General features: G+C 39.9%; 2 protein-coding genes across 2 annotated transcripts; one reads left to right on the top strand and one right to left on the bottom strand.

The window, feature by feature from the left end:
* Nucleotides 1-5,157: 5,157 nt before the first annotated feature.
* ctnna1 (catenin (cadherin-associated protein), alpha 1) lies at nt 5,158-51,849 on the top strand. The gene is made up of 18 exons (XM_088386807.1): nt 5,158-5,324; nt 6,479-6,593; nt 9,042-9,237; nt 15,271-15,437; nt 15,789-15,908; nt 16,762-17,031; nt 18,129-18,332; nt 29,722-29,802; nt 29,980-30,132; nt 32,468-32,560; nt 33,006-33,162; nt 33,259-33,459; nt 33,825-33,976; nt 35,518-35,628; nt 36,186-36,367; nt 38,617-38,722; nt 48,331-48,465; nt 50,255-51,849. Exons 2-18 carry the CDS (start codon nt 6,489-6,491, stop codon nt 50,543-50,545), a joined length of 2,724 nt encoding a protein of 907 aa, XP_088242933.1. The 5' UTR covers nt 5,158-5,324; nt 6,479-6,488; the 3' UTR covers nt 50,546-51,849.
* lrrtm2 (leucine rich repeat transmembrane neuronal 2) lies at nt 21,795-26,987 on the bottom strand. Its single transcript, XM_088386818.1, has 2 exons — nt 26,340-26,987; nt 21,795-25,598 (listed from the first exon to the last, which is right to left on the bottom strand). The coding sequence occupies exons 1-2, from the start codon at nt 26,563-26,565 to the stop codon at nt 23,965-23,967; spliced, it is 1,860 nt and encodes a 619-aa protein (XP_088242944.1). The 5' UTR covers nt 26,566-26,987; the 3' UTR covers nt 21,795-23,964.
* Nucleotides 51,850-60,948: the final 9,099 nt, after the last annotated feature.

Here is a 60,948-nt window from a genome sequence, read left to right as displayed (position 1 = left end):
CAAATGTTTCAAATGTTATGCATTCAAATGATAGAAGCGCATTAAAGTGAAAAATGAATCATAACTGCTTGGGACGGAAACTGAAAACAAATGATGACACTGGTGACATGTTTAGCACTTAATGAACGAGGTGTGGTTACTGATGCAGAGAGTCTGTTACCTCTCATTCGTACTCATACTTCATTTTATTACCTCAGAGAATAACAGTGGAACCTCTTAAAGTGTTGAGGTGCAAATTTGGGGAAATATGCCTCTTTTTATCTGACTTTTGACTCGTCCCATTCAAATCAGTCATAGAAAACCAACATTTTGTTTGCGGAACAATACAAAAGATGAATGTGTGTCATATGATGGGAAAAAAAATAGAAAGTCAACTGTCAACATCACTTGCTAGGTACCATAGATCTATGTTTGAGTTTTTTATTGTTTGACATGTAATACTGATGCTAATAACACCTTTTTACCAATCACTGTCAAGGAATACAAGAAGTTTCAGACCATTTATTTTTTTCCAGTGCCCGAAGAAGCTGCACAGCATGCATATGTGCTACGTTCAGAAGTTATATCTCCAAACACAGGGTCCAGGAAGACAGCGGTGGTGCGAGCTCATCTCCAGTGGAAGTAGCTCATCTGGAAGGACTTGGGCTTTGGAACCACAACATAGCGCTGCACGGGGAAAAAAAAGCCTCTTAGTTTTTGGAGAGATGCCAGTCTGCTTTGTGACTGCAGTCGAGTTGACCTTGAGCAAGCCACCGCCCCCAAGTCCCCTCATCCTTCTAGCTCAAGACGTGCAGCAATGTTAACCCGCCTCTTCACTCAGACATCTCTTCTTGCATTTCTCAAGCTTTAAGAACATTTACAAACAGCGTGAGTTGCATTAAAAAAGAAAAATGCAAATCAATCAATCGTTGGTGTTATCGGGTTTGCTTACCTGCTTGTCATTAGCTCTGGTGTGCGTAAATGTATGTGCAATTTAAGTACTACTGCATGATATTAGAGACGATAATAGGTGAGGGACGTTTAGAACTTTTGTGTGAAAGTAAATATGATGTGAACGGGATGATAAGTGAACTGACATCCTCATACAGTTCCTGCCAATTCATCACATAGGCACAATGGAATCCTTCAGCAGTTTTCCTTACAGATGGGAGTCATTTTCCCAACTTGGAAGTTGCATCCTAATCCAAGATGCATTTTTTTTTTTTTTTTTTTTTTTACTGTTTGTGTCAACATTTTTCTCTAGATTCACAGATTAGATATGGAAGTAGTAGACAGTAGTAAGTATATTGTTAAATGAATGACTCTCAGATGGAGTCAAGCAGAATTTAAAGTGATTCTTTTAAAACAACACCACCTTATCAATGGTTAAAGTGATGAGCTGTCAACAAGAGGTAATAATATGATGAAGAAATGCACATTAAATGCAGGTCTATTTTTGAAGCACCCAGGCATGCAGATATTTGCCATATTTGGTTGGGCACATCAGAGAGTGACTAAAGCCGTGACTCATTTACAGCCTAACGTTTAATTTGCGGCTTCCTCCACATAGTTCACCTTCCATTTAGCCCGAATCCCATTTGGAAAGCAAGAAATTAGGACAATAGCTCCCAGGAGAATTTCGGAACATAACAAGGTCAGTTGAAGATTTGCTGGTGATTGCAATTTACTGAGTAATCATTGAGTTTTGTACCCCTTTCACTCAGCATGCCAGTGGAATATATTCAGATATAGAGAAGTGCAACCTCCTGAGGCGACCATTCCTGTTGCTTTTTAGCTAAAAAATATTGTGTAAAATGTGTGGCCTTCTCCATTGTACAAACAAATGGCATGGCTTTTGTCAGAAACCATTGCGTTACCATCCCAACACTGTGAATATGTCTTGTGCAAGTCTTTGCTATAGTACTGTATATGTTTCACACATCCTTATGGGGAGGGTCGCTGCAAATGAAGAACAATCATTAATGCTCCAAGTCCATTGACTTTCTCTCAACTTCTTCAGACTCTCAACGTAATTGCACTGCATGTCCATTGATTATCTTAGAGGACCCAGATCTCATTTGAAAAGCGAGAGATAGCCAGTGACATCATGGACGGCTCTCAGTATGAGTCAGGTAAATGTGGGCAAACTCAAGGTCGCAAACAAAACCTTCTTACAGTAAGGCACTTCAAATTCACCCAATGTCAAAGTGTTTGTAACTTTGTCAGCAGCTGCAATGTAGATGAGACTGACATGTTTGCACCAGTGATGTAAGAGGAGTTTTCTGCAACAACTGTAAAACTATGTTGTTAAAAACTGACAAAAACCACAACTATGAAGGCATAAGTTCATATAAGGTGAAAAAAACATTTAAATAAATACTCATATTATTAGCCCCATGATTGCGACAGTCCCGACTCCGATGTCATTTTAAAAAACAAAAAAATCACAGACAATTATTCAACATTATCTAATTGTTTTGATCTCCCACATCTCTACACACTCATTTGCATGTGCTCAATTATACATGCAGTGTGTGACAAACATGTGAGCCTCCTCATAATTAGAAGGAATTATTTATATCATGCTGTGCTCGCCACCATTTGTTCAATCTAGCAGGTACAAAAAGATGAAGTTCAAGGACATCCCAACTTGTCTGGCAGCTAGCTGTTACTTGGGTAAACATTCAGCATTAAAACATAGAATAGCACCTCGCATAATCGCTCGTCATTACAGACCAACCGTTGGATGAGCAATCCTTGCATCACTGTGTCCATGGCGAGTCATCGGCTTTACACGGCAGATAGTTCACTGCAATATCTCGGTTTTCAGATAAGCAAATATTTTTCATGAATGCATTCTGGCACACTACAATATCATCAGATTGATTAACTTTCCACAGAAAATCATACTTAATACTATGTAATACAATACAACTTTATTTGTACTATTTGTATTTGTAATAGTGTGTTTTACATAAGCTTCAGCTGTAACAAAGTGCTTCACTTATAGCAATGGGACAATAATGAAAAAAAAATTGAAACACACATTAATAGACAGTAGCAGAACAGCAATTCAGTCAAAAGCCAATGAAAAAAAGGCTTTTAAAATGAACAGTGAGGGAGGCTTGCCTAACATCCAAGGGAAGGTTATTCCAGAGAGAGGACCAGCAACAGTAGCTCGATCCCTTCTGAGGCTCCAACTAGTCCTTGACACTTCCAGGAGTGTCTGGTCTGCAGACCGGAGGTACCGAGCATTTGCGTAGGGGTGGAGGAGCTCAGAGAGGTTAACTGGGTGAGGCCATTGGCGATTTGAAAACAAATACAAGGATCACTCTGAAATATATTGGGAGTCAGTGGAGGGAGGCCAGAATAGGGCTTATGTGCTCCCTCTTATGAGCTCCAGTTAGGAGGTGAGCGGCGGCATTTTGGACTAACTGGAAACAGTTGGGGGTGGACTGGCTGATTCCGTAGCGCGCATTACAGTAGTCTAGCCGAGATGGAACGAAGATATCGATCAATCTTTTAAAAAAAAACTGTGTGTGTCTGTGTGTGTGTGTACATGTAGGGTTAGAGAAGCAGTTGCATCCAGCCTCTTGAGATAGTCTATTTAAAGCTTTCACACTTCCATCCCCTACAGTATATTTTAGAACACTTTTATCTAATGTCCAAGCACTATCAGTCACAGTTGCCACTAACATAAATGTGTCAGTCTATGAGCTCTGAGATAATTTGTGGCATTTATAAAAGTGAAAAAGATAGGGGCACTTTTAGCCCCGGTCATCTGAGTCAAATAAAAAAGAAATAGTCTCCCACTTTTACACCATACATAACTATAAACCCTTCGGCATGTGTTCTCTTCAGGATTACAGCAACAGAATGGTAAGTGTTTTAGTTGGAAAAATAAAAAGAAGCTGACAGAACCAAAAATCAAGATGCTTGCCTCTAGGGAAAACATCTGTTGCTTTTCACCTTTTATTCTTGAGGACAAGAGATAGGATTTTCTGACAACCCAACAAATATTTCATTGTAAACCTGTAGCAGATTTTTATGTAGAAAACAGCTCATGAAACTTATACTTGAATATACTTTTACAACTTTTCAAAGGAAATGTGGATTTCCATTGGGGATTACCGAGCATCTGCTGCATTTCCACAGTGATGTAAATTCCACAATCCTTGCTAAAATCTGTACCAAAATTTCAGTCAGTAACCATTTTTTCCCCCTACTACAGTAACTTGAACAATAATTGAATGAACTATTATTTTTGATTTTGACTTCTGATTTCAAAACTAGTCATCTATCAGTTTCCTGTGTATTATTGTATATGGTGAAGAGGGAATTTAACATTCATGGTTTCACAGGCATAATGGCCTTTCAAGAAAAATTGTAACAAAACTGTGGCCCACCACAAAAATGAGTTTGAGACCTCTAGTACTGTATAAATCAAAATGTTGTTTTGGGCATCCACAAGCTAAAACATATTGCTTAATTTAACATAAAAGTGTTCTATTTGTTTTATTGCAGTCCCACGCCTTACCTTCTACTCCTTACTTTTATGAAGTAGTGTTTTTATTATTTTCAGACTCCTTGGATGACACAAAGAAATAAAGATGAGCTATTTCGAGAGTAAAGTCAACTGCTGTCTAGATCTTGATTGATTGAATGAAATTTTGGGGAAATCAAACACATTGGAGAGCATTTATGCTGACAGCAACAGATTCAATGAAGCAAGATAATCCATGTCCAAAATACATAAAAGTGAAAATAAAAACAAATATTAAAAATATATTTACAGCAAAAATAAATAATACATATATACATTTACATTTAATTGCATTTACATATATAATTATCTTGTGTTTATACCCACATTTATTTAGAAAAAATAAAACATACAGGTATAAATTAATATTTAATTGCATCTACGTATCACAAAAAACAAAAAAAATGTTAATAACTGAAAAGTGTTTTGTTGTCGTTCTATGTATCTGTTGTGTAATCACTTTAACTTCCTTGATGAGGGGATCTTTTAAGTTCCTCCATAAACGTCCTTCTAATCTATCCTTTGTAATTTTTGAACGTAAACCGGTCAAAATGTATGTCGCAGGTTGGTCGACGTTGTGCAAGCCCGGAAAAATAGAAGCAGTAATTAATCCATATATGGACAAGCACAGCTACTGCCACGCCCAAAACAAGTCGTCATTTGCGGGCTAGTTGGACGTTCCCTGGTAGTCTCCCTGCCAGGAAGTTCAGGAACTCGGTCACCGCCCAATCACCCCTCCGTCTCGGCTATTGTTGGGAAACAAGTAAACGACAGCGAAAGCAGCTCTATCGAAACTTTCAAGGTAACATTTTGCCAAACTCTCGTTTATCGTCTACTAATTTTATTGTTTTGAAGAGGAATTTGTTGTGAAGTGAGTTCGAGCGACAAAAGTTGCTTCTCCACCAGTACAGCGAAAGAGAGCAAAACTTTGGAGGCGAAGCGTTGTCATCTCCTCCATCTTGAAACTTCCCTAACGAATTGTTATGAGTGAGTTCAAAGTGATTCTTTGAAGTTACTTGACGTCACACGATCGGAGTTGAAAGAATGGAATGCGAACCGTTTGAAAGAGAACGTTCATAACTGTTTAGTTGGCTTTCGGCACAAGTAGTGCACGGAATCCTTGTGGCTCGTTTGTTTGTCAACTAGCATTAGCTTTAGCAAGGTGTCGGCTTTGGCAAAGTGCGCAGCAGGTAAGCAAAATGGGCGAGAACAACACTTAATTTGCAACACCTTAAAACTTGGTCTCTATCGCCTGATTTAGTTACATTTTAAACCTTGGGGATGCAAATGAGATGAGTGCTGCTTTGTTTTATTTCAAATGACCACACAGGTGCAAGTTGAGCCAAATGTTAACATCGCTGACGAGTTGACTCATGCTTTGCAAATTTTGGCCATTTGTGTCGATGAGAAATTATAGTGACGGTAAATCGCAGAACAGAAAGATCGCTGGTCTCCTTATTTAGGCCTAGTGGCACCCCCCCTAAGTTTTTTGTTCACCTGACCTGCTCATCGATAACACTTAATCTTTGTGTAACCTTTTGTTAGATATTTTTCAAACTACAAAGTCAGTAGAAAGTCAGACATCTACACATTAAGTCTTAATCTTGTGATGTTTATACGTTTTTAACTGCGACTTGCGAAAGTGGCAGTCAAGCTAGAAAAGTTGATGCTTAAACTGGCTGCATTCAAGCATAACACATTTCCTTCAAGGGTTATAGCAATGATACTGCCCCAAGACTTTCCTGTTCCGCCTATTTTACCTGATATCAAATCTGTGCAGCAGCAGTTATTGAAAGTGGAGGACATTTTCTGACTGTTTGACTTTTCCGCCCTTCATAAAGTTTTTGTCAACATTCTGAAAATCATTGTCTTGCACACACAGATTGGTTGGTGATAGGAATTTAAATTCTCTTTCATTGTTCTTTTATTTGATGTGATTTTTGTGTACCACCTTAGACTTCCAGACATGACAAGCATCAACACCGCAAATATCAATTTCAAATGGGACCCGAAGAGTCTGGAGATCAGGACTCTGGCAGTGGAGCGGCTGCTCGAGCCCCTGGTTACACAGGTAATAATAGTGTCAGTGTGCATGTTGTTTTTACCATCCCAAGGTAAAGTTGAAAGAGATCTGAATAAATTGCTAAATCCAGTGTACAGGCCTTACTTTCTTATATGGGCCTTTTTTTTAATCTTAACACTGTCTGCATGTTTTGTCAAAATACCCCTCAGATGTAGAATATCACGTTTTATAATCCCTATTTTTTATTTTTCAGCAATAAAGCCGCTTTAGTGAGCTAGCCTTGAATCCGCCCCATATTAAGTGGAAATAAAAGGCTACACACCTGTTCAAATGTGATTCTATAACAATTACAACTCAATTGGGAGGGAAAAAAAACTGAGGGCTGTAAAAAAACAGACAATGTAATGATATAGCTGCAGTGCTTATTTGAATAACTCAAGTAATTATATTCATTAATTATATTATGTAATTATAATTGTTCTCCTCCACTGAGCACTGTTGCTGTTGAAGAAATTTAGTGTGTTGGCACCAAACCCAAAGGACAGAGTGCAGAAAAGACTATGACCAAAGTTTAAATATTGGTAACGACTGCCACAAAAAAAATCACAACAAATCTTTTTTTGACTCAACTGTCCTATTGATAATTCTGTTAATTACTGCATATACATGCAACCATATTTTTCATATTTATTTATATATATATATATATATATATATATATATATATATATATATATATATATATATATATATATATATATATTATTTTTTTACCTCAGCCTTATCTGATTGCACGTGTGGACATCTACTTACAACTTCTATAGGATGTTCAGAATTAACCAATCAAACCACCATTTTTGCGTCTGAGTAACCAAAACAAAGTTAGATGTTCAACAGGCTTTTCCTGACATTTTCCTAATTACAGCTTAGAGTGCAAACCATGGTCTGTAGACAAATTCTACAGTATCAGAATATTTGGGTGCAAAAGTATTTCCAAGGCGGTCATCAACAAGTGAAGAAACATGGGCCACTGTCATATTACCAAGAACCAAATGTCCCTTCAAGATTGAGTTTTTAGTGTTTTTTTTTTTTTTTTTTTTTTTTTATTTTTGAATGTATTATTTTTTTTTTAACAATATATCCACTGAACTGCTGAGCCAATGACTAGCCGGACACTCGGTAGATTAACAACCAGTGGGCTGAATCCCTTGGCTGTCTCCTTCCGCCTCGCTCGACAACGAGCATTTGTGCCAGCTGGCTGTGTGCTTCTGCTACGGGGAGCAGAGGTTGTGTGGAAAACAAGCGGGTACCCCTTAGCTTATAGACATCCAAAGCATTAGTAATTGATGAGGCAGCAGTGTCTTCTCTGTCATGTGTTCTCAGGTCGTGGTTATAAAGTTGTCTGTAAAATTGTCGATGAATTCAGAATTTTATGACTTTAGTGTTCTTTGTCTGTGGATGTTGCATCAAATAATATTGAAATTTTGATCGTTTGAATTGAAGGCAAATGGTAACGATTGTCTGAATAGTAACTGGTAGTACAAGTAATCCAATTAGTTTGCTATGAGACTAGAGATGCACCGATCCGGCTTTTTCAGTTTCGATACCGATTCCGCGGCTTTGCGTATCGGTCGATACCCGATACCGATCCGATATTATGGTTGACTTAACAAGCTACATACCTCTACATGTGGAAAAATAAAATATAGCATCAGGACAAGAGAATAAACGAGTGACTTGGTCAAATACAATAATCAAGCAATGTAAACATGTGTTCGCACACTTTCTCATACATTTCTGACAGTGCGGTCTCAGAAAAATACTTGCGCGATGGCAAATTGTACCGTGGCTCCAGGTGCTCAAGTAAACATCGAAAGCCCTCGTTTTCAACAACACTCATCGGTTGTCCATCCAAAACCATGGATTCCAGCACTTTCTCAGTAATTCTCATAGCTTTTGTGCTATTGCCTGGGAATTTCTCCCGTCTTTGCAGTGCATCTGCTAACGTTAACTGCCGTGTAGGTCCACCTCCCGCTCCCTTAGTAGATCTGCTCAACTGCTGGAACTCCTGGTGCTCCGTTGCGTGGTGTTTCTGGAGATGCTTAATTAAATTGGTAGTACTATAACTGGCAGTACTTCCACCACCCCTGGCAACATTAGCTTTGCAGACATTACAAACTGCCGTCGAGCTAGTTGGCGTGTTCAGTTTAAATTACCTCCACACAGCTGACTCTTTCGTTCGCTCCATGTTTGTGTTTGTTTAGAAAACTCTCGTGGCATGCGGCACACGTGCTGCTGACATATGACGTAGCCCCCGTCCCAATAGATTAAGGAAAGGATCGGCTCACAGATCGGCTGCATTTTCCGATACCCGATCCATCTATTTTGTTGATATTGGGGCCGATATCCGATCCAGATATCGGATCGGTGCATCTCTATATGAGACACAGCCCCATTTCAGTTATTTTTTTTGACCTCACTGTATTCCCACCACAGGTCACCACTCTGGTAAACTCAAGTAACAAAGGCCCCTCGAACAAGAAGAAGGGACGCTCTAAGAAGGCACATGTCCTGGCAGCTTCAGTAGAGACCGCCACCCAGAACTTCCTGGAAAAAGGAGAGAAAATTGCAAAAGAGAGTCAGTTCCTTAAGGATGAGCTGACTGCTGCAGTTGAAGATGTCCGCAAGCAAGGTAAGGGATACTTACTGTATTGGAAATGCTTGATAAGCTTTGCTCTTTGGTTTGTGCTAGTTTCTCCTAGGTATATAATGTATTTTCTGGATTATAAATTGCTCCGGAGTAGTCGCACAAGCCATAAAATGCATAATAAGGAGGGAAAAGCCTTATACAAGTCGCACTGGTGTATAAGTCGCTTTTTGGGGGAAATTTATTTGATAAAATCCAACACCAAGAACAGACGCGTCATCTTGAAAGTCAATTTAAAATAAAATTAGAATAGAGGCAACGACCGGCTGAATAATTGTACGTTATGCTGTTACATTACACATAAACAACAAACTGAGAACATGCCTGGTATGTTAACAAAGCATATTAAGAGTTATTCTGATAACTATAGCATAAATAACATGCTAACAAGTTTACCAAACCATCCGTGTTACTTCAAGTCACTAAAGCTAATGAAATCTTCATCCTCGGTGTCACTTTTAAACAACTCCGCTAACTCCGGAGGTAGAAGATGCGGCGCTTCTTCTTCTACGTCGCTTGCGTCAGACTCATCGACAGTTGCAGAAATGATCAACACGGACCTTTATTTTTATTTACGATTATTATTTTTTTTTTTTAGAGCTTGACACCTGTGACCATGATCAAAGTCAAAAAAGTCAGTCTGCTTTATTGTCAATTCCTTCACATGTCAAGACACACAGAGATCGAAATTACGTTTCCCACTATCCCACGGTGACAAGACGTAGTACACAATATACATACAAGTAAACAGCACAAAAAGTAAAAACAAGAAGGCACAAACAATGAATAAATAAGAGCCATGAATAAATAATAAATAAACAAATGACAGGAGGAGCAAAAATGGAGCAAGTGTGCATACAGCAGACAGTCAGAATATACAGTGTTCAGTGTGAAAATAACATGTGAAATGATATAATAATGTGTTAATAATTTCACACATACCGGAGTATAAATCACACACCGGGCCAAACTATGAATAAAAACTGTGACTGATAGTCCGGAAAATACGGTAATCAGTAAACCAGAAAGTGCGTACGTCACAAGCAAATGACAAATTAAATGCTTAGACACCTAGGTAAACATTTGGCATAGTATCAATACTCGTATGACATCAGTGTTGTGAAAAGAGGGGATGAACCTGATTTGGAGTCTTCTGGCCACAGCTCCAATAGCATTTCGGGGTAAGCAGTTTTTTCTTTGGCAAATATGGATTGTGTCCATGAGCAAATGTGTTGCAATCTAATTGTCACAGTAGTCCTGAGATTGGAATCCCGTCACACCAGAGTTATCCAAGTTACTGTTGGTATGTCAGAAATGAAAGATGGCCACCATCTGTATTTGTGCAATATTTGCTTGTAGCCAATTTAGTTTGGGAGCAGGAAGGCTGCTGTGTCCCAACTACAGTTTAGCAGTAAACATAGCTACCTGATTTTAACACTGTATTTTGTACAAAATTAGGAATGGGCCTTTGGTTTAACTTTGGTTGGTAATTGGGACCCTTTTAAAATTATTTTTATGGGGTGAGCTCCGCTACAATGTGATTGTCATATTGAGCATAGCAATGCTACCTTTTAGTCTCCCACTCAGTGGAGCTACCTGTTGATGGCGCTCTGTGTAGGCTTAATTTTCAATGCGTTTTCTGCCTCGAGGGGCTGTAAGACGAATGCCTAACATGTAACGTTTGATTTTCTTTTTCTCTCTTGCCTCACAAGATGAAAAACTCAATGTTGCAATTGCTGTCTCAGTAAATAAATAGGGCAGGACTCTGTTCTTGGGATTGCACTTGTCTGGGAGTGAAAATATGTAAACTGCTTATGAAGAACATATGTATGTTAAGAATGTCATCAGTTTTGACATTTTGGGTTTAGCTCCTCTTTGAGTAGCCACTTTCAAAATGCTTCCTTGTTTTTGGTGGTTGATGTTCCTGCTGAGTACAGAAACAAGTCTCACTGTATTAAAGCGCTAATGCAAAGGACAAAGAAAGGGAGGCGATGTTTGTCGTGGCATTGTTTTATGTAAATAATTTATCTGACATATTCCTATCGGGGTAAGCACTTATCGCCAGCTCAGTGGCCTAGTAGTAGAGTGTCCGCCCTGAGACTGGAAGGTTGTGGGTTCAAACCCCGGCCGGGTCATACCAAAGACTATAAAAATGGGACCCATTGCCTCCCTGCTTGGCGCTCAGCATTAAGGGTTGGAATTGGGGGGTTAGATCACCAAATGATTCCCGAGCGCGGCACCGCTGCTGCTCACTGCTCCCCTCTCCCCCAGGGGATGGATCAAAATCACATTGGGATGGGTTAAATGCAGAGGACAAATTTCACCACACCCAGATGTGTGTGTGACGATGATCATTGGGACTTTTTAACTTTAACTATGATTTGCTGGCAACCAGTTTGCGCTGTATTTGTTTTTGGGCCAATGGCAGATGGTTCAAGGCTTCAGCACATCCATGACCAAAGTGAGGATAAGCGGTGCCTAGAATGGATGGATAGAGCTTACGTCTTGCTTTTCAGTTTGCATTTTGCTACTTAAAACAAGACGAGACTCCACCATAGCAAAGTTGACAGACTTGCTACAGCAAGTTCCAATTAATGTCTTTATTATTTTATTTATCTGTTTTCACATACTCCCAATTATCTGGTTTTGCATAGTTAGAATAGACCTTTATGGCACATGTAATTAGCTAGGTAGCTTGACCTATACCGATATCTTGATGTGACTTTTCTCTTGCTTCCACTGGCTTTCCCTTCTCTTTGACACTCTTTGCACACACATATGAGTTGATCTCAGTTAAGACTGCAAGTTCACACATTATCTCACAGGCTAGGCAGAGTTGCCCCCATAGAGGAGGGCGCCCAAGAGTAGTATAAGAATAAGGACCTTGGAGGTCCGCAATCTTGCAGAGAAGTCTCCACAGCTGTGTATCGATCTTTCTGGCATCCATTAAATAGTTAAACTGAGAAGGCAGCCTCCTGGTAATTACTATTAGCACAGTAAGCATTAAAGATAAAGAACTGGGACAAAATCTAACAATACTCCCAGACTTTTCTGAACGGTGTCTTGAGTACAACTGTTATCTCCACTCGATGTGACAGCTGTGCTCGTGTGTCTTTGTTGCCTCAAGTTGCCCAGCGAGTTAAATGTGCCCCCACTTCAGCTATCCTCTCAATACTTTGGAGGTGGCTGACATGTGGCTAGTTAGCCTTTGTGACACACACTTCAGTGTTGTTACTGTAGATGCAGTAAGCTGTCACCCGGCTGGAATGCAAGCACTCCGCTGGTGCCTCGTGCCGGCTGTCAGCTCTGCTATGCTGCCCAGTGGAGCGTGACTGGACTGATAATGTGACCATTGAAAAAGCCAACATCGCCTTCATCCCCTGGATTCATGTAACCTTTTCCACCCAGCTGTGACCTGCCAGCTGTTACAATGTAAGGATGTAACAAAACATTGATGACGTTATCAAGGATGGCCGTCCACATGTAATGCAGTTTGTGCTTGTTCCAGGGGCCTTTGTTTGTGTTCCAGAGATTTCAAGTTTCTATTGTTTTTTTTTATTGTTTTTTTTCACCAGGTTAAATTTGTTTGCCTAAAGCTCAAGTAGCACTTTCCCTTCATGTTGAAGGCAAGCCACAACTGCTCTCCTATTCTATTCTATTCTATTCTATTCTATTCTATTCTATTCTATTCTATTCTATTCTATTCTATTCTATTCTATTCTATTCTATTCTATTCTATTCTATTCTATTCTATTCCAGTGTTTCCCAACCACTGTGCCGCGGCACACTGGTGTGCCGTGAGAGACGTTCAGCTGTGCCGTGGGATTGTCCAATATTAATTACGGAGCGCATTGTAAACAGGATCGCCAAACCACTGGTCAGTTCGCGCAAGGCCTGGTCAGCCACTTGCTAATCGTGCATGTGTGGAGAATCGGAGAATCTTGAGATTTCATATTGTGTCGATCTGATTGTATTGCATCGGCACATATTCAGTTTATGTGTGTGTTGCTGTGTGCTTTTGCTAACAGTGACAGACACTATGACGGTTGTGGTGCGTTTGTGGTGCAATGGAAATCAGAGCATGCAGTTCAACCGGAGAACCTGGATTGGTTATTTTTTACATACGTAAAATAAGCAGTCAAGTCGAGATTTCTCGACTGTGATAGCCACTCAGCTGCTGTCAGAACAGCAGAGCGTCTTTAAAAGTGACTTTGTTCTTATTGTTGCAATATTTATAGACCTAGTCTAAAACAGTAAACAAAATCACGTTGATTCTTTTATTTTAATCACAATCACTTTAAATAGTTTATTTCTTACACCGTCTAAAACCTTTTTAAAAAACTGTCACTTTTATTTAAAAAAAGGAATACAATTTAAAGAATATTTAGTATTTATTTCTATTAAATTATTCGACTCTCCATACATATATAGGAATAGGACTGTACGTGTTTCGTTGTAATATAACTGATTTTAATATAGGAGCTTAACAGATTTTTGTTGGCGGTGTGCCGCGAGATTTTTTCCAATGAAAAGGTGTGCCGTGATTGAAAAAAGGTTGGGAAACACTGTTCTATTCTATTCTATTCTATTCTATTCTATTCTATTCTATTCTATTCTATTCTATTCTATTCTATTCTATTCTATCCTATTCTATTCTATTCTGTCTGTTTCTTTCTTGCGTTGGTGTTATTGAGGCTCACCAAGCAATATATCTCTTAATGGGCCACAGGTGGACATTATACAAGTAGAGGTTTTTCAAAGTCTTGACGGATTGCCAGCTACTGCCTGAAAATGGCCTAATTGATTTGGTTCACAAGGGCTGGTTATAGCCGAGACGTGCAGCGGCTGTTGTTGAATCTGTGCTGATCTTTATCCATGTAATGGTCAATGCTGTGAGGTAAAATGGTCCTCCTCAGTTCAAAACAATTAAAAACCTCATTGCAGTTTTTGTTGCATAAATAGGTGAGTTAAATACATCTTTTTTTTTTTTTTTAAGGCATTTCGCTTTTAATGATTTCAATTAATCAAATTGTCTTACCTGGAGTCATATAAGTTTTTGGATTGTTTACTTGTGATTCCAAAAGCTGGGATGAGTAACAATTGTTTTGGATTTTTCATTTGGCATTTATGTAGGGTACACGACTTCCACTCGAATGCATTTTAACAAAAATAGTTCTTTAAAAGATTTGTTTTGGGGTGACTATTACATAGTTGAGAGAAAGGTGCCCCTGAATTTTATTGAATTTATGAATTTATCACACATGCACTTTTTACAATGTTGTGAACTTCACTTCTCACTCAGTCTTGGCCATTTTTGTTTGGTGAACCCTTTGCCATCCATATCTACTTTGCTTTAGGCAATGGGAATATATACCGTCCTGTCACTCTTTTTATTAGTTTTTGGATTACGATTTATATGGAGCTCACTGTATTTTAGGTCCATACTACATCCTTTTGAATTTCCATGCTCCCCTATTAATGTAACCTATTGAATGATGTACTGATGTTCATAATGTGAGCCAACAAAGTCAATATGCGCTCAGTCAACCATACAGGCCAATGTAGGACAAATCATGGTGCTGGACAAACAAGATTGCAGGCCTTTTGTTGGGACTTTGACCTGAGTCGTGCATTTGGAAATTGTATTAGAAATGTAGAACGAATGCCCCTCAAGATGGAATGTGTCAAGCTGTTCTCCGTTGTGTACATTTTAATTGCCTGATATCTCTTCAACACACAACTCAAATACAAAAACTCGATGTATAATGTGCTGACTCATTCAATGTGAAAAGAAAATTCATACTACACAAATGTATCTCTGCTGTAACCCTTACATGTAGCATTGATTCCACTGTCGGCTACAAATTCCGACTTTGCTTGATGACGTCTGAATTCTAGTGCCATCTCAAGGTGGTATGTTGATATATCAATGCCATAATAAAGCTTTTTAGTTGCCAGGGCGATTGTAATTCAAATGTTACCCGAGTAGACATGCTGACAGATATATTCTATTCCCAGGTGATTCAATGAGGCAGGCTTCTGGAGAATTTGCTGAAGACCCCTGCTCCTCTGTAAAGAGGGGCAATATGGTTCGTGCTGCCAGAGCCCTCTTGTCGGCAGTCACACATCTGTTGGTTCTGGCAGACATGTCCGACGTCTACAAACTTCTGCTGCAGCTTAAACTGGTGAGAGAGATTGCATGACATTTTGACCGACAAAGCAGAGAAATGGAGGATATTCATGGATTAAAGTTTGGAGTGCAGCCAGATAAGGCCAGTTTAGTGAAATGAAGTCAGATTTAACACTCTTTTGGATACAAATTCTCTGCAGACATAAATGATTAACACAGTTGTATATTTTGGAGGTGTCATTCTCATTTTCAATTATGTTAAAATGATAATTTGGGTACATTAAATTTGCAGATTGTGATTATTAGTCTATGAGAAGACACAATTTATTGGCCTGAGAAATCTTAAGAAGTTGAATTTTAAATGTAAGAATTTTGTTTCCTGAAGCATTGTTTCTTTCATCTTGAGGTGGAGGACAGCCTTGTGAAAGTGCGTAATGCAGGAACGGAACAGGAGCTAGGGATCCAGTATAAGGCCTTGAAGCCGGAGGTTGACAAGCTGAACATCATGGCAGCCAAAAGACAACAGGTATAATAAGTATTTAGTGTTTTCTTTTAGTGTCTTGTCTTGTATTTGCCAAAATAACCCCCCTGGTTTATTTGAATGCACAGAACGGATGTGACGTTGACTGGGCTGTCCCTTGCAACCACCACTTTGCTATTGAGTGGTATGCCAGCTTGCTTGCCCATGGCTGTAATAAGCCGCAATGGGGGAGGAGGGGAGTTAAAAAAAAAAAAACTGGCTAAGAGCAATCGCGTCAGCCCCGCCTGCCCCCTCATTTGACAACAATTTTTTTTATGTCTTTATTTATTATACCTCCGTCTCTATTGAGGTAAAGTGTGAGTGACTCATATTTGTCAATATCTGATCAAGAAAATGCCGCGTTGTATTAAGGAGCTGGCTGAGCCGAGAAGCTCCTGCGTCACGGCTCCCCTTGGGCTCCCCTTCTTTCAGGCCACATGGCTGCGCCCAGGGCGTCTCGACAAATAGGCGAGCTAATATAAGCTTGCTTTTATAAAACCAGTGTAACCAAAAGTGCCTTTAGACATTGGATTTCTTGACAAACCATATATATTTTTCCTTCTGCGCTCCACAGGTACACTTTAAAGCTCAGCTGGAAGTGAATCCTGTGCGTGTGCTTTTTTTGTTTGTTCCATGAAACAATGGAAGCTGATTTGGTCTATTTTCTATATAATGCACAACTTTGAGTAGAAATAAATTATACAGTATTATACAGTCTTTTGACTGACTTATGACTTGTATTCATACTGCCGGCAACAAATGAGTCTAGGTCACAGAACTCACACTTAGTTAAGGGCATGACAGACCTGGTCTCATGTTAAAAAACTACCTTACCACACTTTACCATGCTTTCATTTAGGAGTTAAAGGATTCCCAACACAAAGACCAAATGGCTGCTGCCCGTGGTGTTCTCCAGAAGAACATTCCCATGCTGTACACAGCATCCCATGCCTGCCTGCAGCATCCTGACGTTGCCGCCTACAAGGCTAACCGTGACCTGATCTACAAGCAGCTGCAGCATGCCGTTTCTGGCATCTCCAATGCCGCTCAGGCCACTGCCACAGAAGACTCGGCACTCAATCAACCGGCAGGCGGAGGAGAGCTGGCATATGCCCTCAACAATTTTGACGTAAGTACAAGTGGTTGCAGAATGACAACCCGTTGTCTTGTGCTCCATGACTTGTCTGTGGATTTGGCACATCAGCAACTGTAGCGCACTACTTACCTTATTAAATTCTAAACCGAAACCATGTCATATCTATGTTTTTGTCAAATAGGTTTGAGTAGAAGAGTTACAGAGTGTACCGTGTGCATACTGTAAACAAAGTTAAATGTTCTAAGCTTAAGTTTAACACGAGTTGAAACCTGCGTCATACTCATAACAGTTGATTCATTGGCAATGAAAAAATAAATAAAACCTTAACAGCGGGATAGAACACTGAGCTAATCATCTTAATGTTGTGTGGGGTGATAAATGCAGCCAATGAAGCTATTAGCAGACAAGATTTTGATTACAAAATAGTTTTCCATATTCACCCTGTTCAGATAATGAGCGGATCTCCACTGAATTCTAAAAATACATGATCATTGCAGTCTTCTACCATGTTATTGAGTCAATTAGCTATTGAACCGGTCAGCATAGCTGTGCTCTCAATAGGACATTGTTTACCTTGTTGAGTAATGCTGTCACTTGCATAGCTATGGCTGGAAAATGCACTGCTTCATTACTCATAGAATTTTGCATGCCATACAGTGGTGTTGATTGGTAAGTCGTAAACCACAAGACAAACTGCCCATCAAATCTACTGTAGTTACGAATAACAATTTTACGATATGATAGGACCTCGGTTTTCTTTTTTCTTAGTTCATATTTGGATGATACTTGAATGTATGCTATGTATATTAGACATTTTGGGCCAAAATGTCCTCTTTTTTGTACAATCAAAAATGGTCTACTCCAAATTTATCTGCCTTCCTTTATGACTCACCTGCTCATTTACGCATCAGGTGCACATGGGCAACTTTGAGTTCACTCTTGAGTCAGCGCCACCCCCTCGTTTCCATCGGAAGCAATTTGATAAGTTCGTGTGACACAGAAGCAGAGGAGGTCACGTTAGATGGAATGAATGCAGGGGGCTGAATATGGCTGTGATTGCAGCTGCCTAATGAACTACATTACTAACATTGGAATAATATATTATGGCATTTTTTCTTTTTTATTCTTAGAAACAAATCATTGTGGACCCTCTGGCATTTAGTGAGGAGCGCTTTCGTCCATCCCTGGAGGAACGTCTTGAGAGCATCATCAGTGGCGCTGCCCTCATGGCCGACTCGTCTTGCACTCGCGATGACCGCAGGGAGCGAATTGTGGCTGAATGCAATTCAGTGCGCCAGGCTCTTCAGGATCTGCTGTCTGAGTATATGGGCAATGTAAGTGAAGTTTTTTTTTTCTTTTCTTTTTGTCGCTCATATCAGGGTCCAGATTTATTACACGAGTAAACACTTGGCAACCGACTTTTTAATTTGGTTGTATCAATTGGGGATTATCAAAATTCTTCTTGTAATCACTTGAGTTACATTGAGTTTATTTCTAGTCTTATACCCACCAGCGCAGCAAGTACCAAAACCTCGAAATAAGTCCGGGTCTTGGCCTGATAAGGATAACTATACGGGCTCCACCCTACTTTATAGAAATGAGCAAGTAAATGTAAAGGATGGTTGCATGATGAATTTAGGGGGTTTTCTGAGTCGCTTTCATAGACAAGAGAACCTTTACCATCCATAATTAAATGAAGTGTCTTAATTCTAACGCTTGCCTCAAGCTGCAATAATGTGCTTTTCCATTCAACATGCCACGTTTAAGTATTCCCCCTTGACTTGGGTGTATTGTTTACCATGAGAAGGCCCAGCAAGATAGCGTGGTATAATTTTCTGGCTGAAAGTAAACTAAATGTTTAAGAACAAATCAAGCCACCTTAGCTGATAAGAAAATGGTGCTTTTCAGAGGCCTCACCCCTATTTTTTATTTATACGTTTTAACACATATCAACACAGATGAAAATTTTGATTGATTTAGAAATGTCCAGTTGTGATATATTGGCGAATTTGTAAGCTGCTTGGAGCTGTTTCAAACAACAGTAAATGCCCATTTATCACGTACCCATTTATTGCGGGGGAAATGTTCCAGGTCTGATTGCAATAGGTTGAAATGTTTAAAAAAGAAAAAAAAAAAAAGAAAAAACCCACTTTACTATAGATACAGCACACTCTTAATTTAAACTTGTTAAAACACACTTAAACCCCTTAAAGACACTTTTTACAAACATTGTGTAATGTAACATTCAAACAAAAACAAACAAGGATAAAATGTATGGGAAATGCTTCAGGTATTTTGGGCTCAAAGAGGGCGGGGCCTGGTGGGGTGGCGTGTTATGTCTGCTTCAACGCTCAAGTCCACAAGTCTTAATGTTTTGGCTCCAAGCAGTGAGCAAATGACATGAACAAGATGGGCTTAAACTGCAGACTTTTGGGTTTAGTTTGAAGATTTTTAAATTTGTTATGTACGTTTTCGTTTTTTCTCACTGCTTTTTAGCTGTGTAGATGATATAGCTGAAATGATGTTTAATATTTTAATATGTATAATATACACAGTGTTATTCTTTGTTTAGGATTACTTGGCTTCTGTTGTCGAATTGTTTGCTATCTGCCAAATTGTTTATTGTCATGAAGTTTGCTGCTGCCATAGCTAGAACATTACCTCACCCACTTCCAACAAAAAAAAAAAAACCCTCATCTCAAAATTTGGGAGGTCATTTGTAAGTCAGGGCTGCACAAATTTTTGGCTATTGACCATGCATTATCTGAACCACTTATCATACTCCGTATTTGCCAATTAATGCAGAAATAATGATAAAAAGTTTCACATGTACTTTTTCTTGCAACTGAAAATTTAAGATAAAAATGAGACTTGTGTTCTTGAAAATGTTGAGTGACGTAACCAAAGGAACAATTTTTGAATGAGTCGGTTTCATTTAACTTCCTTTTGACGTGTCAAGCACATTTGGGAATGACGTTTGTTTGAAACTTCCTGCCTTAAAATAATGTAAATATTCAGCATTACATACATTAGTTAACAGAACATTTAGGTAAAGAATGAAAATCACGATTCTCCTTTTCACTTGGCCTCCGTCAAGATGTTTATCTGGCCATGAGCTGACTGATAAGCGCTGCTTAGCTGGCGCTTCTCTCGCCTCCAGAGGAGAAAGTCATTGTACAGTGGGGAGCAGCAAGGGATTCTGGCTGGCAGTTGAATGAACCATTGTCCATGCCAGTAGCACCCACCCAATCTAATACTGTGTGTAATCAGATGAAAATGTTGCACATCATTTCCCTAGGGACACCGTGTTACCATTCAATCTGATGTTTCACTTGTTTTAAATGACTTTATGTGAACAAATAAAATGCACAGTAACCTATTCATTCTAAGTATAATTGCACCATCACTCACTTCATCAAACAGCCACACTAGTTAAAAAAAAAAAAAAGAAAAGGTTGTTATCCAAAGGGTGTAGATCACTTTGTATTGACTCATTTCAGTACTTTCCAAAAACATAAGCTGACCTTCTGATTCTTTTTCCTTATGAGTGGTTTGCATCTTGTGGTATAGCCTGTATATTTATTCTATTGAAGACTTCTTCAAACTACGGATTGTGATACCTTCATGCCTGTCCTGTGGAGGCTATTCGTGATGTCAGGAATGAGGTCTTAATGTGTTTTTTCGCAGCTTGCACAGTGTTTCTGTCAGCAACTGCTGCCGATACCATTGGCAGTCCTTTTCCTGTCCTGATGTCTCTTGCTCAGTCCATTAGCAGTTCCTTTCTTTTACAGGACATTACAAATTGTTGTATTGTGGCCATGCCCAATATATGGCCCAATAATGCCAGTCTATTTTTCTCCCTTTTTCTCAGCTTCAAAATGGTTTGCTTTTCTTCCATATACTGCTCTCTGGTCTTCATGTTTGCTTAACAGCAAATGTGTTTTGCACATGTGAAACACAAACTCAAAAACAAACACCAGTGAATAGAGTAACCAGTAAATCGAAAAGGCAACACCTGATTAACTACAGTAGAAACGCCCATCAGTCACATTCCAATACTTTTGCTCACTTGAAAAGTGAGTGGCTTCAAACAAGATTTTCTGTCCTTAGTTGTTTGACACATCTGGATTTAAATACCGTGATATGAAAGCTGGACTTCTGAACTTTGATCTCGTAATCATCTTTTGACCAGAAATTCCAATTTCTACAATATATAACAAAAATAAAGGAATCAAACTTCCCTAACCCTACTTTTGGAGAGCACTGTACACCTTAATTCTTGAAATGATTACAGCTCAGTGTACAAAGCAAGGTTCACAAAGAGAGGTTATGAGCCAGGCCTTTGAGTCTCAAAGTTGTTGGCCTTCCCTGTAGTATGTCATTTTAATTTAGGTGCACTTTATGCTTTTTCATCTTCCAAGTTTAGACCACCTCTTGTTTGGCATGCCAACTTTGAGGGGTTGGGCTGCAATCGCGCTACTGAATAGATATATTTGGGTATGTCATAATGCTTACTTGAAAATGTTTTAGGTGTAAAGAAAATTGAGTATACCGTTTGTCTTCATGAGGATTTTAGGTGTGTTGATTGGAGTCTTTTTAGGAAAGAGCCAGTGTGTATTCCATGGACTCAGCCAATCAGTCCTAGGGGAACATATGCTAGATATTTGCACATTCTGCAATTAGAAATTCAAATTATTTACATGTCATTTTTGTTCCTTCTTCAGCATGCGAACGCTTCCATTATCCACAATGTGATGAACTAAAGTACGTACATTGTGAGCATTAATAAGGTACACTGTTATTTGAGCCATTTTATTTAAAAATATACTGTTATGTTTTTGAGGATACTTTTTTTTGATCATGATGGCACATCTTATGCACTATACAGATATGAAATTGTACATTTACAATACAAAATATGCGAAGCATTCATTTTGCACGAAAAAGCTGGGCAAGAGAGGGAGGGAGCTGTTTCCTTGTTTTTTACTTTTTTTTTCTGGCAGGATAGGGGGCTAGAGGATGACAAGAGGAAACAAAAACATTTTACAAAGAGCCAAAGTGCAGTGGGATGCATATTTCTACAAATGCTGTGGCTTTTCCATCACCTGGCACAACCATAGTTTTTAACAGTGAAATGTCAAATAGTTGATCAAATTTTATTGGAATGCCATGTAATCCTCGCTTTTGCTGTACCATAAATGAACGTCTCTGTCTCCTGGATGGCACTTTGAAACATGCAAGACAGATAAAAGGGTAGTTGTCACAGCAGTGCGAAGCTGAAGGAAATGAAAAGTAACAACACAGCAGACCTGTTTGATTTTGAAATCACGGTTTCCCTTTGCTCTTTTAGATGGAATAATTATTGACGTATGAACACACATCTCATGAAAATGTGCTGCCACACAAACACAAACATTGATTTGGATGTTTCAAACCAACCTGATGAGACCAAACTACAAATGACACCTGCACGCACGTTTGTTTGGGTGTTTTGTAACATTGGTCTATGAATGGAATACTTTGATATTTTCCTAAGATTGCCAGCTGTAGTGCAGTCAAATGTTGAATTTTCAATGCAAACCAAATGTGTTCACACTCAGTTTTTATTGTTCTACATATTTCAAAAGGTCAGAAATATGCACATGACTTTAAACAAGTACTTTACCCCCCATTTGCTCTTTCCATGCTCAACATCATATCCACTGTGTGTCTCTCCTTCACCCTGCCCCCCATCACCAAACTGAGCACAAAGAAGTGCGGAGCTGCGGCAGCAGCTTTAGTCTGATGCTAATGCACATCCTCTCCCTCCTGCATACAAATGTCTCCTGACCCAGGCTTGCTGTTTGCTTATCACTTGATCTCCAGTTGTTTTCATGGTATTGTCCACAGTTTCGGTTGAGACACCCGGCAGCTGTCATAGTATAGAAGTCTTCACGTAGTCTGTCTCTGAATAAAAACAAGTTCATAAAAAGAATCACTTATGCTTTTGTTGAGCATAGAGATTGAGCCTATTAAGAAACATATTTGTGACTGAACAAGCAAAATGTTGCTGGATCACTGGTGTGGGTGACAGAATATTTGATTCTTTTGCCTTGCCGTAATTGGTTTAATCTCGGGGCTGTCAGTCCTTATTAGTGTGGTAGCTGTAAAGAGCCCGGGGTACGGAAAGCTTTGATTTTTTTTTCTCAATAAAATGGTCCCCCGTCTGGCATGTGCGCTATTCATTAGCGTTTCCTTGTTAATCATTCACCTGCGCAGTAGCTAGGTAGATAAGTGTCATGGGATATTTTAAGAATGTGTATGAAATTTCTGAATGTTATATTGAAACGAACCCATTGTCTGCGGAAGGTATAAAACCTTTTTTTTTTGTTTTCGCACTAGTTGGAGGTGTAAATCAGTGTTACTACAAACCTCTAGAAATTGTCCCGTTCGCATTGTCCCTTCAGAAAGAGTGATTGGATTTTGTTAATGCAAATGTATCACCTCTCAGAACAATTACATTTATCCAATTTATAGTTCAGCGTCTGTTAGTTGACTTGTTTACAGTTTCTGTGGTGTGAATAGAAGGTGATTTCAGATATCTATAAAAAGCAACACGTAATGTTTCCACTTAATGTAGTTTACAGAGGGTCATTTGATGTTTGAGTGTTTGTTCTGTGCTGAGGAATATTGACATACGGTGGTGACAAATCTCACAGTTGACACTTGTTCAAAATGATTGCCCCTGCCTTGTACGAACAACTTGCACTCATAGAAAAATAAATGTATGCCTATCTCTACATCACCCTAACACCCTCATGTCTTTCATTGGATCAGTAAGCATATGTCATGTATTCTCAAATCCCGGAAAATAGAAATTGTGTGTGTGTTTTTATTTTCCACATGAACTGCAAAACGAATCAAAAAATCAAACCCTGTATCATCAAATGGTCAAATGGCAAACCACATGTCCTAGAAATAAATAGTTCATACTTCACACTCTTTGTAAGGCAGTTGCTGACACTTGCACTGCCCATAGCCATTAATGATCACAAGTGCCCCTTCTTCGTGGCTGGGCTCATACTCATTATAGGGCACCTGCGTAGCTAGATCTGCCATAGGCTGCCGCTGCTGGGTCCTCATCTGTCGGCGGTTCTGAATAGCGGAACAGTGGCGTATCCGGCGCAGAGTGGGGGGGCAGCACTTCCGTGAGATATATACAACAAAAATGATGAAAAAGAATGAAAACAGAAGAGCCATAGTCCCCATGATGACCCGATGAGTCATAACGGTATTGTCCATGATGGAGAAGTCATCTGTTACAGCTGCCTCTTCCAATGCAGTGGTGGTTGCTTGAGAAATGATAGGTGTTTGTGTTGTGGTTGCCAATGTGGAGTAGCTCCAATTATCCTCTGCATAGTCCTGCGTAGGGGTTGGCTGCATAATTCCAAAAAAGGAGCTTGTCATCTCTGCAGCTGTGGTAGCGTCTGTGGTTGTACCGGTGGTCTGAACAACTGGTGCTGAAAAATTCTGGCAAAGTTGGAATCCATATACCGCATCGAGTATTTCCTCACCTTGGGCATATTCGGGGCTATGGCAGAGAATGGAATGTTCCCACCTTCCCTTGAAGGTGCTTAGCCAAGTGGCTAGCGAACAAATCCTTTTGGTACATTCCCAGAGGTTGCTAGACAAGCCAATAGTACTTAAAGACTGCCACATATCCATGACTTGGGCATCCAGACTACTTAATTTGTTGTTATCCAACAGTAAAATCTTGAGATTTGGCAGCGTTTGAAAGACATCGGGTGTCAAGACACGGATCTCGTTTCCCGTAAGGTCCAGCTTCTCTAAAGTGGTCCAGGTCCACTCCATGCCGCATGTTATGTTGTTGATCTTATTCCACTGCAGATACAGAAATTGGAGAGCAACGAGGCGTGGGAAATGGGCCAAGTTGATCTTTGTCAACTGATTGTGCTCCAAGTGGAGCTCTTTGAGTTTAATGAGCCCAGCGAAACCATTTCGTGCCAGACTCCGTAGACGGTTGCTGCTCAGACCAAGATATTCCAGGCTACGGCAGTCCCAGAATGCACGAACGGGTGTGGTACGAAGTAAATTGGATCGTAGGTGGAGAATCTGGAGTTTTCTTAATCCATGAAACAGTTCTGGTTCTAGCGCGGTCATCTGATTAAAGGACAGGTCCAAAATCTGCAGGTTAATGAGGTGGATGAAGGTTGTATTGGGCAACTTGGTGATACGATTTGAGCTCAGATTGAGGTCCTTCAGCTTGTAGAGCCCCTGGAAAGCATCTTCTTGAACCGTAGTGATCTGGTTGTGGTCTAGGTGCAACCAGGTGAGCTGACTGAAGCCGTAGAATTGATCAGGGCTGAGTTCAGTGATGCTGTTGTGTCGTAGTGAAAGCCCTAGGGCCCCTTTGTCCACACCATCTGGGGGTGCCTGAAGTCCTTGGGTGTCGCAGTAGAACTGCAGGTCCTCACAGCGGCATTTTTGAGGGCAGGTTGTGCATGATGCAGAAGGCAGCAGGCACACAAGGAGCATGCTGATCATGTACAGACAAAGAGCCGCTGGTGCAGGTCCCACCAATGGCCACCTTGAATGAAAACCTGAGTGGATTTGAAAGAAAGCAAATGAGCATGAAGGATGTGGGCGAAGGGCGAAGCTCATCCGAGCTAATTAGAATTGAGCAGTTTACTGAATTTGTTTCTATTCTAAATCCAAATACTTGTCCCCCCTTAACGAATAATTTCAAGTCCACTCTTCGTACCATCGGCACCTCAATTTTACAACGATGATTTAACTGATAGGATTTCATTAATGCTTCTATATATTTGGAAATTTTTGGTACACCTTTGAGGAAAAAAAATCTAAGATATGCAACCACCTTGCATAAAGTTCTTCCTTTATGCTGCCTGTCTTTTTAGGGTGGTTCTAACTAAATGCTGTCTTCCAACCAACCCTACTGTGATCACTGCAATCAGAATCATCCATCTTAACCAAATAAGAGTACCAGATTGAACAACCTCTTCACAATGTGTTGATTTTTGTTTTAAACAATTTATTGTAGAGTACAGCAGCCTCTGTCAGGATTAACTGTCAACCTTGCTTCATGAAGAGAGCCCAGCCTGTGGTGCAGTTGGATTATACGGTTGTTTATAGAATACATTGATAAATGATGGTGTGTGTGTGTGTGTGTGTGTGTGTGTGTGTGTTTGTGTGTCTGTCTCTCTGTCTGTTGGTGGAGGAGAGTAGATAAATTCTGCCAGAGATGTCAGTTCTTTGCTTTTCAAGCTCCTACTCTCCTTCCTTAGTCATAGCTAGACCTTTCATATAAGAAACAAACTTACCCATTCTTTTGTGCACATCGGAAGCCGCATTCAACTGTCCTTCTTTGCAGACTTTTTGAGCACCCGCATGGAAAAAACATCCAAATGGAAAGAACCTTTTAGGAAAAGCACAAAATGAACCAACCGCTTTTGGAATGAAACAATGCTGAGCCCACGCAAAGGCGAGAAAATAGACATTTCCATGTCCCAGGATGGTTATTCCTGTTTTTTTTTTTAGCTGTCCCATAAAATCCAATAGTGGTTTAAATTGTCATTATCCAGCGAATCCTAGAAGTATAGCAGATATTTTCTTTCCTAAGTTGAGCAGTTGCAGTCCCTGCGATTCTGCTAGAGGTTCTCCTCCTCCCTTTTTTCTTTTCACCCTTTTCTTTCCTCTGCAATGATGTCAGATGAGCCGCTTACTTCAATATCAATCCTTCCCCTCTCATGGCTCGAGTCCTCCACTCTTAACTTGTTGATGGCATCCAAAGAATCTGCTTCTGACGCCAGCTAAGTCCCAACATTGTCTCCGCAGCGCCGTGAGCAGAGCCCTCATCTGCTTGCCGAGACGCAAGGAGAGAGGGGAAAAAAAAGGCGAGCGGGGAGCCAGGGATGTTATTCTGTGCTTTTTGCTGCAGCCACTCACTGCTACAGAGTGGTGGCAGCCTGGCGTCGACCATCACTACTCGTTCTCTCTCTCTTTTTCTCTCCCACTCAAACAACCCTCTCGCTCGCTCTCTGTCTCGCTCACTTGCTCAGTCACTTGCTCCCTGCCTCATACCACTGCTTGTGTACCTCCAGTCTTCTTTTCCGCCCCCACTTATTTCCCACTAACTTGTCGCAATCAGAATATGGATATTTTGAATGTGGGACTGGGCTGCTATTCAATATAAGACTGCAATCTATTTAAAAATAACATGACCAGTAATATGAAAAAAATAAAATGCATGTTTCCAGAGAAGTGTATGATAGCAGTATTAATAGAATGTAACAGAATAGTTTATGTAACCTGACATTGGAATGTTTACGCACGAGCACAAGGTCTTAAAGAACAAAAAACAGTACAAGCCTTGAACATGCCTGTCATTTAAAAAATTCTATTAGTACAATATGCTCAGCAGCAAACCACAAAGTGAGATTAATATCCACATTACAATTTGATATTGAACAAACACAATACATTTATTTCTGTCTTATCTGTGACATTACAATGTTACATAGCAAACCTTACTTTTCTAAATTACCCTTTGATAATTTGATAATGGCAGTGGTTACTCTTATGAACTACTGCACATTTCTAACTATACAAGGAAGCTGGGAAAGCATGAAGTGAACGTTGTCTATTAGCAGTAGCAATAGGTATACAGTAACAATGCAATTATTTACTGCTTGTCTCATTTGGGTCAGGGTGAACTGGAGCCTATCCCAGCTGACTTTGGATGATAGACAGGGAACACCATGTATTGGTCGCCAGCCAATTGCAGAGCACTTATACAGAGAAATTGAAATATTGTGGAGAACTCAATTACAGTATAGCTCATGCTATTGGCAACTATACTCCTATCTCCTTCCTCCACACTGGGCTTCATTCGAGTTGTACTAACATTCAAAATGCTCTTTCCAGTCTAGTTATCACTGAAACTAAATCAAGCACACCTTGATTTCCAAATCTCGCATCATTTTTTTAAGTCAATTTAAAAAAAAAAAAAAAAATCTTCTGCCCTAAATGAGTGGAACACCTTGGAACAAAGATTAAAATTCGCCTCATTCATCCCCAAATTGTCATATATGAGGTATTTACTACACTGCAATATGCCTGTATGTACTGCATTTATACTTTGGTTTGATTTATCCTTTGCTTTACTATGGTTGCTGCTGCCTGTCGGCAATAAGAATCTGTTCTTGATTGTCTTAATAGGATAATGTTATTTAAATAAATAAATGCCTAGCCATAATTATGTTGCACTTTGCTCTTTCAATATATAACAAGTTTTAAAATACGAAATTTATTTTGTCTGATTGCATCAGACGGCTGACTGATTCTTTTTTTTGCCTTCCTCAAACGGCATGTAACTGTCATATTTGTGAATTACTGTTATAACCACCCACTGTGATACCTCCGGAGAATTGAAGAGTAGGTTGGGGGGTGGAGGAAGGTTATGCATTAAAGCATTTTGAAAGAAACAACTGATTTTACTTATATGGCATACTTTTCACGGAATCCAGTCGGATGGTTTTGTGGAAAAGGATTGATTTTAAGTCTGTCCCTAAAGTAATGGATAGACTTAGTTTAGAACATTAAAAGCTGCCACAGAAAAATTGCGTCCATAATAAGCATCTTAAGAAGTGCACTTTGAATCCTCTGGTGCGGAAATGAAATATAGGCTTGGTATGAATGAAATAGGATTGCAAGAGTAGGGGGAGGGGGGAAACAACCAAACAAGAACTGAATCCCAACTGAAGGGGAAAAAAGTTGAGCGGATTCATGCTACGAGAGATTTCTTGTCTCCATGTGCACTTGCTAACCCCGTTTGATAGGCAAAGAGCATTGGAGGTTGAGTCGGGTCCATGAAGTTGCTGCTTCTGATTTGCACGTCATAAAGGGGGTGAAAAGCCCATAACTTAACTGGTTACTTGTTGCCCTTCTGTGTCCATCTAATTTCCCTGTAACCTTACTGATGGTCTCTGCCTTGCTCTGGAAATCTCTGGGAGCCAACCAGTTTCTGTCTGAGGAAGTTTTAGTTCTGGTAACTTCCACTTGAACAGTTTGCACAATGAGGCTGAACATCTCACTGTTCTGTGGGGAACAGTTTCACTACTGCTTAGCACGTAGCATTCACATCTGCCGAAACAGTTAAAATGTTTCTATAAGCATTATTATGAAATTAGAAGATTAAATTATGGTCCGTACAATTTTCATTCGTTTCAGTTTTTGTTATTGTTGACGTATAACCACAAGTAAAACACAATGCTGGTTTTCCTATGTGAAATAATGTAAAGTTAATATAAAGTTATTTTTTCCTCAGACGGCAGTTTGAAAATTGGTTCTAGCTTATCTCAGTTGCAGTACAGTGACGGTTCAAATAATATTTGGGCAAGTTGCTGCACGGCTAATTTACGTTGAAACACCGAACAGAGAACACTGCATTTAAAGCATCTGACCTGTTAAGCTCATTGTTAGAAAGCTGTTGTCCGAAACTGCCTCCTAGTCGATATCATGCACTAAACGATTGTGTGGGGTTGAGAAGTCTTAGTGCTTTTCTCTATGATCCTGAATGCGCATGTGGCTGGTTTGGCTGATGTTCAGTTTCATAGCGTATAAAATGTATCTGCCATCATGGCACTTAGTGTTGCTGTCCTAGATTCCAATGAAATTTATCATGCTCCCATGTTTTCTTTACAGGCTGGCAGAAAGGACAGGAGTGATACTCTGAACACAGCCATTGACAGGATGACAAAGAAAACCAGAGACCTACGCAGACAGGTTTTTTGCTTCTTCTTCTTCTTCTTTTTTTTTTAATTCCTCTTTGAGGTTTTTGGACTGTATGAGTCTCTACCCCTCAATATAGCCATTAATGTAATGCAAGCAAACAAGTACCATACCATAAACACTTTGGAAACTTCAAACATTGCCGTTTTCTTCTATTTCTCACACTTATAGCTACGCAAAGCTGTGATGGACCATGTGTCTGACTCGTTTTTGGAAACCAATGTGCCCCTCCTGGTTCTGATTGAAGCTGCAAAGAATGGCAACGAGAAAGAAGTGAAAGAGTATGCACAAGTGTTCCGTGAGCATGCCAACAAGCTGATTGAGGTAAGGTACAATGTTGACTGTGTTCTTTGCCAAAACCCAATTTGTTTTGTCCTTTATTTATATAATTTTTGAAGGAATGACATTCATTTATTTGTCTCACAGGCATCAATATAGCAAACTTCCCCCAGGTCCACACAATCCAGGTTCTCTTTTTTGACATTGTTGACTTCCAGTTGTACTGTGGTGTAAATGATCTTTCCAAAATGTCGTGATTTAACGAGACCCTGGCAGGAGGGGTAGTTTAGTCGTAGCAGTAAGAGTATTACTGATGTCTTCCAGCCTGTTGCTCATTTCTAATGCTCCACAATTCCCAAGCTTGTTGGTGTTTGCCTGCTGCGGCCACATATCCTCAATATCTTGCCATGTTAATTATTGAAATGTTTACTTTGTCCTAAGAAGACAAGAGCAAATGAGGGACCACAAAATGATGACTTAGGAGCAGCAACAAGCCAGAGGCACCACTAGCTGACCTCATTAGTGTATTTTCGCTCAATTCCTTGAATGCCCGTGTCTGAGCATCAAATGCCTGACATTTGAAATGGGACATCCCCCCATGGGTAGTTGACCACGAGTCCACTGTATTGGCTAGTCCAGTGAGGACAGAGCAGCATAAGCTTTTTCCAAACACCGCTGGTGAATTGGACAGAAGGGGGCATCACATTGGGGAGGAGACCTTTATTTAAATTGTCAAGGAGCACCTCACTGTCACCCATCAGGACATTGACAGGCTCATACTATATGCTTGAAAGTACTGTAGCTACTTAAGAGTAAAATACTTTGTATAATTGCTTGTAGTTGTTAAGGTGGGAATGAGGAAGCTTATTTTATTTTAAATACAACAAGTAATGCCTCCAGTATCAAAACCCTTACAATTTATACACCCTCAAAACTGCTGGGTTTAAAATTGGACTGACCCAGGAAGTTGGGTTTGGACCCAACCTTCTGGGTTGGTGCAAATTTTTTTACCTAAATTGGCTTGTTCTAAACCCAGCATTTCTAAGGCTGTAGTTTTTTTTCTCTCTATATTCTGATGAGACAGGACTGGGAACTACAGTAATTGTTTAAAGAGAAGTCTAGATGCTTTTGTGTATCACCATCAATGTTCTCTAGCAAGCACCTGAAACTGGTTCCTGTGTTCACTAACAAAAATCTTGCTTTCTCCCCCATAAGTTGTACTTTGGCTCGTACAATGTTGATGAGTACTATTTGAGTCTGATCTACCTTGACCTTGAAGGTGACCTTTCATTTTGGGGCAGTTCTCATGGGATTTTTGGTCAGCATTTGTATTGTGTCCTCTATTTCATTCATTTCCATATTGCAGCACACATCCAGGAATGGTGGCTATTGTACTGTAGAACTTAAACGTCTGGTTAAAATTTGCAGCTGTAGTCACAGGGACATCATCAACCTGCTTTGAAGGTTAGAAATAATATTTTAGTATTTACTAGCTGCATCACTGTTTTAGTGTAGGCCTGATACATGTTTTTTCCCCCTTAAATTGTTTTGTTGAACCAAAATTCAAAAGCAATATTGCATAACAAGTTTCATTGTCATGTCAATTCAGTGACAGTTGTGGGATTTTCTTTAGCAGTGATACCAACAATCTAGTCAACCTATAGAGAATAGACTGGTGTTGCTTTAGATGAAATTCCTTAGACCTGTGCTCTTAAACTCAGCCTTCGACGAAATCTGTTTCATTGTTGCTCTATTTTGCTCACATGATATGAGCTGAAGAGTTGGTGGCCTCAAGGCAAATGGTCCATTAGTTTCTACACATTAGCTTGAAACCATTATAACATTATGACTGACCCACATTCATCTTTGGATGGCATCTAAACAGATCCGCTAGCTTTGTCTGAACCATGTGGCCTTTAGGAGGTTAGTTGAATTTATTCAAGTAGTGAATATTTGAAATTACAAAGACAAGAACTAGACTAGTGGCAACACATTTTCTTTTGCAGTAGTGAAGTTAGGACTTGTAATAGATTACATTACAGCACAGTGGCTGGGTAATCCCGTTTTGGCGGAGTTCCTCTCATCCTCGACGATCCCCATTGTTGCCATCATATCGTAACAGCAGTGTCTGACCTACATTTTTCTGGAAAATCTTTTTGAAAGAGCGCAATGACGCTTATTTACTAATATGCATAGGCACCAATTTGCGTATATACTCAACTTGTGTGCGGTGTACAAACGTTGTATGCATTTGTTTGTATATGAGGCCCAATGGATGGTGTAAAAGTCATCATGTGGAATCTTCCCTTGGCCCGTAGAATCAGAACTTACATGCTTATGTTGTTTTCTTGTGCCATTTTTATCTTTTTCATTCATCAAGGTGGCCAACTTGGCATGTTCCATCTCCAACAATGAGGAGGGAGTAAAACTGGTCCGGATGGCAGCATCTCAACTGGAAACTCTTTGCCCTCAGGTACTATTGCTGTTTACACCCATTTTCATCAATCTCTCTTGATTTTCTACAGTTGTAAAATATGGGAACTAAATATGTTTGAACCTTGTAAGGATATATTAGAAAACCGTGATGATTGTCAATTCAACTGCACGCAAAAAAGGCTTTGACCATCTCCTGCAAAATCAACTTTTACATTTTGATATCAAAGTTGTGTGAGCATTTTTACTCTTCAACCTGAATTAATCTAATTCTAGAAAAAAAAAAAAACTGCACCCAGACTTATTAGTAGGAAATCCTTGACAATTGCATTGAGCACTTACTGTAAATTATTTCCTCAAATATGCTATCTTCAGAGTACAGTTTGAACACTGCAGTTGTATGTTAGTGTTATTAATTGTCCTATTAGTGCAGTTAGTGCCGATACCCTAATGACGCCAACATATGTGTGATTGGGCGATTGCAGGTGATTAATGCAGCGTTGGCCCTAGCTGCAAAGCCCAACAGTAAGGTGGCACAAGATAATATGGATCTGTTCAAGGAACAATGGGAGAAACAGGTTAGAGTCCTCACTGATGCTGTTGATGACATAACATCCATCGATGACTTCCTATGTGTCTCTGGTAAGTGGTACTCAATACCCCTAATACCAAAATGTATTATGCAAGTCATAGTATAATCTACTCGGTGGTATACCTGTTGTACTGTCTGTCCCACAGAGAACCACATCCTGGAGGACGTGAACAAGTGTGTTATTGCTCTACAAGAGAAAGATGTTGATGGTTTGGATCGCACTGCTGGGGCTATTCGAGGTCGTGCTGCCCGAGTGGTCCACGTGGTCACTTCTGAAATGGACAACTATGAACCTGGAATCTACACAGAGAAGGTGTTGGAGGCCACAAAGCTCCTGACTGACACAGGTGCAACTCTTCAGTAATTGCAGAAAATAGACTGAGTTCTTTTGTGTTTAATCGAAATAAGACCTTTGCAAATATCTGTTTTTGTTTTGGAAAACAATGACCATCAATCTTTCATGTGGAAGATTGCTTAAATGTTGTTTAGTTTTTTTGTAATCAGGATATATTACCAAATCAACGTTGACTATCAACTTGTCCCTTCTCCTAAAAATGATTTGTGACCGGTCTTGGCTGCTGTGTCGCTGTAATGAGTAATTTTGATTTGTCTGGGCTTACACACGGTTGTATTGGCCTAAGCTCACTGTGGTTCTTCAAAGAAATCTTCCTCAATATTGTTTTTCCCGACCTTTTATGTCACCCTCCCACAGTGATGCCACGGTTCGCTGAGCAAATTGAGTCTGCAGTGGAGGCCTTGAGTGCAAACCCCTCACAGCCCGTTGATGAGAATGAGTTCATTGATGCTTCCCGTCTTGTATATGATGGCATTCGAGACATTCGCAAGGCTGTCCTCATGATTAGGGTAGGTTGCACACACTGCTTCCTTCACTCATGCGATTTATATTGTATCTTGTGTAAATGTGAAAATGTCTATTAGAACCCAAACAATCATTCATTTACAACCTTCTGTTATTGCTGTCATGGACGTGTTCCGGTAAAAAGCATATTATATCATCCAAGCACACTTTTAATCAGTCATAGGTAAAATAGGAGTCAATATGCTTACCCTGCTAACGGGGCTAACAATGTTGTCAAATATATTTTGAATATCAAGTTCCTTACAGAGAAGACAATGGTTTTCCAATATTTTGTCAGGCAAGGACCGGTTCATGGTAGGCACATTCCTTAAAGGAACATAATGTATATGCAGACTGGTGGTTGTGGACCTCTGCAGTACACCGCCTCATGCTGAACTCAAGACAGCAAATGAACATTGCACATTTATTGGAAACATTTAGCTTTGTGGCTTATTAACACTTAGTTACTCAGAATAAGTGGCAGACTTATATCACTTAAAAATAGACACACTTTTAAATCCATACAGTGGTCAGGGTCAGACTATTTGTAAAACTGGATTAAAGAGTCATCCAACAGAGACATCACAAAATATGCCCTCCAGACATAAAACTATCATAAGTGTGACAGCTGCTACCTTTTCTTTTTTCTTTTTAGTTTACCACTAAAGGTGAGTTCCCTCCCATCTTTGTTCAGACAAGTTCAATATGTTGGAGAGCATCATATGAAAAACTGTCATGTCCAGCGTGACTGTTACAAAGACGAGTAATGTACGTAACAAGAAGCCTTGTAGTTTGACCAGTAATGATCAGCTACTGCAATTCTGCGCATGCCTCATGTAGATAAAGTACAATGACGCAAATCATCCAAGTTATCACTTGTATGAAACATTGCTATGCTGACAAAACCTTTTTAAGTGCAGACGAGTATTGACGCTGCTAAAAAAGGCAGGGGGGGTGCGTTTTGCTGCCCAACATGAGCTCCCGTTTGTGAGCCTCCCACGTTCATCTGTTGCTCAGGCAGGTGTTATCTCCGCCCCTCCAAAAAACATTGTCTGACTTGAAAGAGACGCCTGTGAGTCAGTACAGATTTCCACCTGAAAACATATTCCTTGCACGACAAAAAATTTACTGCACCCCATAAAACAATAGCCCTCCCATTTTAAGCTACTCCTGAGCCAGTAAAACATACTGATAATCATCTCTTAGACCTTTTTTTCCCTTTGTTTTCATTCTTTTGCTATTGTAGCCTCACAAAAGTTCATCAGTAATTGAGTCATACTATGTTTTAGTTTGTATGAAAACAGAAGCATATGGTTGGTTTTATGTTAAAAGATTGCAGCGGCTCAAATTTGAAATAGCTACACTCTGGGTACACAGCTCTTGCATCCTCCTGTTTTTCAAGAATGCCACATGGTATTCTGAAATATTGTGATTCCAGTATATTTTTGTGCTACCTTATTGTTTCACTTTTCTCGCAGTTTCCGAAACAAAACTCTAAATTTTCCACATATCACAATTCTAGACTGTTTTTTCTCTTCTTTTCCAGACCCCAGAAGAGTTGGACGACTCTGACTTTGAAACTGAAGACTTTGATGTTCGCAGCAGGACCAGTGTGCAGACAGAAGATGACCAGCTGATTGCTGGCCAGAGTGCAAGGGTGAGTGTCGAGTTTTTGTTTATAATATTGACAGCACATTGCAGAAGCAGATCACAAACCCATTTAACAGCATCAAATCATATCACTAAGTTGAGGAACAGTGCCAAAATGCAAAAGACTAACGTCCGTCCTAATAATGCTATTCCCACATTGATTGTTAATGCAGAGACTTGTGCAGCTTTGATTAATCCATTAATCAATCCACAAACCCTGTGCTAGCATTTTGCTCACCTCGTGGGGAATTCCAAATGCACATGTGCAAACAATTAGCATCGATGTGGCATCTATGTTATGACAGTGACATATAATTAATAACCTTATATTATCACATACACACAATACATGGATGGATATCGAGCGAGTTTTGATATCAGAAGTCAATAAAAAAATATTTTTTTCTACTAGTTAGGGTAGTGCTAACAAAAAAGCCTGCAATATTTCTGTTTTAAAACCAAGTGATCTCCCATAGCACCATGCTGGTGAATTGTGTAAACCTTAACAATACAAAAACAGTGTGTTGTTTTAACCTGTTATCCCCCAACTATCCTTTGCTCCAGGCTATCATGGCTCAGTTGCCACAGGAACAGAAAGCAAAGATAGCAGAACAAGTCGCCAGCTTCCAGGAGGAGAAGAGCAAGCTGGATGCCGAGGTATCCAAGTGGGATGACAGCGGCAATGATATCATTGTTTTGGCCAAGCAGATGTGCATGATCATGATGGAGATGACAGACTTCACCAGGTGAGTTTGACTGTTGAGCATCTTGTTCTATTCCTTCAAAGCAAGTAGAAATGTCTGTTCCATGGACACTTCAAGTGGCCAAGAGAGAAAATAAATGCCTGAGATTACTCGGTCAGGGAATGAGTAGTAACCCACTACTTATTCTGTCTTTTACTTATAATTACCTGACATACATACGACAAAGTCCAAACATACATGCATTTTATTGAACAGCGACAATTCATGCATACAAAGGCAGAACCTCAGTTGTGCTTGGCAAAACAAAGTCTGATAATAGAACAAAGATTAAATGAAATCACATAGCAGATGGGGGGCACATGAAGGATTTTGTGGGTGAATATATATGTTCATAATATTCCCTCTCGCCTGCATGGTATAGTAGCACACAGAAGGTCAGCTGCTGGCTAATTCCACCTTCGCCCAAATGATTGCCCCTTCAACCTTGAGCTGGCACAATGCCTTGCCAAGGATAATGCTCTGTGAGGTAATTGATCTCGACCTCTTGTGACAAATCTGCAGAGTGAGAGTGATTCTTGTTGATGGCTGTCTGTTGGCCCTCATGAATAAAGCATTTGTGACTTGGAAACATTCGATATATTTGGGGCCCACCTGATATAGCATTTTGGGTAGCCGGGCATGGCTTGGTCATATGTGACTGACAAACATCTTGGAGCCTGCAACACCTTCAGCCCTCTTGGAGCCTGCAACACCTTCAGCCCTCAGCTCTTTCCACTCGCCATGAAAATCTGTCCTCTCGTCAAAGGGGCTTGTTTTTGAGTGACCTGACCACTCATGTTAAGCACTCTTTGAAATGAATAAATTATAAAAAGAAAGTCACTAATACTTGGTCAGACAACGGTCACTCACTGGTCAGGCAAATTTTTCATCATGTCATTTAGTGCTGTGCAATATGCACAATATTTTGGCTCACGATATAGATAATTTTATATTAGATCCTGAAAGTTACCGTATTTGCCGCACCACGAGGCACACTTAAAACCTTTAATTTTCTCAAAAACCGAAGATACCATAAGTCATGGCATGCGTACGCCGGTGCTCCCAGTGTGTGGATTAAGCACAGAAAAGCCCCCGCAATTGAGTCTGCGTCTTTTAACTCGACTCGCCTTATGGTGCGGAAAATACGGTACATGAACCTGTCCACTAAAAATGGCAGAAAATGAACTGTTTTGATTGTCTACTTTTAAAAACACAAATTTGTTACCTTGTGCTGAAGGCCCTGTGGTGTCTGTCTGAACACTAAGGCACTCACTAAGGAGTCTAAAGATAAGAGATCAAGTGCCAGTAAACATTTGGATGCCGTGTTGGCGCCGTGTGCCAAGCTATGAATGAAGTGCATAAGAAAGAGATCGAAGACAGCTTCTTGAGAATGCCACACACCAGCCAGACCCAACTGTTTGGATTGTGAGGCACTCACATTGATGAGGCCAAATTACAAGTTGTGGATCATTTAGCTCAATGCCTGAGGGAAAAGGCAGATAGCCCCAAAAACTAATGTGAATTGCAGCATATATTGGTCATCGCTTCTCCGAATGCATCGAGCAGCCCGTTCCCTCCCAGGGCCATGCCTGTCTTAGCTTTGCTTCACAATCGATCAGGGAATAGCCCCAGCTAGAGCAACTCGTCGTTGAGCAATATGCTGCGCCGCGGTCCCCTCTTCGCTTGTAAAGGCCCCCCCCCCTTGTACCAGGCGAGAGAAACCGAATTTAAACAAAAATAACAATAAAAAACGATGGAGGTGCCTATTGTTGCATCGGCACTTTATTTTCCTATGATATGTCAAATATTGGACAGGACTAGTGTGATTGTGATAGTTCAGGCCATAGATCTACATATTAAACAGACACAGTAGTTTATCCTTTTGCTGTGTGCTGTTGCGGCAGATTGCAGTATTCTCCTCGGTTGTTTCCACCATATTGCAGCAATCACTTTTCTTTTTGTATAATACTGTTCTCAGAGCATATTGGGGAGGGGTTTGGGAGGTTTTTTTTTTTTCACCCCCCAAAGTAGTTGGAGTCAAGTTGTTACTTGCCAAATGTGTCCAGAAGTCCCTTGTGGGAAAATGGGGATGGATGATTTGGGAATAGCAAAACTGATTACTATTTTCTAACCAGGGGAAACCAACCTCTGAAACAAATCAAATTCATGTGATCGCCAGTGTACAGAAACAAACAGCAAGTGATACAATACAAACCATCTTTATTTATGATCTTTAAATTGCTTCTCCACAGGGGCAAAGGCCCATTGAAGAATACTTCTGATGTCATCAGTGCTGCCAAGAAAATTGCAGAGGCAGGATCAAGAATGGACAAGTTGGGTCGCACGATTGCCGACAATGTAAGTTGCTTTTATGCCACACCCCGGAGGTTTTCACGTAGCTCTCCATTGTTCTAGTGAAATATTTCATATTTGGATTGCTCAAAAACAGGGCTCATGCAGAATCAGAGGACAAACATTCGCTGATCAATTTTGTTTTGCACTGTCCTCCTTAATTTAGCAAAGAGAGTCCTGATTTGCCGTGATTTGTGTTATTCGTATTTCTCTCAAGAGAAACGCATTCCCTTTTCCAAGTCCTTTTGTCTTCCTAGTCCCCCCAACTCCCGATTCCATCGTCTCTCAGCATGTATTCTTTACCCACTAGATGATGGCTCTCGACAGAGGGAAACGCGCATTCAATCATCTATGGCTTCATATTTCACTTACGTAAATAAGTGCACTGTACTATTCCTCAAGGAATCATTGTACATGATTTATGCCCAGACTTGTTCCTGTCTTCAGTAACTCCATATCCTTTTTCTGCAATGCACATACATTTATTTATTATAGAATCACAGTTTTGATGTTTGCTACAAGTTCTACTTGTCAAATTGAGACCCTCTGAGACTGCTTGATGCACCCAGTGTCTCTTTTCAAGCACAAGTACCAGTAGCCACTTAAGAAGGACAGGTGGTCGCCACTGAATTTCAATTTTGACAATATTAAGTGTTAAGCTCTTAGCCACACTGAACTTGTAAAATACATTTCTTTATCGGGGACTTCTGCTACACAGGGCGTTAAATAAATACTAATAATATATATGTATAGACTGGCCCTACCCCTCGTTTGCATTGACTGTTGATCTTATTTTCATTTTAATTTTTTTTACCCCAGCCAAAATTCAAACACGAATGGTAATGTTTAGCCAAAATTACAAACACGAATGGCAATGAAGTCACGATTGTGCAGGGCCTTTGGACACACTTGTATATCATGTAGTAGCAACCTGTTTTTGTTGATTTCATTATGGGGAAAAAACATTGTATTTGAATTTGCCTTTGAGGTCCAACCCTTATACAGAAATGGAGAAGTGGTAGAAAACAACCTTCTTGCAATCCCATTTTATTGTATTCCTATATTCTAAATACGTTTGTATAAGACTTGGATAAGGGCTGTGCAGTTGATATGCGCCTTATGCGTGATAATTTTAACAACTTTTCAAAGATACCAAACAATTCTGCAGTCTGTCATACTAATCTTTTCTTACCAGTTTTTGACTTCATTTCATTTGAATAGTTTCAATTTAAAAGAGCTGTATTTGCTGTTTGTTCTTTGTATGCCTCACTGACACAGTTTGAAGATACTTATTCACCTTAATGAAAGCAGCACTATCCCCCAAAGAAAACAGATGGGCAACTGTGCAGGTGTTAGTGTTTGCATATCAGTACATCCTGTGTATTAGACTTGGGTGGCTAGTTTATTCTCCCAACAACCCCCCCACCCCACCTCACTTACCATTTGTGTTTAGCTAATTTACGTCAGCGCAGTCTGTGCTTTTCAGAATAGCGTTTGAACAAATGAATGGATACTCCTCGGGCTCAAAGTCCATCTACCTTACACAGCTCAAACAACTATGTGACACTCATAACACAGCCTATATCATATTTAGGCTTAACATGCAAGAAAGCGAAATTGGAATAGGAAGGTAGAAAGAATGGACAGTGTATTTCTGTGGAGAGAGGAACGTCCCTCCTGAGAGATGAAACCATTAAGTGTGCTTTGCCCTTTTAATTAGCAATATAATTGCCAGGTGGCGCTTTCTAAACTGCTTGCATTTATTCACAGTATATGTATATTTAGGACATTGCTCTAACAAAGCACGGTGATGCCGCAGGCCTGCTAATAGCAAAAGGCGTTTCTGTCGTGTATCATGTCTGCATACTCTGGCAGCAATAGTTAAGCGAATCACCACTAAGATGTATACATACTGACAGCAGAGTAAAGGCAATGCTGGGCCCTGCTCATTAACCTAGCCATATTAATCACATGGACTCCATGCTTCTGGCAGAGAGGGCCTATGAGATTTTACTCCTCATATAAAACATCAGCAGATGGTCCCACATTAATGACAGAGCTTCTCAACCCTCATTCTCCTTCCTAAGACTTTGTTCTACTCCATTCTTTCATGTGATTGCAGTAATCTGAGAAATGCATGTGGTTTTGGTAAATTTGGGTGTTTTTAGAAACTATAACGTGTAATGGGCCCTAATTAAAATGGAAAGAACAGACACTTAGAGATAAGCGGTATGGGATTTAGGTCAGTGTTGTCTGTAAGGTCTGCACTGCAGTTTATTAGGAATTTATGACCCTCCTATGCAGGGCAACTTGGAATACTATCAGTCTGCTGGTAAACAAGTAATGCGGTGTAATTGAGATTTATCATCATTAATTATCTTCCTCACTATGCATTCTAATTTGTCTGTTTCTTGCCTGTTTGCCGATTAAAGGTGCAAATGAACATATCTGTGCGTATTACGGCTGGATGATTATCTAAAAAAACAAATTATTTTGAGATTGAAATCACATTTATTAAAATGATTATTGATTTTAAAGTATTCACTAGAAGAGTCACACACCAAATTGCAAGGCAAGCAATATGTGCATTCAAGGTGCCTTCACAACGTTGGGAAATTCTAAACGCACCGCGCCATTCTGCAAAATTGTTAACTATAACGTTTTGAAAATAGAAAGAAGCCAAAATCGAAATCACAATTAAAAATTCAATTAATCGTCCAGCCCTCATGTGTTGTGCATTTGTGCGTGCAAACAAGCTTTTATCTTCATGATGTATGCTGACAAACATGGTGTACTTTTCCAATTTGCATTCAATCAGTAGAGATTTATAGTGATCCATGGGCTATGTTGCTGGACAGCGTCTAATCCTGGCTCTGGTTTGAGGCGCTTAACAGCAGGCAGGGTTGTAAATTACCCATTGCATTGGAGAAGCAAAATCACCCAATGAGCCTCATAAATTCTCAGAGTCTCAGCAGTTCAAGGGTCATCTTTCAGCCAATTGGAGTTTTGTCCAACTAAGAGCTCACTGTATTTATTGGTTGAGACATTTGTCAACGTGCAATTGATTGTTCTGAAAGGTGTTCACGAATGTTCTCCCTAGCGGCTAGCTGCTAAGCCACATGTTCTATATATGGCTGGCAAGAGCTGTTGCGTTACTGTTCTCAGGCAATTTAACAGGAGAAAATTAAATGCTGACAGACTGATAATGATTGTTTTGTAATAAACCAGGCTTATGCAAATGTGCTGTTTTAGCTGACATAGTAACATTAACCCTTGTATTCCTTTGTGTTTTTGGTTTGTCCCGTTCTCACTAAACAGAGCAGGTCTGCAAACAGTGTAATGGAGCTTACTCAGCAGTATTCCTTATTTTTGCACGAGTGACATCATAGAATAATGGACAGTAACAATGTTGTGTAAATGCTATTGTTTGCATTAGCTTCATGTTAATTTGCACAAAGAGTTTATGAGCAAACCCGAATGGAAAAAAAGAAACCTCCTTGGTTGACTTGTGTGTGGCACTCAACAGGTTTGTTGGCAGTGGCTCATTAGAATGCAGTTGCAACAGTAAATATTGGAAATTGGCATTTCCTCTGGGTGAAGCATCTTAAAGGTCAGCAGGTCTGCCTCTCTCTGTGGCGTGTAATAGAATTCAGCCAAACTGCGTGGCATTACCGATGATTGGACCTGACCTTCCTGATCATCATTTATATCATGGACAGTGTGTGGCACAGTGAATCCTTTTGTTCAACATGGTACTGTCATTCTTTCTACATTATCTCTATATTGGCTGTCATTTTACAGTTAGGACAGTGGTTCGCAAGCTTTTTATACTAATTTCCGCCCCAACAAGTGCCCAGATATTAAGTACCACAATCATGAACACTAAAAATACAGTAATATAGTAGGCACAAATGTTTATGAAAAAAGAACTTCAGTCATGAATGAATGAAAATGTATTCTACAAAATTTAAAGGAAAATTGTCCACAAATGTGTAAAAACAGCTTGTGAAAATGAAATACAAATGCATTAATCCTAGAAGTTAAAAACAACAAAATTGTACTTGGGGATTTTTTTAAGTGGTATTCATGCCACATGTTGAATGACCGTTGAATGTTAAAAAAGAAAAACTGAAATAGCCACCAACCAAGGGTGAAGCACATACCGTATTTTCCGGACTATAAGTCGCTCCGGAGTATAAGTCGCACCAGCCATAAAATGCCCCAAAAAGTGAGAAAAAAACATATATAAGTCGCTCCGGAGTATAAGTCGCATTTTGGGGGCAATTTATTCGACAAAATCCCACACCAAAAACAGTCATGAACGAGCAACAACAGGCTAAACGATAGCAACAACAGGCTAAACGATAGGTATGCTAACGTGACAAACACAAACAAAGAGCTGAGAACGGGCCTGACGTAACATATAGAGTGGTTAAGGACAACTATTACATGAATAACATGTTTATAAAACCATCAGTGTCACTCCAATTCATTAAATAGCAACAACAGGCTAAACGATAGGTATGCTAACGTGACAAACTGAAACAAAGAGCTGAGAACGGGCCTGACGTAACATATAGAGTGATTAAGGACAACTATTACATGAATAACATGTTTATAAAACCATCGGTGTCACTCCAATTCATTAAATAGCAACAACAGGCTAAACGATAGGTATGCTAACGTGACAAACTCAAAGAGCTGAGAACGGGCCTGACGTAACATATAGAGTGATTAAGGACAACTATTACATGAATAACATGTTTATAAAACCATCGGTGTCACTCCAATTCATTAAATAGCAACAACAGGCTAAACGATAGGTATGCTAACATGACAAACACAAACAAAGAGCTGAGAACGGGCCTGACGTAACATATAGAGTGACTAAGGACAACTATTACATGAATAACATGTTTATAAAACCATCGGTGTCACTCCAATTCATTAAATCCATCGATCGTTCTTTGTCAACAATGGGTGCGCACGGCTGAGGGCGCTTGCACTTCAAAATATTCCACAGGCTCATATAACGATAGATAAACTATATTTCAAATAACTATAATACAAGCCAATAATATTATCAAACCATCCGTGCACTTTTAATTCCATTAAATCCATCGATCAAATTCCTCGTCCTTTGTCAACATCGCCGCGTGTGCGCCCTGACGTCAGCCTCGTCTTTATTCCACCTATATAACTATATTGTAGCGTTAACAAAGTACAAGGATAGACGTGGGTTTGGTAAACGGCTCTTTATTAAACAAAACAAACTTCCAAGCGTGTGGCGGCGTGGACTTCCTGACAGACCGGGCGTGCGTAATGGCCATGTCCGAGCCCCGCGCACCGTTCGCGGACAACCACTCGGCCGAGCGCCGGCCCCCAACTCAGTAGAGTAGGACCGGGCGTGCGTAAAAGCCATAATAGTTTTTCAAACCTTCTATGTCACTCCAAATCCTTAATTCCTTCAAACTCTTTGTCCTCCGTGTCACTTAGAAATGATCACCGCTAATGATGCCGGTAGTCCTTATGTGGGCACGTTTGTATGTAAACAACCGCCGCGCCGCGCTACTGACGTCACTTGAAATAGTAATCCATTGGTACATCACGGTTCTCCAAACTTTCTTTCTGCTGCTCGATTACTGTTTTCAGCTGCATATTTTACAACTTGAAGTTTGTAACCTGCAAAATATGAGTTTCTTTTTGGTGCCATTTTTCTTAAGCCCACCCAGTTGATGAGTCACGGCCAACTGTGAAATTTAGAGCGCCCTCATCCAGTTTCGTCTGAAAATATAATTTTTTTGGGTTGTTTTATCAAAGTCAAAGTCTGCTTTATCGTTGATTTTTTTTTTTTTTTTATATATATTAAGACACACAAAGAGATTGAAATTACGTTTCCACTATCCCTTGGTGAGATAGTACACATATGCATACAAGCAACACAAAAAAAACCCAAGAAGGCACAAACAATGAATAAATAAGAGTGTTGAATAAATGATAAATAAACAAATAATAATAAACAATAATAATAAATATAATAGGAGCAAAAATGGAGCAACAGCAGTACATACAGCAGACAGTGGACTTGGATATGGTGCTTTAAAGTGTTAATTGCTTTATTTGATGTTTTCTCTATTTTTTATGTTTTGAATATGTTCAAGATAAAGATATAAAAGCATGTGAAGTGATCAACTATACTAAAAATAACATGGGAAGTGGTCAACTATACTTGTAAGTGATGTCTTAATGATCAAGTAAAAATTTGTGAAAAAAAACATATATAAGTCGCTCCTGAGTATAAGTCGCCCCCCCACCCAAACTACGAAAAAAAAACGCGATTTATAGTCCGGAAATTACGGTAATAGTCTGGCTTGTGACAGTACCAAGTGGTGGACTTTGTCTTGTCTACTCTCCAAAATTTCCAACCAAGCAAGTTAATAGAAAATGCAAAAGTTATATATATATATATATATATACACATACATATATATACATACATATACATATGTGTATATATATATATAGATATATACACGTACACACACAGGCCCCCTTGAACCTTTCAACATTTCGCCACATTTCAGGCTTCAAACATAAAGATATAAAATTTTAATTTTCTGTCAAGAATCAACAACAAGTGGGACACAATCGTGAAGTGGACCGAAATTTATTGGATAATTTAAACTTTATTTAAACAAATAAAAAACTGAAAAGTGGGGCGTGCAATATTATTCGGCCTCTTTACTTTCCGTGAAGCAAACTCACTCCAGACGTTGAGTGAGGATCTTTGAATGATCCAATGTTGTCCTAAATGACTGATGATGATAAATAGAATGCACCTGTGTGTAAGCAAGTCTCCGTATAAATGCACCTGCTCTTTGATAGTCTGAGGGTTCTGTTTAAAGCGTAGAGAGAACCGTGAAGACAAAGGAACACACCAGGCAGGTCCGAGATACTGTTGTGGGGAAGTTTAAAGCCGGATTTGGATACAAAAAGATTTCCTAAGCTTTAAACATCTCAAGGAGCACTGTGCAAGCAATTATATTGAAATGGAAGGAGTATCAGACCACTGCAAATCTACCAAGACCCGGCCGTCCCTCCAAACTTTCATCTCAAACTGATCAGAGATGCAGCCAAGAGGCCCATGATCACTCTGGATGAACTGCAGATAACTACAGCTGAGGTGGGAGAGTCTGTCCATAGGACAAGAATCAGTCACCTGGGAGACACACCAAACATGTGCTCTGGTCAGATGAATCCAAAATCGAACTTTTTGGCCACAATGCAAAACGATATGTTTGGTGTAAAAGCAACACAGCTCATCACCCTGAACACACCATCCCCACTGTCAAACATGGTGGTGGCAGCATCATGGTTTGGGCCTGCTTTTCTTCAGCAGGGACAGGGAAGATGGCTAAAATTGATGGGAAGATGGATGGAGCCAAATACAGAATACATATATATGTAAATATATATGCTTATTTCTTTTCACTTTCTGGACTGTTTTTTTTTTTTTTTTTTTTTTTTTTTTTTTTTTTTTTTTAATTCAGCGGTAGGTTCTTTTTACTGAGTGTTGCGTATTGGCACTAGATTACCCCAGAGCACAGAGTTTCACTGTACACATCCATGTGATGTATTTTTAGGCTTGCTTGATTTAATCTTTGAGATTATATTGATTATGCTACTGGCATGATCAACCGGGTAGTGTCCTGGACACCATGATGTGAAGGGTGGGTGACGTGTCGTAGCACTGCTGCGCTGGCCCGGCCGGCCCGAGGTCCTCCTAGATGCCTTTGTGACAGGAGCGCAGCTGACTTGGCCGGAGTCGAGAAACACCGAGTGGAGCTTGCAATGTGGTTCACAACACACTGTGCATACTTGTTGGGTGGCCGCCTCTGTCGCCACCCAAGTGGAGTTGATCATCCACTTAGCTGAGTATCATTTGGCGCCTGCTAAAAGGGTTGTCATCCATGTTTACCGTAAAGTGTCTCTATGTGGCTGACTTAATTCCCATTCAAACTGTTACTGGCTTGGTGGTGAAGTGGTACCGGTGTCATTAAATCCCCTTATGTATGCTTTCGACAGAATGTCTTGTGCTGTAAGATATGAAAGGCAGGAGAAAGCCTATTGGAACATATTTAATTGAACTCTTAGCAACTACGAATATTTCCATTCGTAAAACCAAGCAAATAAGTCTCTTTGGGATCATTTCAAACAATCGCATGTTGTACAGTAAACTCAGAATGCAAACTACAGCCTGCGAATCCCGCCCAGGTAACCCCACCAGCCTACATTTTGCGTTATCCAAACAATCTTTGGGGATCTTGTCACTTGTGCGTAATTTCTGTATGCACTTGTCACAGTGCACGGAGCCTCGCAGAGTGAAGCCAGCAGCTGAGCACGAGCACAAGTGATGCTTTCATAGAGCTCTGCTCTCAGCCGTCTGAATTCTTCCCCAAGCCCTTATTAGCATGGCTGCTGCATTCAGCCTCATTTCAGGTCTTGCCGAGTGTGTGTATGTTTGCACACAGGCACGCACACGCACTCAGTATCCGTGCAAGCTGCAGTTGAATCCTCGTGTTTCTCTTCTCCCTAGTTGAATATCGCTCTTATTTACTTCCCCATACGGTTTCCCCTCTGGCTCACTCTTCGTCCTCATGCTTTCTCTCAAGTGCTTGTTTTCAGTTTTTGGTCCTGTTCCGCTTTTTAACCTTCCCATTTTCTTCCTCCTGCCATCTATGTATTTGTCCTCATCTGTAAGATGATCAACCCCCTCCAGCTCTCTTTCCCCTCATCTTCTTTAATTATTTTATTTAATGGATGGCCAAGTATTACATATCCCTCTTCTCCACTTGGACCATAATTCTATTAGTCAGGAATAGATAGTGATGATGAAAGAGATTCAGCCCATTTCATTCATAGCAACGCAGGGCATCTGTAGTCTTCCCAGAAAAAGCTACAAAGGAATACGTATACATTTGAAGTTTGATGTTGAAATGTGCTCAAGCAACCTGTCACATTGCAGTGTTGGCTGGAAGAGCTATCACCGTCTCTTTAAAAAGTAACATTTGATGCCATTATAACCTCTTAAAGTATCCTGCCGAATATACCTGTTAGCGAACCCCACGTTGTTGCATATTTAATGGAAGGTTGTTTTTCAGTCAGAAGACCGAAAGTTTTGTCCTCTGACCTTTCTGCTAAAAATACTTACGTTTGATTGTTGATTGTCAGAGCTCTCCAATAATTTACAAATTGTCAATGAATGTATGCGTTCTTCCTGCCATGTTCCCACAAACAAATGGCTTGAGATTTATTCAATCAAAATGGTAGTTGCCATTATTTTCAATTACCACATTTTAAATTGTAGTATTTTTGTATTCAAATCCACTTGATACAAGGTTGTTGACACCTATAGCTAAATCATTTGTAATAAAATGTGCATTCTGATTATTCCACTTGGTGTTTTGAGTTTACCATTTTGGCTCTGAGCGTGTTCCCGATGTGGTCCTCTCCCTTACCTGTCATGCTGCAGTGCCGCCAAGCCATCTTCAAAGTGTGTGTGCGTGTGCGCGCGCGCCGCAGATTTGTTAACACGTTGTCATTGTGTCTTGCAGTGTCCAGACTCAACCTGTAAGCAGGACCTGCTCGCCTACCTTCAGCGTATCGCCTTGTACTGCCACCAGCTCAACATTTGCAGTAAAGTCAAGGCCGAGGTTCAGAATCTGGGAGGAGAGCTGGTTGTCTCAGGGGTAAGTACACCATCGTTTTAATCATGGGCACCAGGGGGGCATCTATAATTTACTCTCCTCAATGTGCTCAGCCACCAAAGTAACTGAGGAGTTGCGGAGCAGTTAAATGACATAAGAAATAAGACTAACCGTTGGTGAAATGTTTTGACAACTCCTGCGAGAAAAGCAAAGTCAAGTGTGAAAGTCTCTTGGGTAACCTACTGAATCCCAAAGAGGAAGGCGGCAAAGAATCCAAATCATTCAGGAAAAGAGCTTTTCAAATGCCACTCTTCCTCACGTACCTGTGTTGTCGCGACAGCACAGCAAGTTGATAGAGCGGTCCTCGCTTGTTTCCTCTCCTTTCACATGAAATAGGTAGATTTGACATCAAGTCCTTTCTGAGTGTAGTGGCTCTTAACAACACTTGCCGTAACGTATCTGTTAATCTGCTCAAGAATCAGACGATTACCTTTTGAACTCTGCAGGGAATGTTTTCTGTAATATTTTAAGTGGGCATGAAAGAAGATGGAGAAAAGCAAAATTGCCACCGCTTATGTCTATGATGTCTACTGGATAATAGGTTGCGCTTTAGACTGTGAAAGATGGAGTAAAATGTGATCTAGAAATGTTTTCCAAAAATATTGCAATATGACCTCGTCAATGATGCTTGTGGCCGAAGATATATTAAAATAAGAGCTTGCACTGGCACCTAAAACCCCCATTCCCTAATACTGTAGATGGCAAAGAAGGAATTCCAGTTGGATTTGAAACTTCCCCTTACCTTGACTAAAACCTTGCATTGCATTGTGACCAAAGGTAGAATCCTGCTCTTCTATTGTGAGTTTTGCGGCTGTAAATGATTAATCCTTTTGTGGCGGATTCCACATGCTAAATTAGCCAGCTCACTAGCTTGGGAGACAGTCACTTTGTTTCCAGGAGAGGCAACAGCAAACTAATAATACTACATCGGCATCATGCATTAGTTGCTGTGACTACTGCAACTTCTATCTATTTCTTACTCGTCTTCCATCTCCTCTTGAATTTTCTCTTGGCAGTTGGCAAATACTTTTTGTGCATTAGCATGTGTGAGTGTGATTGTACTCGTGAGTGACTTAGTCTGAAAATACTGTAACTGTATTGTCGCCCTAAGTTTCCTGTTCTAAAATGATGACATTTTTTTTTTTTTGGTCATCGCTCTGATGTTTTCACAGATTTGCTAACTTTCCGCTTTTAAAGTATTTGAACTGTTATGGCTACCTTCTTATGACACGCTTTTAATTCATGGTTTTCCACTTGAACTACTGCAGTTGTTACATTGGTTTGGTTGAATTGGTTCCACTTTATATTGACTAATCGCAAGGGTGTAATTGCTTTGTTTGCTAGAAAACAGACATTGCCTCCACGCGCTCACCATTTTCAGGATGAGCAATGTTTACAGGGTTGTTAAAGCATTAATTAGCCACTTGCCAGCCAACCTGATTTTAATAGCAAGCCTCTATGCATGAAATAATGAATCCCCTTTCAGCGAGGCTGACAGGCGACTGCGCTTTCACACTTAGCATAAGTGTCACCAATGTCTTGGAGGCTTTTAAATAGTTGGAATTAAATTAGACTGACCTTTTTATCTTTTCTGCAATTCCTCGCATATGTTTATATGTCAAAATGTGAAAAGGTTGTTGATTGCAGGTTCCAAACAATGACGCCTTTGTTTTCCAACATCTCAGAGGCTAACCTTTTTTTTTTTTTAATTTCTTTTTCTTTTTTTTGCCACCTTTCACGCTCTCTTTCTCTCTCATTTTCACACAAACAGTTGGACAGCGCCATGTCCCTCATTCAAGCCGCAAAGAATCTGATGAATACCGTGGTGTCCACCGTGAAGGCGTCGTACGTCGCCTCCACCAAGTACCAGAAGAACAAAGGTATGGAGGCTCTCAATATGCCTGCCATTTCCTGGAGGATGAAGGCACCTGAGAAGAAACCTCTGGTGAAGCGTGAGAAGCAAGATGATGGCCAAACTAATCGGGTCAAGAGATCCTCTCACAAGAAGCACGTCAACCCCGTGCAGGCCCTGAGCGAGTTTAAAGCAATGGATAGCATCTAGAGCCTCTCTCATTTTTGTTTTTGAATAGAGATCAAGCTTGGCATTTTATTAAAGAGAGCTTTTAACCTTTTTGCAACCCAATATTGTAATCATTCTGTTGGTCCATGTGTACGCGACTGCCTCATCTCAATTCCAGACGACTGCTGTATACTGTCTTGCGAGGAAAATAGTAAAGGATCAATTGGACAGATGTGTTTTGTTTTGTATTTTCAAATTTATTTTCTGTTCTGTATGTATGACCTAATTCCACAAGGCAATTCCCATTTCTTTGTATTATTACCATGCTGGGGTTCTCTGGTGTTTTTCATTGTCTGTACCACAAATAACTATGCAAACTCCCAATGGCCTTATTTCAACTCGAGCAATAATGTTTGGAGCATGTGGGGCGAATGTGTGACTTGAATGTGTCATGGCTCAACTGTAACAAGCCAAAGTTTGTACTATAAATTTGTACCTGTTAACACCGGATGACAGATTTGTCATCTCATGACACATTTTTTACTTTTTTGTTTTCTCACTGTTTTGTTCAGTAATGCAGCCTTTTTACATGGCCTTGTAACCAAGAGCATTTAAGACCAACAGATCTGCCGTTTCAGGGCAGCTCCGAGCATTTGAGGCTTATTGATGAAGTCTTATAAAACCCAGTCGGCCAAACAATCAGTGAAATTCGCCTGTTCTCTGCAGAGAACTGCCAAGCGTCATTTTCTGTCCATGAGACCAAGCTCCACAATCTCAGAATGGGTCCAAATTGAGGTATCAATACTTTGCTCGACTCAGCCTGGGAGGAAGGCACGAAAAGAAAGAAGCGGGGTTCCACCCTAATGACTTGTTTTCTATTCCTTGTTCTGAAACTTGAAAGCTGGTCCAGATTTATGTGGTAAACCTAGCTTTTGGAAGCATAAAAGCAACTCGTAATGTGTTAAATAAAGCTTTAAAAATGGTCACGTTTTGATGGCATTGTGAGACTTTGAAAAGTTCAAAAAGTGTGGTTTAGTTTTCCGTTCAATTCGTTTTTGGCATCAGTGAACTAATCCCGCATTTGTGCTCAAACACACACACATCACTCTGAGCATGTTTTTTCCCTCATCATCACAAAGATCCCATCACCTAACACCACCCTTTCCTCCTTGGATTTCATTTTGCTGTACGTATCTGATTTTGAAATAGATATAAGTAAACTACTTTGCTGTGGATTGCTTTTTTTTTTTTTATATAGCTGACCTGTTAGTAGACACTATTTTGAATTCATGTGCCTGCTCTGTATTTTGATCAACAACTGAATAAAACTATCCCCCCCCAAAAAATGTTTTTAACTCAATTGATTTCAAGCTTCATTGTGCTGCTAAATGGTGTTGTAAAATCTTAAATCGTTAGGGAAAATATTTGTTTACTTTAATTGAAACCTCGTTGTCTTCCTCCAGTAGAATTTTTTTTGTCATTTGCGATACAAAGTGCACTATGACAGACTTTTTTTTTTAAATTGTGAGTTGTCACATACTGCTTTCATCTCGCCACTATCTCGAGAGCTCAAGTCTTTGCCTTTCCATCTTACCTGCACTAAATTTCCTCTGAATATCAAACAGCTCTTATAATAAGAAACAACTGCTTGATTGCATGTCTTATTTTCAATCATTTGAAGCAGCCCTACAAATCCACCATGCTATTCATGTAAAATGATTTTAGGACTAATCTAGACGTTGACATTTTTAGGCATTTTGTACTTGAAGAGAATTGGTATGCGTTGGCAAAAGGCTGGTTTAATATGCTGGGGTGGACCTAATTAGCATGACGTGTGTGTGTGTGTGCATGTTCGAGTGTTATTTCATCTCCGTCCCAGCATTAATGCGGAGGACTCCATTCCCAAAATTCAATCTCATTTGTATTCATTTGCTTGAATATCATTTTAAAATGTACATAATCTGGCACGTCATCTATGTTGTTCTTAATGAGTGTCCACGTAGGAGATAAATCTCGCTCGAGTAATAATATCTATTGTGGTTTGAATATAAGCGACACACCGATTTTTTGGCACTTTGTCATAATCCGTTGACCGGGTTTATATTGGTATGGCATTTTCATTATAGTTAGCTTTGATCCCTTTTTAACTGTGTTTAATTTCAGTTAGTTTTTAGTGCAGGCTTATTTGATTTTTTTTTTTTTTGAGTAGGGGGTTAGAGAAAATGCTGAAGTTTATATTTTATTTACACTTGTGTGGCAGTCACTTAAGAATTTTCAAAACTTACTTAAAAATAGTGCAGGTACACTTTTTGTCCTGAGTACTGTTAGACCCCATGAGAGCAAAACTTGAGTTTCAAATGATTTCCTATGGGAGAAATGATTTAGTTGCAATTCTTTTCTACTGTGTTTGTAAATATTTTCTTGATTTTTATCAGGGTCAAGACCAGCATTATTTGTTCAATACCCATCTCTTTTTTTGTCATATTTTTATATTGACAATATCACAATATACAGTCTACATGCGGAACAAATGGAGACGAGCCTGTCGAGGGAGATCTTGTCACACCTGTGATTGTTCTCTGTGAATTTATGATGCCTTTGTGGCCAGTGTAGCAAAACAATGAGCAGAGCTGCTCCTGTTTGGAGAGACTTCTGCTTTTTGTGTGTCAGCTGATGTTCAGTTGGCCATATTACCCTCACACCATGGCTTATTTATTCACCAAATCATGAAAAACGTTTTTCCCATTAATGCACTATGATGTCATTTCTATTTTTATTGTTGTATAAAATTCCATATGTTCCGCAGGTTTTAATCCATGTAGGCCTCCTAACGCATTTCCAACAGTTTATCAGTGCCATGAATTCACCATCCTGTTATATTAATCTTTGCGTTACCCAAATTATTTGGGGGATTTTATTTGTTGATTTATAAAATAACATTTTGTGTTGAATCACTGTCATGTGTTCAAAATCTAGCTCAAAACCAATTATTCATCCATCTATCCATTTTCTGAGTCGCTGTTTGTCACATGCAGTCATCGGGCAGTAGGTGGGGAAACCCTGAACCAGTTGCCAGCCAATCGCAGGACACACATAGAAGAACAACCATCTAACCATCTACAAGCAATTTGGAATGCTCAATCGGCCTACCGATGCGTGAGTAAACCCGGAGAAAACCCACGCAGGTTTCGAGAGAACATGCAATCTCCACAGAGGCTGGTGTCAAAACCGCAACCTCTGCACCGTGGGATGGACATGCTAACCAGTGCACCACCAAGTGTCCATGTAAAAGCAGTGAATGTCACCGTTGTATTAATAAATGTGGCTAATTCTTTTATATATATAAAGAACTCCAATGATATATTACATATTTATATATGAAACTCCAAGTTTCAGTACAATAAAACAATGACAAAATGAAAAAAAGAAAGATGGACTATACACATTTCGAATGGTTTAAAATGTTTATTATACTGCATCACTTTTCAAAGAAGGCGGCTCGGTGGCGCACTGGGTAGCACGTCCGCCTCACAGTTAGGAGGGTGCGGGTTCGATTCCACCTCCGGCCCTCCCTGTGTGGAGTTTGCATGTTCTCCCCGGGCCCGTGTGGGTTTTCTCCGGGCACACCAGTTTCCTCCCACATCCCAAAGACATGCTTGGTAGGCTGATTGAGCACTCCAAATAGCCCCTAGGTGTGAGTGCGATTGCGAGTGCGAATGGTTGTTTGTCTCTGTGTGCCCTGCGATTGTCTGGCAACCGGTTCAGGGTGTCCCCCGCCTACCGCCCGATGACGGCTGGGATAGGCTCCAGCACACCCGCGACCCCCGTGGGGACTAAGCGGTTCAGAAAATGGATGGATGGATGGATGGACTTTCCAAAGAAAAGACAATTCCGAATTGTACGGTACTGTTTTAGAGTGGTGAATGGCTCAGATGATATTTGTAAGTCGATAGACACGCATCCTCAGGCGTTGAAGAAAACAGCTCCGTAAATATGGCTGCTCCCCAGAGATCACTTGAGACTTGACAGATAATAAGTAGATGGGCTCCTGTGATGTGAAACAAGAGAGCTAAATCTGCCAAGGCCTTGAAGAGGTAACAGGCAGGATGAAGCATTTGAATGACGATGGGATGCAAAAGCACAGGAGCTACTTATACTCTCGTGTCTGCCCTGCTGTGTCACCTAAATGAAGATTTATCAATCAAGGTGCTGAAGGGTGACACTTTAATCCATAGGTTAGCTTTTCTCAGCCCTTCCTGTGATATTACAATTAATGGACCCAAGGTAGTCTTTAGAAGAGGCCAGCGGGTCTGTTTCCAGCTCAAAGCTGTTGAGCTGTTCCTAAACACAGAAACACAGAGGCTTTAGAAGTATTAACCCTGAATCACATGTGAGGCTTCAAGACTGAGAGACTGACATTGCCGCCACTTCTCTGGCAGGCCGACCTCCATAGCTTAACAAATACTCACGCACAACCACGCAAGCACGCACATGCACGCAAACACACACACACACACACACACACACATATGTGCATGATCTGCCATGTGGAGCTGCCAAACTAATTTTCACAGTTAACACTGCGTTAACGTGACCATAAAGGAATTCATTCATTCATTCATTCGTTCAGACGTGTTGCCAGAGCAATGTGAGGAATGCTACGACATATACGTACAAGATGCCCGTCCGTCCATCCAGCCGAGCTAACCTCTAGAGGCCATGTCTGAAATGATTCCCGCACCCATTTGAATGAGTTGTAAAGGTTAATTTATCTTGGTCTGTATCCCAACAATCTAGCATCTTGAAAATGGTGTGTGCAAACTTTGTATCCATCAGACAATTTGACGTACTAATATAGCTTCACTCGACAAACAGATGGAGCTAAAATGCTTATCATCAAATTTTTCGAGCTTTAATGCGGTCGAGTGTTGTTTAATTTCAATCTGATGTTGAGAAGACATGGTGGAGCAGTTGCATGGACGCCAGGGTGCAAATGAACTAGTAGTCATCGGAGAAATCATTAACGCGATAAAAGATGCATGAGTCCAACAGGATACTTTGGGAGACGTCCATTTATTAGACTTTGGAGTGTACCCACAAACATGCCAACTGAGGTTTTATTTGCACTTCAGCGCCAAGTGCATGATTAGGGTATATTAATTTGAAAAAGCAAACACGTACGCTTGTTCTTGCCTGTCAATGTACAGACAGTGAAACTGAGCTTATCATTATTTTCAAATAGTTTAAATGTTATACAACAATTAAATGTTAAATGTTGTATGTCCTCTCCCTGTATTATGTAATTAAAGATTTTATATGAATATATTAGATTGCAATGATGAAGCCATTATTGACAACAAATTAATAACCAATAGATAGTTTGATAATGGATTAATCTTTTCGAGACATTCTTTAATCATCCAAATCTTCTGATTTTCAGTCTCTCACCTGTAATTTTTCTCAGATTTCTGTAGTCCTTTATGAAAGCAGACTGTTTATACTTTGGTCCTTTTGGTTGGTTTTGAAGACTTCCGTATATTTGGGAGGATTTGCTTCTGGCAGGGGTAATCACTACAAGTATTTATCATTGATTTTGTTTTCACAAATCAATGCACTGTGTACATACGACCACTTAAATCCTTAAATCAATATGTATGTTGTTCCAGACATCATTACAATGTCACATGACCAGTCTGCCCACAAGTGGTACACAACGAAATACAGTAAATAATTCTCAAGATTTTAATAATATATGTACGTATGTAAAAAAAAAAAACATTTATTTTTAAGTCACTTTCTGCAGACTGCAGACTTGATTGAAATACTTAGTATTTATTTACTTAGTATTTAATTCTTCAGTTGTGATGGCATGATGCATTTAACCCTTTCCAAGGCAACATAATATATATTTTTTGTTGCTCAAGCTGTCAGGAGGAAATAAAGGCGTCCAGATGTTCCACAGGCTAAGGGCTGGGAATTCAGGAGAACATTAATTATCCCTGGATCAGAAGAGAAAGGCGTTACAATTACAAGGTGCAGAATGATACAGCGTTCCCTCCTCGTGTCATATTTACAAAGGCAACGTCGAACACTGGCCCACTTTTCATGTTTAATGGAACTTTCCTCTTCAGGGGATTAGATTTTTGCAGTGTTGGCAAAAAGTGTAATTAAGTATGGGACATTCAAACAGCTCCACATTCACCTGCTCGGGCTGATGGGGATGGCAATATGTTCAAGTGTTTCTATTTTCAGGGTTAGTTTGGATAGAATCACCCACGAGTACAAAATGGATGGATGGATGGATGGATGGATGGATGGATGGATGGATGGATGGATGGATGGATGGATGAATGGATGGATGGATGGATGGATGGATGGATGGATGGATGGATGGATGGATGGATGGATGGATGGATGGATGGATGGATGGATGGATGGATGGATGGACGGACGGACGGACGGACGGACGGATGGCTGGATGGATTTGAAGTAGGGTTTTAAACTATATTTAGGGTTTTGAAGTAGCATTTTAAACTAAGGTTTAAGTTTTGTAGTAAGAGTTAGGGACAGGGATAGGGATCGGGTTTAGTTGTTAGGGTTCAGGTAATAGTTAATGGTCGTATTACGGCTTCAAACTAAAGTCATTTTTTTTAAAACTAGAGATAGTTTTGAATTAAAGATCTAAACTAAGATTTGGGTTTTGCAGTAGGGTTTAAAACCTGGGTCAAGGTTTCAAATAGGGTTAGGGTTTCAAAGCAGGGTTTGAATTTAAAATGAGGGTTACCAACAAGGGTAAGGATGTTAAAGGAGTGTTTCAAACTGGAGTTAGTTTTTCCAATGAGGGTTACAGGTTTAAAGTAGGGTTTCAAATAAGTCTTAGGGATTCAATTTAAGGCTTCAAACAAGTGTTGGGGTTTCAAATTAGGATTTCAAACAAAGGTTGAGGTTTCAAATAAGGGCTTCATTTAAAGGTCGGGGTTTCAAATGAGGGTTTCAAATAAGTATTAGCGTTTCAAATTACAGCTTCAAACTAGGGTTAGGTTTTTAAAGTAGGGTTTCAAACAAGGTATTTGTTTTGAAGTTTAAAATTAGGATTAAGGTTTCAAAGAAGTGTTTTGAACTAGGATCAAGGTTTCAAACCAGGGTTAGGTTCGGGCCACAGCACCTCCTGACCCCCTACTTGTTTAACACTATTTGTTGCATGCCCGTTGTCAATCGTAGATAAAGAGCATGTTGAAAACTATCCTACTACGATCGATACACATTAAGTTATAAAAAAAAAATCACCCATGTCCCCTCCACCCCACCAGGAATTTTTCCGGGGGCATCGCAATTGGCCGATCGGGCTGGGCATCTTCTGCGCTTTGCACGCCACTGCTAGAACGGTGTGTAATTCAGAAGAAAAATGATACCAGCACTGCAAATAATTGGCTCTTTCTTAGCTATACTTCTCCATGGAATCACACAAAATGCTTGATGAACAAAAAGGTCAGTAGGATGCATCGGTAATTCTATTCAAATGCAGAGCTGAGGAAACATGCTTGCTACTATATAAGCTTTGCATTTAGGGAATGATCATTGTATCGCAAACAAATGCCTGTGTTGTCCAGGATGATTTATGCAATGAAATTACATGCAAAACGCTCTTTAATTGACTTTAGGTTTAAGAGATCTGTGCATATCATGTTTTTATCCCGTTGTCTTGAGTCATGGCCGGTGGATTAGTTGCTAAACATTTAAATGCACCAGGGGGATGAACATCTTCAATCATCTCTTCTGAGAGGAAATGGCCTGTGCCTTTTATACATATTTATTATTATTGATGGATGGCTGCTTGGCTGCTCTTTCAGTCTCACTTTCATACAAAGCCCCATTCCAGTGAAGCTGGGACGTTGTGTTTAACACAAATGCAAAGCGAATTCAATAATTTGCAAATTTTCAATTGAATGCACGAGGAAGACAAAATAATTCATATTCAAACTGATAAACAGTTTTATTGCAAATGTTTACAGAATTTGATGCCTGTAACACATTCCAAATAAGTTGGGAGAGGGGCATGTAGTATACTTCTGTGAAACATCACATTTCCTTACAGTACACCAATTTTTGATGCTTGGTCGGTGGAATTGTGGTCACTATTCTACACATTTTCAATTGAAAACAAGTCTGAACTACTTACTATACCCCCCCCCGCTTTTATTTTTTTTAAGAAATCCTACCACTGTAACACATGTTGAATGTGTCTTAGCATCATCTTGCTGAGCAGCATGAGCAGCAATGTCCTGGAAAAAGACAATGCTTGGATGGCAGCATGTGTTGCTCCAGAATCTGTATATATAACATTCAGCAGTCATGGGGTTTTCACAGATGTTGATATATGGCTTTTGCTTTGGAGAGTCAAATTTTAACCAACACTTGTTGACGTGTTCCAGAGCCCACATGGTAATGCCCTTTACTCAAAGTTCATGGGCATTCAGTGTCCGTGTTTGGCCTTGCTGCTTACATGCAGAGATTTTTGTCCAGATTCTCAGAATATTTTAATGATGTTACAAACAGTACATGATGAAATTCCTTGCAATTGCGCATTAAGAAATGTTGTTCTCAAACTATTTGCTTACGTTGTTATTCACAAAGTGGTGAACCTCGGCTTATCCTTTTGCTTGAGCAAATGAGCCTTTTGGGGATCCTCCTATGATACCAAATCATAACACTCACCCTGTCACTTCTCGTCTTGCCTTTGTAGTGTATTCCATTGAATATCGGATTCGCAAATCATTGTATTAGATGAGGATTTGTACAGGCAGCTATTTAAACAGACCAGCGTGCACCTTTATACTCAGAGACATTTAATTATCTCCTATGATTTTGAATTCAATTTTTTCGTGTGCTTTAACGATTGGCATTACATTGGTTCAATAGAGGTTATTTCTATCTAGTAGTCAGCAGCTCCAATCAAATGGAGGGTTTTTTCTTAAGGGGAGGAAAAGAGCAGTCTCGCATGTACAAAATGCAATGAAAATGTGAATCCTAAGTGCCTGCTGCAGCAGAGTTTAGGAGGGATGACAGGCCGCTACATTGACACATGAGTCTGTGTCTCATCCTTAAAGCAATTTCCTTCAACAATACTCTGGGGAGTGCTCTGATTTGCACCGTTTCCTTTCTGGGAGAAAGTGTTTATCCTGTTTTCACAATTAGATCTCGCTCCCAGTCACAGCATTAATCAAATCGTCTGACGTACGTACGCCCGGCATTGGAGAGATTGGGGGTATGTGTCCTACACGGCTTTCTTAGTGGTAACAGACTGTTATGACAGCATTTCAGGATGTTCCGAAAAGGAGCCCGAGTGAAGGTTATTTTGATACATGGGCGTAGATGATGTGCGTGTGACCTATGTAGTCAAAGGATAAAATATTGCTCATATCTATCTTGGCATGACATTTTGCTTTGTGTTTTGATTAGATATCATGAAAATGTGTCTATCAACAAATGCATAACGGGAAAAACCCTTTCACATAAAGGACATTTAATGTTTCACCTAGTTCAGGATTATTATATTAAAAGAGAAGAAAAGATCCCAGTCTCACACATTGTATGTACAATTTCTTCATTCGTGCGAACATGGATGAGGATGGTTGTAGTATAAAGTTTGGACACTCTCTCGCTTCACAGTGTCAATAGTAACACACTACAATCACTTAATGTACGCTATTATGCTACCCTACATATGGGCTTTCAAATATTTGAGTCCAAGGGGCCCTTATGTCTTTATAGTTAAGGTCAGTGATGATTTTTCAAATGCACTCATGATTGATGGCTGATGAGGGCAAGATAGGGGGGATCACAAAGCCTTTTCAGTAACCGGGCAAAGGCAAGCCAGTGTAATGCACAGCGTAGGTAAAGGAAAGGTAATATTTCATTATTATTAAAGTAGAGAGCAGAGGAATATTATCACAAAATAGAAAAAGTTCCCAGGGCTTTAGTTTAACTGAGTTTCATTATTAAGGCAACATTTTCTGTAAAATAGAAAACATTGTTTGCAATACTAACAAAGACATAAATAAATGCATTTTCCGTAAATATACGTTTCTCCTAAAAATGATCCTGTTTGAAGCCTCGTAATGACGTAGGCTACTCTATATTCAATGAAGCTGCCTTGGTTCTGGCAACCGTGAACTGAGGAAGCCCTGTTTTTAGAAAAAAAGAGCTACTGTACAAACTATAGAGCTCATAACTCATAACTGCCCTCTCAGGTAAACCGAATCCACTAAGTGGCCCATGTCAAAAATGATGTTGACATAGTTTCTGATTATGTACAAATTGAAAGACTGGTGCTATCTTTTAATGTGATGTCCTTGAGGCTATGTTCACACCTCCAATGAACTGCGGTGCAACACAAATTGTTTTGTCATGTCTGAATGCTAAAATCCTAGCCATTGTGTGCACTC

This window comes from Syngnathus floridae, chromosome 1, assembly GCF_059516105.1.
Source record: "Syngnathus floridae isolate MCC-2025c chromosome 1, RoL_Sflo_1.0, whole genome shotgun sequence".
NCBI lineage: Eukaryota > Metazoa > Chordata > Actinopteri > Syngnathiformes > Syngnathidae > Syngnathus > Syngnathus floridae.
Note: the sequence above shows the minus strand (reverse complement) of the source record. Positions and strands in the feature narration are given on the sequence as shown.

Coding starts and splice junctions, on each gene's coding strand:
- ctnna1 (XM_088386807.1), top strand. CDS start 6,489: ATGACAAGCATCAACACCGCAAATATCAATTTCAAATGGGACCCGAAG. Junction 6,594..9,041: donor TCGAGCCCCTGGTTACACAG/GTAATAATAGTG, acceptor TTCCCACCACAG/GTCACCACTCTGGTAAACTC. Junction 33,460..33,824: donor AAAGCTCCTGACTGACACAG/GTGCAACTCTTC, acceptor ACCCTCCCACAG/TGATGCCACGGTTCGCTGAG.
- lrrtm2 (XM_088386818.1), bottom strand. CDS start 26,565: ATGGGACAGCTAAAAAAAAAAACAGGAATAACCATCCTGGGACATGGA. Junction 25,599..26,339: donor CGATGTGCACAAAAGAATGG/GTAAGTTTGTTT, acceptor AAATCCACTCAG/GTTTTCATTCAAGGTGGCCA.